The sequence below is a fragment of the Capsicum annuum genome, chromosome 10, assembly GCF_002878395.1.
Source record: "Capsicum annuum cultivar UCD-10X-F1 chromosome 10, UCD10Xv1.1, whole genome shotgun sequence".
NCBI lineage: Eukaryota > Viridiplantae > Streptophyta > Magnoliopsida > Solanales > Solanaceae > Capsicum > Capsicum annuum.
The window spans coordinates 54,510,950-54,583,038 of record NC_061120.1 but is presented as its reverse complement, the minus strand read 5'-3'; positions in this window follow the sequence as shown (position 1 = coordinate 54,583,038).

The window sequence follows — 72,089 nt, the reverse complement described above, 5'->3', positions numbered from 1 at the left end:
TACATATATCATTAATATCACAACTACCAGTTTTATCATAACTAGCGTCAACTCCAAATATCAAACAATCTTGACTATTAAGTACTTAGACTCATCAAGCCTCATAATAAGATTTTAAAATATATAATGAGTGTATAAATATCTAATAAAAATATCTCAAGTCATGACATAAGGCGGGCTAAAATGGCCCCAGATATAATCCTCAAAATTTATTATAAGGCAAACTCTACCCCGGGCTAGACTAAAGTATCTAGATCTGCTCTTAGATTTCAAAAAGTTCTTAATCAGCCCTAAGATATAAATTCTTCTAATGACCTAAGGAACTAAGCCAACTATACCTAAATCACGATTTTCGGATAGCCTAAATGGTCCAACTAACCCAAGTATTGTCAATTGTATTACCACAACCTAAAACCCATACCAAATCTAACATTTTATCATAAATATACTATTAAATAGTTAAATCTATGAAAAGTGAAAAGCCTAGCCTACCTAGACGCCGAAGAAAGCTCAAAGAATCTAGTAAATCAATGATTTTTCCTTACGAGAAGCTTTCGGAAGGTGCCACACTATCAAAATCACCATCCCCTTAGGAAAATGAGGACAATGATAACCATATTGCACTATTGTGCTTTGGGTCCAAAATCACACTAAAATTCCATAGGGGGCCCATTTATGGAAATTCCATTTCCAACATCACCCCAACTCTCGTCTATGCTCAAAAAGTATATACCATAAAGTTAAATAAAATCTGAGCTATATTGGAGCTAGAATCAAGTCACCAAGCTTTTATAAAGTTAAGATAGAAAGGGGAAAATTAACCATTAAAAATGAATCTTACCTCAAATTTGAAGGTGAATTGAGTAATTAATCTGTATCAAACTCCCAAAATCACCCACAAAGGCTATCCCAATGATTTCTTAATTTTTAGGATTCAAATGTCTTGGATATGGATGAGAAATAGTGAAAACTAGCCTAAAGGGGGTATTTATTCCTATCCCAGGTATACGGGTATCGCATACATGATTGGCATTCACATATACAATACTTGGCCTTCTGCTGGGAAAGTCTCTTACGTGACATTATTATTGCGACCACAATACCTGGCCTTTTATTAGGGATATTGATTACGCGACATTATTACCGTGAAAGTAATTCCTGTCCTTTTATCGGGGATATTGCTTACACAACTACAAGTCGCTTATGCAATACTTACTAGTGTCTGCCAGATTGTGTACATGATCAATGGCTCGAGAACGTGGGTACACAAGTACCACCTGAGGCTTGGAAATTTCCAAGTCTCCACCAACCCCTCGGGATTTATCCAAAGTCCCGTATATGTAAACAAACCATGCTACCCTATAGTATTCGATATTCCAAACTTAATATTGAAGTCAAAATTTTGTGAGGTTATTTAGATCAAAGTGGGTCCCACATCCAACTTACCATTTTCTTAACTTTCGATCAGTAGCTCAAAATGAGCCCAGGGGTATATAGACCCAAACAAAAGGTCCACCTAGCCTAAAATAGAAATTATAGGGCTACTGGAATAATTAGTTTTAGCACACAAGATCGTTTGGCTAAAGTTTTCACCCGATTGCTATTTTGATCCTGGAAAGACTTCAAAATAAGAAATTGACTCTAAAAACCAAGCGAACTGTCTGGTAACCAATATATTAGTCCTTTAAAGTAATAAATTACTTAGAAGAGGCTATAGGAAATCCATAATGATGAAAATAAGTAAAAATATAGAAAATGACCTGAAGGGTCATTACATTTTTTGAACCTAAACCTATAATGTAGTAAGTTCAAAGATCTGTCTTGATAATACTATTAGACATATTTTTATCTTTCTCCTTGTACTTTTATTTTGATTTTTGGTACTCGATAAGGATGATAGAGAACCCACTCCCATGTTAGCCTCTTGAGTATGCCAAAAAAATATTGATTTTTATCATTCTATTAGTAAACCAGTAGCCATTCCAAAAGATTGACTCATTATAATCCAACTACAAGGTTGTCTTCAGTTGCTTTGGTTAATAAATCTAAGGAGTAATAGAATGTTCGTAGAAACACATTTTCATGGAGTCCATGATTTTGGCACTGAAGAAACTTTTTCTTAAAATAGAGTCATGCTTGATAAATAAGCTCATTGCTTAGCCTGCAGAAATTGGTAATCTCATCCCATAGTTGGAGCATACAAGATAAAGGGAAGAAATGGTTGAGTAGGGCCTCTGTGAGGTAATTCCAAGATGTGATTGACACCTTGTAAAACTCTCCAAGCAATATAGTTTCTTCTCTTGCTAAGGAGAGGGGAAAAATCTATATTTTGATAATTCTTGAGTGATATTTTCTATGTTGAAGGGATTGTAAATGTGTATATAGTTCTTGAGTTGGTTATTGGCTTCTTCATGTGGCTAGAAATCTAATGAACCATTTATTTTCAACTAATGAAGCATAGTAACTATGACATGAAAGATGACATTTCCTAATATATATGGTAGGTGAATGACACTTGTACGTCTAACATCACCCAACCAATCCTCATCATTACGTTGTCGCTTAAAACTTGTTATGTCATTACCATGATTATCATATTATCACCTAGAAATTAAAAAACAACAAATAATGTAAAATTTAAGAACGACAAAACATAAGTGAAATAACCACTTCAATAAGGGAAATCAAAATCATTCTCCAACAATAACACCATTTTTATAAGGTCTAATTACACTCCTATGATTATTTATAAAGTGCATATGGTCATTCACAATGTATTCACCCAACTCAATTAGTTGGGATCGATCCTACAAGTAATGAAACAAAAGTTTTACCATACATTGTTGTCAATTCACTTAGATGTCCGCATTCCTTGAAAGCAAGTATAGTAAATAGGGTGGGGGTTAAACCACACAGTACAATTTGTATCAATACAATTATTAAATATAAAACACTTTATGAATACACTTCCCTTTTATTAACTTTTAATAGATTATGAAAATATTTTAGGGATGTGATAGTATAAATATAAGCCTTGTAATTGAGTAATTAATATTGCTGCAACAACATTATTCATATGGAGAGGCTAGGTTTTTGATATTATTGATAATTTCTCAATCAATCAATAAATTTCACATGGGTTTTTCTCAAAACCTGATGTGTATGAAATACTATCTAACCTACTACTTAAAATTAACTATATATCTCTAGAATTAGCTATTAAATAAAAGAGATTAAGTCTTCCATTATTGAAACAAGTTTATCAACTACTACATAGCTATTTATCTCATGAAGCCTCTATCACTAAATATGAGAGTCATTCAGAATAATGTTCTGTAACATTTGATAAGATAAAGTCTGAGTTAAACTAAAGAGAAAACTAAAATTACTCTACATCTACTGTATGATGGGGAATCCACCAATCTGTTGAATATATGGCTCTACCAAACATCTAACAACAAGTATTAAGCTAGAGTACCTAAATTTACATCATGAAAAGATATAGTGCAAAACATAGTCAATACAATATATGTATTGATATGTAAGATATATATGTAACACCTTAGATTTTGAGCCTATGAATATTTAATTCTTAGTACAGAAAATAAAATTAGAAACATCAGTCCCTAGGTTCTCACAAACTAGTTCACAAGTCGTGAACCAAATCCATAATTTGTGGAGTACCTCATGAAAACTAGACCAAGAACTTAGTTTTCTAGCATGTTGTTTAATATGAAACACAATATGAATCAAGGTATAGAACCATAAGTCATGAAATTAATCATGAAACCATGTGTAAGAGTTGACAAAACTCCTTAAAACACATTAATCTTAGTGCAGACCATGGAATAAGTTTCTATTCATATTATAAATCGTGGAAGTGAGTAAGAAATTTTTAAAATCCTCCAATAAATCATGAATAGGACCATAATTCATGGAACCCGTCCACGAGTAACATAGTCCTCCATATGATGTTTTAAAAAAAAATAATAGCTTAATTTATAAAGGGTATTTTCAACTTTTCCTTACTATAATACCCAATATCATGACATTTTGGCTACCAAAAAGTATAAATGTGAGACCTATAAGACAATTATCACCTTTGATTCTTCCAAAAAGTTAAGAACAAGTTCTAAGGAAAATCAAGTATCCAGGGTTTTAGATTCAACAAGCTTTTTTGAGTTTTTCTTTAAGTTAAGTTGTATTGATCAAGTACATAATAATTAAGTGATGGATTTAGGTGGTATAGGAAAGTTGAGTACTCAAACTGGAAAGCAACTACTTAAAAAGTGGTTGCCTCTAGCAACAGAGGTGGCCCCTAAATTGAATGGAATAATATTCATGTCGAACACCTTGGACTCCCAAAAGAAAGAGGTGGTGGTTATGGAAGAATAATTGGAGGGATGATTGAAGATATTTTCTAGGACTGCACTAATAAGACTAGATTTCCTAAAGAACTGGCTAAGAGATGGATAAATCTATTTGCTACTAATCACATGTCATTTAAAGTTATTAATTTAAGATATGTAGATATATTGGTTAGGGAAGAAGAAAGGGTTATTAAGTTACACAAGGAGCAAGTTAATCATGCTACTGAGGAATGAAAGTAGACTCTCATACTACATATTGTAGGGGATTCACTAACAATTGTCGTGATTGTAAGATACATTGGGTGAACACTATAAGCTTATGGTTTGATACCATAATGATGACTACTTTTTAGAAAAATTTTCAACTCTAGATGATCGTAATAAGCTGCTATACTCTGGGCTACCTTTGATGAATAATAGACCAATTATAGTTAAAGTTTGGAATGCAGACTTTGATTTCAACAAAGAGGTATTACAAGTTGTTCTAGTTTCGGTGAAATATCCCTATCTACCATTGAATTACTGGAGTATGGACTCTTTAAGCAGAACTAGTAGTGCTCTAGTTGTCCCCCTTTATGCTGATGAATGTACAACAAAGATGGATTATATATCATTTACTCATGTACTTGTGAAAATGGATGTGGCGAGGAAACTACCTTAGAAGATTAAAGAGGTAGAAATGGTAGGACTTTTGAATAGGTAGTGACACATAAAGTATTTGCAAGTTGGTCATAAATGTCCTATCAAGTAGGTATTTAGAGGTAAAGATCTCCTAGAATGGTATAAAAATAGCAGGGGAAGCCTTTCAATAATATAGAAATAGGTCCTTCAAAAGGTATTAGAAGTGAGACTATAGTTCAAGAATAATAGGTGTAGAAGGTAGAGAAATCTTGGAAGCAGGTGACAGTAAAGTCAGCAACTAAAAAGGGTTAATACCATCTAAAAATGAAGTTCACAGCTATGACTAATGGATTTGAGTCTCAAGCTAATTCTGATCATGGAATTATAGAGATAGATATTAGCCAAAGATTGTAGAGGAAAGGTGTTGGAGGTACTAGTATAAATTTTGTCAAATGAATTTGGTAACATGGAACACTAGGGGAATAAAGTCATAAATAGAAGGACTTAAAAATATTTTTAAAGGACAATAAAGTTAGCATTATTGTTATTATAGAGCATAAAGTAGAAGTGGAGTAATCCAAAAAAATTGCTCTGGGATGGTTATATGAAGCTAATTATGAATATTCTAATAAAGGGAGAATTTGGTTGATGTGGACCCTCATGTAATTGGCTATAAAATAATGAACAAAACTAACCAACTCATAAAAGTAAAGTACTGATAAATAGTGGACTATGGTCTTCTATTTTATGGCAGTTTATGGTATGCATACTATTCATGATAAAGCAAAAATATGGGATGATTTTAAGGTAATAGTGACCAATTAACAATGCCTATGCTATGTATGGGAGACTTTAATGCAATTTTAATGATAGGCCACAAGGAAGTCTAATGTAGAAGGTTGAAACTAAGGATTTTGCAGAATTTATTATTTATACCAATATAACTGAGTCGAGGAAAATTGGTAGGGACTATGCATGGAAAAATAGTCATACTTGTAGTAAATCTAATAGAGCATTCGTGACTGCTAAATGGATGCTACAAATGTACGTTATTATGTGTTGAACCTTGGGATCCTTAGTCACTCTTCTTTAAAGATGCATCTAGATAGGGCATATAGAGGTGTTGGAACATCATTTAGGTTCTCCAGTTGTCTTGTAGAGCATCCAACCTTTATAACCATAGTAAAAGAGTCATGGCAGGTAAACAACAAGGAAGATATGTTTCAGGTCAGGGAAACTTCAAAAGATAGAAAAACAACGTCAAACAACTTAATAATAGTAAATTTAAAGAGGTTCGGAGAAGTTAACTAATCTAAGAGGTCAAATTAGTAGTATACAAGAAGAAATAATGATGTATGATGATTTTCATATGAACAAACAATATGAAAGTGAGGTGAGGCAAAATTTAGAGAAGTGGAACTTGATTAAAGAGATTGAAATGTAATAAAAGTCAAGAGTTCAATGTTTGAAGTTAGGTAATGTTAATACTTCATATTTCTTTGCCCACATAAAGAATAGAGTATCTCAGAATACCATTATTTGATTGGTTAATGCTGAAGGAGTTAGAGTGTATACATATGAGGATATAAAGTATGAGGTCACTAGATTTTACAAAGGCTTGTTGGGATAGCCAACATCCAACCTACTATGTATAGACTCTATAAAATTTTGTTCATTTTATTTTTGACCCTCCCATGCACATAACGTTGATTTTTGATTTGAATTATTGTAAAAGATGTTAAGAGGGTGTTTTAGAAAAGTTTTGAAATTTTACGAAGGGGTTCGAGGATATTTTGGGACCCAGAGGAAGTGAGGGTCCATGATAGTGGCGTGTACCTCCACTTATACTCTGTGAAGTAGCATGGAATGGAGTCTAACTTTCATGATAGCAATATGCCACGCTGTTATGTTAATTTTGTCCATTTTTTGTTTTTTACACTAGGGTAAGGGGCTTTTTGGTCTTTTACCCCTTAAACGACTTTGAAATACTAGATTGACCCTTTTTCTTTAGTTGTCAAGATCACAAAATTACTCTTCTCTTGTTTAACTACAAAACCAAGAAAGTTCAAGGGCTTTACAAGGAATTCACCATCGGGCTCTAAATTTTAAATTCTCTTCAATTTTTTCTATATTTCAGGCATGTTCTCTTTTCTTAACTTGAATTTATATTATGTCATCAATTTACTGAATACTAATGTGATTTGAATTGATGGGGTTGAAATTAGATTGAGAATTTTTTGTTGTTATTTCTTGAATTACTTTTCCTATTTTTTAAATGGATTATTCATACTTTAATTGATTGTTTTGAGACTAAATTGGTGCATTGTAGTCATGGCTGAAATGAATAACATGGGTTTCACCCAAATTGATGATTTTTTATCTTCTTAGTGGCATTAAACTCAACCCATGTTATAAATTGATATTTAATATGGATATTTGCATAACTCAACATATCTTTTAAACCCATTGCATTGCATTTAAGGATAAATGGATAAATATTGTTTTGGAATGCCTTTGGTGACAATGGTCTTAGATTTTAAATGGAACTTAGGAGTTTAATTGTTATATGGATTGGTTTGACGTAAATAGAATATATTTCAAGCATATTGGTAGGATGATACTATGTTGAAAAATCCCTTAATAAAGACACCTTGATTAATAGTTGGGTTTATGTGTAAAGTATTTTAATTTAGGCTTAAAGAGAATTGTTTAGCTCACCGTGAAGGTGTAGTCCAAAAGGGACCAACACTGGACACAACATTTGCCGATGTTAGAGGTCTATATAACTATGTGTTTGGATATATATTATATTTTGGATGTCTATCGCCTTGGTGTCTTTAGCCTTTTCTCGATACATGCAACTAACATGGAATGGGGCCCTTCTGGCAGGAGAAGTCAGAACTATATAACCCGTGAGTGGCTTTAGGATAGAGAAGATACAAAGTTTAGGCTAATGCCTTAAACTATCATGTTAATTTACCCTAGCCCCTATCTCGATATCTTATATATGTATAAATTATGCACGTAATTTATGGCTGGATTTTTGGTAACTGTATTATTTTATCCCTATCCCTTGAGTTACATGTCAGTGCTCGCCCTACTGACTATCCCTAAACACTACATCATTTCATGATATAGGTTTGGAGGATTTTTCTATTGCTCAAGCGCAGCATTAGGTGGTTCTATAGATCTGTTGGTCTGCTGTGAAGTGGTGAGCCTCCATCTTTCAGAAGGCTTGATTATTTCACTGGTTTTATTATTATTTTAGTATTTATTTGTTGATTCTCTTAATTATAGTCGGGAGCATGTCCCAACTTTGTTGGTATTTCTTGTTTAGATGCTTTCATGGATTGTTTTGGGATGGAATGGATTTTTTTTTTGACTCTTATCTTTTTTTTTTTGGATTTGTATATATTTTATAGAATAGTTTGGCTTTTGCTATCTGCATTTATGTTCTCTTGATGTAAGGCTAAGGGATTGGTCTCCTGTCAAGACTCAAGGCTACCCCCTAGTCGCGACATAGTGCTTAAGGCCACAAGTGACCCCAAACTAACCCATGGTCTGGTACCTGCTATGAACACTGAATAATATGAAAGTAAAACAGCACATAAGGATGATGAACCCATAAAGTACTGTCATTCTAAATATGAAAACATATAAAAGACATGTCTGAAGTATCTGATAAATGCTGGAAACTAAACTGACTGTTTGAAAAAACTGATAATAACTGAAAAACGAAACGACTATATAACTGTTTAAAAGCCTCTAAGAATCATGAGGAGTTGACGAGACAAACCCCCAACTAACTGAATCATAATCAAATGCCAAAATAAATAAAGTAACATATCATGTCCTTGATGGGTGAGGACTCAACACTACTGTTGCTGAGAATTGCTGTAATGTCTAAGGATGGTCAGGAAATTGTACGTCTAAACCTATGTTATAAGATGACATAGAGCAACAAAAAGGTATGCGATGAGTACTTTTAATGTATTGGTATGCGAGGTAATGACTAACCAAAATAGATGCAGAAACTAAATAGAACATGCAAAACTAAATATGCAAGACCAAGTATTTTAATACATTAACATTATCTGAATAACTGGTATAGTTTGTATAACTTACTGAATAAATGGTGAAAATTGACTACTTGGTCTAGTAAAATTGAACTAAAATAGACTGCCAATACACACTGAAACTATCAGAGCTATCACGTAACCGACATAAATCATGGAGTCCAACGTCTGACCCATGTTGAGGAGGGCTGTTCAATCCTTTCCATCAAAGTGGAACCTGAACTCGAGTGATCACTATACTGAGCCCAAATTGGGAAAAAAAGGGAAACACTCTTTGGAGAGTCCCTAAATCCTATGGGTATACATAGTTTCTGGGAATTAGGATAGGTTGAACCCACACTTCCCTCTCGGTGCTAAATCCTACTCCCAGCGTAATGACACTGGTGTTATTTATGGTTTAACATAACATGGTGGTGTACTGACAAGGATTAACTTGAACTTGAATATAGTAAGTAAACATATAGGTATCGGGTGTTCATAACATGCCAACATTGAATGTTTTCAAAAATACGATAACAACTCTTAAAGCTGTAATATGAAGTCATAGTATAGAGACCCAAAACATTAGATAGTTCAATTCATGTATTTAATAAATGAGTTTAAGCATGGGAACATATTAAACTTAGGAGCACAACAATTTCTCATCAAAATGAAATTCAAGATAAAACATCAAACTTGCAGTTGAAAACATGAATAAGTACAACTCTTATGCTCTTTAAGCCATTAAATCACATGATAATGGTATGATTTCAATGCAGGAGGATTTGGAAATGAAACTTAACTTAAAACAAGTAAATTTAACTTGAAAATCATACATTTAGGCCCAAAGTTTAAAGATTAACCTTGATGAATAACCCATATACCTCAATAGCTAGATTCTTGAAAATTGCTTGAACTTGGAAGCATGAACTCTTGGATTCTATGGGAAAGGAGCTTGGAATTTATTTTTGGGAAGGAGAAGGGTTTCTAATAAGTAGTTTTGAGATAAAGGGGCAAATAATGCCCCTATGGATGTCACCAATCATTTTATGAACGACTTGGGTTTAGGGAAAAAGACTCAATTTCCCCTTGATCTCTTTAATCAAAAAGTTAGATGTATTACACCAATGTGCCATGACCCTTACTCTGAGGGAAAGACTAACACACCACGTCCCTTTCTCCAAGGAAGAGATGAATATGTCATGGACCCTATCACAATGGGAGATAACAACACGCCAAGGTCTTATCACAAGGACTCTCTATCTCCGCTATCCAAACACATCCTGAACCCTATTTAAAAATCTCAAAACTTTCCCAAGACATACATTTAACCTCTTTAAACATAAATTAACTCAAAAACCAACGTCCCGGGGTCAGTAAGGCTAAAAATAAAATCCATAAAGCATTGGGGTATTGAAATAACTAAGTCCTCGATACTTGGTGAAAATTTCAAGCATTAGACCCCTTAAGCATGCAACTACAACTGAACCGAGCTTAGAATCTTACGGGGTATTACAATATGTCCCCCTTGGGATCATTTATTCGAAAATGAGAATGGTTAAGCTGAGATACTATGGATAATGAGAGTCTATACTGAATACTGATAAGATGAAAAATTATCTAATAACTGGGCCTGAAACATAAAACATACTACATGGGCTGAACTAACTTCATGAATGCCTACTGTGACAAGAGAACATTTGCATAGCTGAAATAGAAAATGAAAAGATCAACCTAAGGAAAACCATTACCTCAATATTTTGAATTTGTGAAGAAAATATGAGGATATTGGGCTCGTATATCTGCTTCTACTTCAAAAGTAGATCCTTCTACGGAATGATTCCTCCATAGAACCTTAACCAATGAAACTTCTTTATTCCTTAGCCTAATAATGTGATGATCAAGGATCTCAACTTGGACTTCTTCATTGGAAAGTCAATCCTTAACATTTACACTTTCTAAGGGAACAACAAAAGCTGAATCACCAATGTATATCCTTAACATAGAAATATGGAACATTAGATGCACTAATGTCAAATCTGTAGGAAACTCAAGCTCGTTAAATACCTTCTAAAAATGGTTCAAGATTCTATATGGGACAACATAGCAGGGATTGAGCTTCCCCTTATTTCCAAATCTCTTTACTCACTTCATGGGAGAAATTTTTAAATAGACCAAGTCACTAACCTCAAGCTAAAGGTCTATTCTCCTCACATTTGCATAAGATTTTTTATGGGTTTAGGATGTCTTCAGCCTCTCTTGAATTAACTTTACTTTCTCTATAGCCTCAAACACTAATTTTGGCCATATCAAAGTAGCCTCGCCTTCTATAAACAAACCAATAGGATATCTACATCTCCTTTCATATAGAGCCTCAAATGAAGCCATCTAAATACTGGAGTGATAACTATTATTGTATGTAAACTTAATCAATGGCAAGTGGTCATCCCAAGTACCTTTTAAGTCAATAACAATGGCCCTCAGCATGTCCTCTAAAGTTTTAATGTTCCTCTTTGCTGACCATCTATTTGAGGATGAAAAGTTATACAAAGATGAACTTGGGTACCAATACCCTTCTGAAAATCTTTCAAAAAATGAGAGGTAAACTGAGTACCTCTATCTGAAATAATAGACAATGGAACCCATGCAACTTCACCAATTCCCTCAGATAGAATCTAGCATAATCCTAAGTTGAATACAAAGTATGAACTAGCAAGAAATAGGATGACTAGTCATTCTTTCTACAATGACCCAAATTAAATCATGCTAACGATGAGTACGACGTAATCCTATCACAAAATCCATATTCACCACCTCCCACATCTAAGTGGGGATGCTGAACTCCTGAAGTGTACCATTAGGCCTTTGGTTCTCAACCTTAACCAGCTGACAGTTCGAACACTTAGCTATAAACTCTTCAATACCACTCAACCAATAGATTTCTCGTAAATCACGGTACATCTGAGTGTCTTTGAGATGAATAAAACACCGTGCACCATACGCTTATGCTAATATTCGTTGTCTCAAACCATTAACATATGGAACACATAAGCTGTCCTGACAACAAAGCACACTATCTCCCCTTTGGGAGAAAACCTCCACCTTCTGATCTCTAACCGTCTCCTTCAACCTAACCAAACTAGGATCCTTGTCTTGCTTTTCTTTTACCTCGGCAATCAATGAAAATTTCTCTCAATTCAGAACCCATATACTACCTTCGACCGAATCAACCAACCAAACTCCTAATCTAGCAAGCTGATGAATCTCACGGACTAACTCCTTCTTATCACCTTCGATATGGGCAACACTACCCATAGACAATCTACTAAGGACATCCGCCACTACATTGACGTTGCCCGATAGTACAACATACTATCTCTCTCTCTCTCTCTCTCTATATATATATATATATATATAGCATCTGATAATCGTGGCCACCTTTATTTTCTCATTTGACAAGCTATTTTTGGGTTATCCAATTTGTCCTCCCCACAAAGGGATGCACCAAATGTGTCACTATATAAGGGGTCTTGGGTAACATAGATTTCCAGTTAATAATCCTATTTGTTCAGTCTATATTCTAATTTTGACACTGTTTTGTTCCATGGATTGTTGAGAGAAAATTGTCCTATCTCTTATGATTGAACTAAGACTCCCATTCTCCATCTGTTACCCTACCCCCACTCCCCAAATCTCTACCTTCCAAGTTGGGGAATTTTTTGATGTTTGATTAGTTGCAGAGTGAAAACATGATCTGCGGGTCACTGGTCCTTTTCTTCCACTTTTGAGGCTCCACATTATTTCTGTGATTTGATTCATATATTGGCTGCATACTTATGAATTTCTCTTTTATCTTGGCATCAAATTGTGTTATTTTTTAAGCTTTTTTGGTCAAATTTGCTGAACATTTTGCAAATAGTGTTAAATGAAGACTAATTTGCGGCACTATCATCATGAGAAACTGAAAACTACTTGCGAAAAAAGAACATTCTTATGGCATTTGTTACAAACCTTCCAGCCTTTGTGACCATTAAAGACCTTAAAGAATGTGGTTAGGCTCGCAAAACTGGATTTATGTGGATGAAACAGAAGGCTAAGTATGAACATTACTTCATTGCAACTAACACTGCAGTTAACTATGACACAGAGGTCACCACCTACGTAGAGAAAAGGAGAATGAAGAAATGACTGGAGTTAAGAGTAAGAAACTACTTTTGTGGGTGCCAATATCTGAGATGAGCATTGAGGATCCTGCTCAGAATAAAATTCCCTTCAAGATTTCTTTAAGAATCAAAAGGTCTTTTCCCCTCACGACTTTCATGACTGATGAAGAAAAGAAGTATATGGAGAAAGCTAACGAGTAGAACAACTTTCTATATGACTATCCATTCTGCTTCTTTTTTTAGCTCAGTATATTTTCTGTACTTTTTTTCTGGCATTAGGATACTAATACCTTTTGTTTATCTGTTTTACATATGAATTCTAAATGATTGATCTTTATGGACCAAGTATAAGTTTCTACTTCTTTTGCATCAATTAATAGATTAAACTCTTTAAAGATGATTGTATTCGTGTTTATACAAAAAACATTCACCTGGACTTTTGTCTTCTAATGGTCTCAAAATATTATTTTCACATAAATGTTGTTTCCCCACTCACTGACATGATCTAGTCTATTTCACTAAGTGATTTCAAGAAGGGTTTAACATATAGTGAACAAAACAGGTTAGAAAGATTCAAGTCCAGCCTATATTTCAGCAAGTTCAACTATGGACTGTTTCACCATGCTATCACTTTAAAAGTTTAACTAGATGAAAAAAGAGGAAAAAATGCAACCTTAATGTGAGAATATATTGAATCTGGTGGCCATTATAATTTAGATACTCCTTGCTAAATTGAAATTAAAACTCACAGTCAATGGATGGATGTCATGATGGTTGTATGATTTAAAGATTGATCCAAAGAAAGTAAGATCTTATGATTGATGAGACCTTCAAGGATACGATGAAGATCCTTTAGAAATTTATTTTAATGCAGACAATTTTTAAGGAAACTGGAGCAAAGAGATGATAACAGTTCTGTGATGTTTGTGTTAAATGAATATCTAGATTAGAGCCTAGGAAGGGGGAAGATCTTTCTGTTGAACACTTTGAATGATATTCCCAATAATCTCTAAATTCTCAATTTCCATATATGTTAGTCTTGGACACTTTTCTTCATCTATACACCTTCAAACTTGTAATCTGGTTCATATCAAAGAATCAGACATAACTTTATGTTTAAGCTCAACATTTTTGTGGAGGATTAACCTAGGAAAAGTAGGAAATCAACGTGTATTTCCATTTTTCGCATCAAAAGGAGTTCTGTTCTTGATGTGTACTGTAGCTTTCAAAAGTCTGGTTATCATTGTAGCTACCCTTTAAACTTTTGATCTTTTTGATAGTTAACTCCATTATTATCATTATAGACCCGTTAACATATAGAAAAAGATAATTAACTCTATTCCCAAATTTGGTCGGCTTTATTTCTCAAATGGTACTGGTCAAAAGTATTCTAAAATTTTCCATTGCAAAGCTACCTCACAATTATGGCCTCTATTTCTATGTTTAACAGCCATCAAGTAGTCTATGATTGAATACACATAAGATCTCTTAAGCTTTTGGATTAGGAGCGGGGGTAGTAAAAGTAAAAAAAATGGTGGAGAGTAATTCCAATTTGCATTTGGTTGACAATTATGAAGCAAAGAAATGGAATATGTTTTGAAAACAGAATCAACTCTATTCAGAAATTCTAAGATAACTGTATCGTAACATTTTATTTTTGGTTTAAAGGACATTGAATAGAAGAAGTTGAACAGTTAGTTGATCTTTTAGGTTCGTTGTAAATAATTTAGGTTGATTGCAACAAGTTTTTTGGAGGTCTCCAACATGTCTGTGATGCTGAGGAATACAACATTATCAATTTCAAAGAAACGTATTCTTGAGTTTTTAGCTTTTCAATTATTTAAGATGAAACATACAACTGGCCATGAGTTAATCGAATTAAAGTGAAACATATTATTTTAAGATGTTACTCCTTTTCTTCAAAAGCAATGTCAAAATACAATCTTTGAAATGTAATTTTTTGTTTTTATTAATGAGCTAATTCCTGCAGTTCTATTCAGCTTCATTTCTTGGTAATATTTATGAAGTGGTGGCACATGTTAGCACCCGCTATCTAGCTGCAAACTTATATGCAATAGGCTGGTCTCTTTGAGCAAATATTCTTGTTCTCTACTTGTGACAAGGAACTCAATTTTCCCAGTTTGTGCTTATCAATGTCAATGTTCCTCCTCCATTTTTCCTTGTACTGATCTACCTTGCATCTTAGTATGATTTGTTTTAAAGAATTTGTCTGGTATGATGCTATGCTGAAATTGTTAGCATATTTAAACTAACATTGTAACTTCTATTGAGAATTGCTGATCTGGCTAACATCATACAGTTTATTGAGAAAAGGTGAAGACTATACATAGATGCTTGCATAAATACCTCATAGATTATATTGGAAAAAATGTTTCATTTCTTATTCAATTATTTCTGGTGCTTAGTATAGCTGGATGTGTCCCAGTGTAATTTGGTTTCACGAGCTTTTGAATGATTAGACCATCTAGTAATGGTGTCCCATTTTTCTTTTAACAATCGTGTACCAGCCAACATGCTATGTTGCTCAGACTCTTCAAAAATGTTAATGGGCATGCTAGATTCTACAAAAGTAGTGTATTTTTGGAGAATCAGACTCAGATGCAGCATTGAAAGTGTAGAGTCCAAGAAACATAGCTAGCATGCGAACATCTTAACTATTTAACGGGATATTTGCTAACTCCCATTAGCACAAGTACCGGGTAACTTTATCCACTAAGGCCTAGGCAGATGGTAAGACTGAGATCACATAACATTTTTGTCTCTCTCTATATATAGCATCTGATGACCGTGGCCGCCTTTATTTTCTCATTTGACAAGCTATTTTTGGGTTATCCAATTTATCCTCCCCACACAAGGTGTGTCACTGTTGAAGGGGTCTTGGGTAACATGGATTGCCAGTTATTTAATGTTGATTAGATGATAAATAAGTAGTTATTTTTCCTTGATTTGTTTCTCCATGAAAATGCACCTAGCTGACGTACAATAGTTTATTTCTTTTATATCTTTTTTTCTTCTTATATAAGAGGTATGATCTTTGTTATAGAAATTTAAAGAGGATAAATAGTATAAAAGGTTTATATATGTGTATCTGTTGACACATACTGCACACATGTTGGTTACCAGCTTAATAGCTATCCAATTTCATAGTTGATACACAATAGTTTTCATAATCTGTTGTACCATTCTATTTTATATTTTGTCAGCAAATTTTGAAGTGTTCCGTCATTTTGTTATGTTTGTAAAACTTTATTTTTGTGGTTATGTAAAGATAATTTCATTTGACAACTATTGTATGCATGATGCTAAGTTGTTTCTTCAGTTTGACAATTCCATTGTAAATTGTAAGCTATACAATTCCCTTTTGCAAAGATATGTTTGCATTAGCCTTGCCATCTGCTAACGTAACTTAGTTTATATCTTGAATAGAATGTAAGCTAATCTGTTTTGAGTACTATTTAGAGGTAACAAATATTTGGATTAGGTAGATTAAATAGATTTAGTAGGTTTCTAGTAGATCTATTTTTATTAGTGCGTGGATATTTTGTTTTAATATCTTTTAATAATTTACTTTTTACGTAAGATATATTCATTAATTATTTTATCCTGTAGTAATTACAGAGTTACAAATTCTTGTATAATAATTTATCCTATCTGTACTATAATATATATCTAATTCTAGATTTTCAATGGACTAGCTACTATTATACAAGAACTAGCAAATAACTACGCTAACGGAAATCCAATATGGAGCTACTATTCAAGAGACCACCAAATGATTTGGACATAAATATCCAGACCACCAATGTTCGAGGTGCAATGGAGAAGATAATATTATTCCAGAGGTACATCTAGAATAAAGAAAATAAAATGCCAGCTGGAAGGATAAAGATAAAGAGCAATAATGGAGCAGATACAGAGCAATAATAGAGCAGATACAGAGCAATAATGGAGCAGATAAAGTTTACTGATGGAACTAGGAATCTAACACACTGTCCTGTTCAAAGAAAGATAAAAAATACTGCGATATACTTTTTAACTAATTGAATTAGAGACATCAACAAGAGTGGTTCTCCATATAAATTTGAAGAACACTATCAACCTGAAGCAAAATGATAATATATCATAATCTACTGAGATTTAACATAGTTGGAGGGAAAAAAACCATTAAGGCTCAATCACCAACTTACTGTTATGACTATGGACTATTGCATAATTAATAAAGTTCACCAACACCTGCAATATGACAAGAATTTATGAATTGAGATGGCCTCAAGAATTTGTGGTTGTGAAGCATTCTATTGTTCAGGATTCTGGACATAAATATCATAGAAGTCTTGGTTTGGTTTTCGAATTGGTGGTCCAGCTCTCTTTTGTGTTTTTCTTATAGCTTTTGGTTGGATTGTTTTTAGAAATGGAAAGGTGTTAACTGAGGGAAGTACTTTAAAGATGAGCTTGTTACTCGACTAAGGTTGCATAATAGGGATCATTGGCCATCAAACCTTTACAGACATGGCAGAGCTAGAATTGTTCGAGTTTGAAATTATTATGGGCATGAGCTAGTTACCATCATGTAGCTATTGTTTGTTTCATTACTGTACTAATAAAATACTATAGCTATTTTTTGTTTCGTTACAGCAGTCCGAACATTATATTACTATAGAACTTACTATTCTGTGTCAGTGTTTGTTTTACTTTTTTGACAGTTTGAACTTTAGAATCATCATAATTCTGGGAAAACACCAAATGATTCATTCATGATAGTGTTTGGAAAGGAGAAGGCTGACCGACTTAGAGGCTATGGTAGATCAGTGCCACCAAGTTCCAATGCTTAAACAAAAGTATGATAATGAAGTCAATTCTGTAAAGGAAGAAATAAGTGAATTGAGAGAATAAATGCGATATTTTTTTACTCATTGGTGCAAAACATTCCTGGGTTGAATATTTAAGATGAAAAATTCTTCTGTCCAACTCATTGTTCGGTTCATGGAAAGGTATTTTATCTTTCAAATCCACAAGAAACTTAAATCTTGAACTTCTAACTTGTTTGAATGAATTAAAGAGACTTTGGATTCACATACTTCCTCATTCCAGATTGGGAAAATATTTGAATATTTGACTAGCATAATTATTTTCTAAACCGGTTATTTATTTTGAATATGTATGAAAACTGCGAGTGATCAAATATTAATGGTGGCCACCACAAGTTAAGTTTATCTAGATTGAAGAGAATGATGAGAACTTTTTGAGCTATATTCTGATATATGTTTAAATACATTCGGTTTTTATGTGGAACTAAGTACAAATCTTTAAAATTATGTTTTCTAATTAGTATATGTAGTAAAAGACATGTTTTTTGAAGCTCATTGCAAATCTATGCATTTGAATTATTTAATAGATTATTGGTGCGTGAGATTACATATGTGTATTTATATATATAATGTGATTAGTGATGTATACATTTGGATCAAAATAATTATTTTTTAGGTCTAAAGCCATTTCTCTAAAAGGTAGCTTGAAATACAAAATTTTAGACAATAATGCCACAGTTCAAAAATGTGGCTTATCAATTAAATTGTGTCATGTGCCTACAACATGCTTACACTTTACAAGTGTTGTCATAGAGGATGTATAAAACGCTATGATTTTGAAGCGTGGCTAGTAATAAAGAAAAAGTCACGTTTAAGTTTTGTTGTAGAGGTGCTATATAAGGCTACACTTGTAAAGCGTTCCTAATAACAACGTAAAGGAAACACTTAAAAGTGTAGCTTTATCAGATAAAAGTGTAGCCAAATAAAAGCTTCAAAACGTGGACTTTGCACTTTAATGGCCACGCCTTTTAAACATAGCTCATATGGAAACACTTTAAAAGCGTGGTCTAAAGTCAAAGGTTACGTCTTTTTAGGGCAACTTTCAAAAAGTTTTGCCTAAATTCCAAAAGCGTAGCCTTTGATCAAAGGCCACACTTTTTACTACTTTAGGCCACACTTTACGACGGTGGCAGTAGGACTAAAATATTGTAGTGGGCCGAAAGTGAGTCGAATCTTCAACTCCTGAAAACTCTTCACATAAGAATTTGACCACTAAAATTTAACCTTTTTCTGGGTTAGTCTAGACATAGGAGAATAAATAAAAAAAAAACCCTTCAACAAACCATCTGTAATAGCCATCCAATCCCAAGAAACTCCTGATATCTTATAGAGAGATGGGTCTAGGACAGTATCTCACTGCTTTGGTCTTATGAGGATCAACTCATATGCCATCACTAGAAATGATATTACCAAGGAAAGCTACTAATCTCAACCAAAATTTGCACTTACTGAACTTAGCAAAAACTGATAATCTCTAAGAGCCTGTAACATCTCTAAGATGGTCTGCATTATCATTCTCACTATGGGAATAATCAAAGATATCATTAATGAAGACGATGAAGAACATGGACAATTATGACTTGAACACCATGTTCATCCAGTCCATGAAAGATGGATGGGAATTTGTTAGTCCAAAAGACATAACTAGGAATTTGAAGTGACCATACCGTGTTGTGAAGGCTGCCATCAGAATGTCACATTCTCTGACTCTAAGCTGATTATAGCTAGATCTGAGGTCTATCTTAGAGAAACAACTTGCACCCTGAAGTTGGTCGAACAAGTCATCCATTTTGGAAAGAGGATACTTCTTCTTGATGGTGACTTTGTTCAATAGATGGTACTCGATGCACATTCTAAGAGATCCATCTTTCTTGCACACGAATAGTATTGGAGCACCCCATGTAGAAATACTAGGCCTGATGAAACCCTTATCCTTCAACTGTTCCTTTAATTTCATAAGCTCAGCTGGAGCCAGTCTATAGGCTGGAATATAGATAGGATAGGAATCTGGAAGGAGATCTATTCCAAAATCAATTTACCTTTTGGGAGGAATTTTGGGAAGTTCTTCGAGAAATACATTTGGAACTTTCCCTACCATTGAAACTGACTCAAGACTTGAAGTCTTAGAATTTGAGTCTTTAACTCAGATGAGATGGTAAATACACCCTTTAGATATCATCCTTCTTGCCTTAAGATAGGAAACAATTTGACCCTTAAACACCGGTACTACCCCTCCATTCAATAACTAGCTCATTAGGAAACTGGAACTGGACAATTTTATTTCTCCAATCGACTGAGGAGCAACATGAGAGTAGCCAATCCATACCAATAATGACATCAAAATTAGTCATCTCTGACTCAACAATCAACTGAAGTAACTTTTTGAGATGACAAGGTAATTTCTATATACCTGTTTGCTATGACAGACTTACTCACTGGGGTAGACACTGAGAAAGAATCTAGTAACCTTTCTGGATTGACACTGAAGTCTATAGCTATGTAAGGGGTCACAAAGGAAAGTGAAGCTCCAGGATCTAATAGTGCATAAACATGAATATAAAAGGCTTCTTATGTGCCTGTAACTACACGAGGAGAACTTTTTTGATTATTCCGAGCCTGAAGAGCAAAAAAGTCTATTTTGATACTGCCCACTGATGGAACTGGAGGTGGCACTGTACTGAGTCAGGGGACCTACTAGTGCTACTGAAGAATGAGACTGGCCTTATTGGCGTGAATCACCCTCCTTCAAGGCTACTGCTTGGCATTTCTTGATCATATGGCCTAGCTTGCCACACCCAAAGCACACATTACTGCCTTTCCGACATTCAACCTGATGGTTCCTACCACACTTTCTGCAGAGAGGGTTAGTATGACCACTGTTTACACTACCTTAGGTCTTAGAACTTGGTGCTCTATCCCGACTATCCTGCTTGAACTTAGGTACTGGATAACTATCTATAGATAGAGCTGGGGATGAAAAAATTTTGGTAGAACTGGGAACGGTTATTGCCTTCCAACCTTGGTTGAGAAAAGTTGAAACTACCTATTCTGCCCCTATTATTCTCTCTCTTTCTCCTTAAGCTTCTTCTTCTCAATCTGCTGAGCATGAACCATAACTCGAGATAAGTCTATCTTCTTAATCAGCATAGCATCCTACACACCTTAACCATACTATCAGATACACCAGATACGAACTTACTCATTCTGGATCTATTATCCGCCATCATAGTAGGAGCATACCTTGCCAACTGAGTAAATTTGAGCGAGTACTCCATGCTTATACTTCCCTACTTTTAGTTTATGAACTCCTGAACCTTAGCTTCCCTCAACTCTAGTGGGAAGAACCTGTGTAGGAAAGTCGTGGCAAACTTTTCCCACTCCATATGCTCTACTTCCACACCCCTATATTCCTTCCAATGCTAAAACGTGGTGTGAGATACTCCCTAGAAATCATATGCAGTCAACTCTGTTCTCTCATTCGAAGTGACACCTATGATGTCCATCACCTTCTATACTATATCCAAAAATTCCTGCGGATCCTTATTAGATATCCTGAGAACTAAGGGGGATTCATCTAAGTAAAATCCTAAATCCTAACAGTAGCTGTATTTGCCACTAGATTTTCTAGGCCAACATCCTGCTGGTTGTTCTGAGCAGCTAAAGAATGGGCCATGACAATGAAAATAGCCCTGAACCTAGCATGAGAAACATAGTCATCCAGGGGATCTTCTTGAATAAGTGGTAGTGTGGGCTGATCCCCATTCCTTTTTTCGTTGTTTCTTCTAGGAGTAATTATCTATAAATAAAATGAAGTATGAGTTAGAAAGAGGAATTCAATAGAGCTCATGCTCTTTCACACGATATGAAAACTAAAAAAAAGGAAACTTTCCTAAAAATATCTCATAGCCTCTTGTCCATAAGTTTGGCATGCTTCACACCCATGCAAAAGACTCTACTCAATGCGTCTTTTAGAAACCTTATGACACTTTAAAACCTTGTTCTTTGATACCAAGTTTTGTCATGATCCGAGGCTACCCCTAGTCGCGACATAGTGCTTAAGGCCACAAGTGAACCCAAGCTAACCCATGGTCAAGTACCTGCTATGAGCACTAAGTAAGATGAAAGTAAAATAACATATGCAGAAGATGAACCAATAAAGTATTGTCATTCTGATATTGAAATATATAAAAGACATATCTGAAGTATCTGATAAACACTAGAAAATTAAACTGTTTGTCTGAAACAACTAATAATAACTAAAAAGCTTAACGACTATCTAACTGTCTGAAAGCCTCTAAGAATCATGAGGAGTTGATGGGAAAACCCCCCAACTAACTCTAACTAATTAAATCATAATGAAATAGTGAAATGAATAAATTAAACATATCATATCCTCAATGGGTAAGGACTCACCACTACTACCTTTGAGAACTGTTGAGTTGTCTATGGATGGTCGGGAAACTGTACATCCAAACTTATGTTATAAGACAACATAGCATAAGAGAAAGGTATGCGTTTAATACTTTGAATGTACTGGTACGTGATGTAAAGACTAACTCAAATACATGGAGAAACTATATTCAACAACACGAATATGTATAACTAAATATGCAAGACCAAGTATTTCAATACACTGACATTATCTGAATAACTGGTACAGTTTGTATAACTGATTGAATAAATGCTGAAAACTAACTACTTGGTCTAGTAAAACTGAACTAAAATAGACTACCAATACTAACTAAAATTATGGAAGCTATCATGTAACTAATATAAACCATGGAGATTATTACCATGGAGTCCAATGTCTGACCCACGTTGCAGAGGGTTGTTCCATTTTTGCCATCGGATTTGAACCTAAACTGGAGTGATCAGTATACTGAGCCTAATTTGGGAAAAAAAAGAAACAATCTTTGTCAAGTACCTAAATCTTATGGGGGCACATAGTTTCTAGGAAGTAGGATGCGCTGAACCCACACTTCCCTGTCAGTGCTATATGCTACTCCCAACTGAATGACATTGGTGTCATTTATGGTTCAACATAACATGGTACTATATTGAAAGGATCAACTTGAACTTGAACATAGTAATGAAATACTGGTCTAACTAACTAGTATTTAAAAAGTCTAAAATAGTAGGTGAACATATAGGTATCGAGGGTTCATAACCCGCCAATACTGAATGTCTTCAAAAGTACGATAACAACTCTTAAAGCAGTAATATGAAGTCATAGTTCAATGACCAAAAGCATTGGACAGTTCAATTTATGAATATAATATATGAGTTTAAGCATGGGAAAATATTAAACTTAGGAGAATAGCAATTTTTCATCAAAATAACGAAATTTAAGATAAAACATCAAACTTGTAGTTGAAAACATGAATAAGCACAACTCTTATGCTCTTTAGTTCCTTAAATCAGATGATAATCCTATGCTTTCAATACATGCGGATTTGGGAATGAACCTTAACTTAAAATATGTAAATTTAACTTGAAAATCATATATTTTGGTGAATGACCTATCTCATAGTGCTCCACTATCTATACTTTATACCTAAAGTGGATAATTCTACAATAATTGGTGAATGACCTATCTCATATTGCTCCACTATCTATAAGATCATATCTAAGGTCATTACTTTAAGGCTATAACAAGTGAAGAGTTCTTTGGTAGATCCAAATAAAGCAACATTTGTTCTAGGTAGAGCTCTCAATGATAATATCATACTTAAGTCATGAATTAGTGAAAGGATATGAGAGAAAAAGAACATCTTAGAGATGTATGATCAATATTGATATGAAGAAATGTTACGATTCCTTAGAATGGAAATTTTTAGAGTAGATTACAGTATAATTAAAGTTTCCTGAAATGATTATTATGTGGATCATATAATGTGTCACAACTATTACATACTTACTTATAGTTAATGGTAGAGCTACCAAACCTTTTCATGATAAGAGAGGAGTGAGGAAAGGTGATCAATTATCACCCTATATATTTGTACTAGCTATGTATTACCTAACCAGGATTAATACCTTACATTTTGACCCTGAGTTTTATTACCATTCTAGATAAAATCCTCAAAGAATTATACAACTCAATTTTATCGTTGACTTGTTGCTATTTTGTAAGGTTGACCTAAAATCTATAATATGTTTATACACATGCTTTAAGATGTTTAGGACTGATAGAAAATATAGGTAAGAGTAATATATATTTTGGTGGTGTCAAGTAGACTATACAATTATAGATTTTTTAGGTTCTAAATTTTTCTAAGTGTGAATCACCATTCAGGTATCATGGAGTTTCTTTAAGCACTAAGAGATTGTCTTTGATCCAGTGCAAGACTCTCATTGACATGATGCTAGGGAGAATTACCAATTGGAAAATCAGGTTTCTGTCGTATCCTTGGGGCCTCAACTTATCAAGAGTGTTTATTTTCAATACAAATTTTCTTGTATCTAGTTTTCTACCTCCCTAAGAAGATCATTTAGACTATTGAATCTATATGTAGGATATTTATGTGGACAAGTCATGCTGATGCTTCTAAGAAGTCTATAATTTCTTGGGAAAAATTCTACAACCCCAAATCTAGTGGAAGGTTAAACTTTTAAGACATTTGAATTTGGAACAAGGAAACTATAAATAAATGTTTATGGAATTTATATAAGAAGAAGGATAAACTCTAGGTAGAGTGAGTTCATATTTATTAAGGGTATAAAAGGATATGAGGCACCCAGGATACATGCCTCTTGGATAATGTACAAGACATTAAAAGTGCACAAACATCTGGAGAAGGCAAGATATGATGAAGATGCAGTAATGGCTATGAATACTTTTTCTATAAAAAGGATTTATTTACAGTTAAGAGGAGACATACTAAAGGCGGAGTGGAGAAAATTGGTATGGTCCAATTATGGTACTCCAAAATTATTATTTATACTATACCAACCAGTTAATAGAAGGTTAACAACCAAGACAAGATTAGCAAAATAGGGACTCTTTGAAAATGTCACTTGTCCATTATGTTAGGAAAAAGATGAAGACATAGATCACTTATACTATGAATGTGCATATCCTGCAAATGTATGGGATTAGTTGTTGGTTTGGCATATTGTTAGAAGAAATAGTATGAAGTGGTAAGATGAACTTCAATAGGCATTGCAGTACATGAATGGAAATGGTAGAACAACTCAATTGTATTGAATGACATTGGCTAGTGCTATTTACTTAATTTGGTTGTAATGAAATACAAGTGTGTTTTAACATAAACAAACAACATACCAAATCATTTTCAGGTAGGTTATAAATGATGTGCATGGTAGAGGGATCCACCAGGTCAAATTAGCTCATCGACAATAGGATCTTAATGTGTTACCTTAGATAAGAGTAGTTATACAGATGGTGTTGATTTCAGCAAGACATGGGGCTATGCTTGTGCATGTATGCTGTTTTTTCTACTTTATAAAGTTTTGATAAAGTTTTATAGAATTCTTAAGTATCTACAAACTACGATATGCTTTTAGGAAGTTTTCATATTTAATCTATATGCATAGATATAAGGATGTATTTTGGATATAAGATTTTTAACACATTATTCATGAACTAAAATTTGAACATAAGCTTCCGACAATATAGTTTTACAAACATATTTAGTACAAACTTAAACTATGATTCATTTATGCTACATGTCATGATATAAACACTAGTATATTTTGAGAAGATTATTTATCACCGAGTGGGTTTGCATTCATATTACACATGACCCATACCTAAATTGTCGCCATATGTTTTATCTATAATAAGAGGCTCAATTTTAGGTCCATATGTTAGGTCTTATTCTATACTCTGGCAAGGTATAGGATGACTCTCCCTACTGTGGTAAGATACTGGTTAGTATTGACTATACATAATGGTCGTAGGTTATAAAAAACTTCCACAAGTTTATGTTTTTATTTTATTTATTTACGTTTATGACTTTATTATCATATTATATATGTATTGAAGAAAAACATTTTTCTGCAAGACTTTTAGATATCATGTTCTGATAAAATTTTTAGCTTACTTTAAAAACTTTTATCATAATTCATGATTTAGACTTTACTCTTGTTTTAAGGATTTTTGATTCTCATGTTATCCTGCTCAATTTTTAACTTTGTAGTGTGTGTACACATACTACCTTAAAATCAAAAACTCTCAAACTTTAAAAGTGAAATTACTAAAATGACATATTAAAAAACCTAAGTACTACTTATAACACTTACCAACTACTCCAAAACTAACTGCTTCATGCAAATGGATGCGATACTTCTATTTTCATAACTCAAATTGGTATGTAGAACAAACACCACTGTATAGTGTTTAATTAGATTCAAGTTAGGATATGAGGAGATGAGAAGATTACATTGGTAGAATCACATGGATAAGAGACAAAAACAAAACAAATACTTCAAAACTTACATTGCCATTGCAACAGAAGATGGTTAGTGTAGTGGACCTGGATGAAAACTAGAGACAAAAAGAAAATCATTTTGTTGCAGCGAAATCTTTTGCTGACTTGAAAAATATATCTTTGATATTGCATGATGCTTGTCAATATGTGTATAAAAGATAAATTTGATTTCTCTAAACTCCAAGAATAAGTTGGCAGAATATTAACTACATTTAATATCTGAATTCTGAAAACTAATAAGCTATGGTATAACAAGTATTATTAGAATAGTTTTTGTGAGATACCATTATCTTTAACTCTTAATTCCTTGTTATTGTCTTTCTTTACAACATGATTGTTATGACCCAATTTATCAGGTCATGATGACACCTACCATAACCCATCAATAGGTAAGTCATCCTATAGTTTGGAATAACTAGTAATAGACTAGTAAGAAAAGAAAAAACCAAGACTAAATAAAAATAAGAGAGAAGAAAATAAGAGAGTAAATATCCAATCAAGACCTGTTGAGGTCAGAACTAAAGTTAGTAACAAAACAAGAGTATGAGGGAAGAGTGATATATATATATATAACTATCTCTAAAATGAAAAAAAAAAGATCAGTCTAACAAATAAGAGAGATTGGGAATAACTACGAATGCTTAGAGCTCACCCCAAGTCCTTGATCTATGGTAGAACTGCACAATGCACATGTTAGTGGTGAGAAATTTTACTATAATCTGCAGGGTGCAGAAGTGTAGTAGAGTACCAAACACAAGGTAACACTGTATCCATCGACTAATTGAGCTCCAAAGATAATAAAAGTATAAAGGACATGTGAGGGAAGAATATAAATAACAACCAACTATCTATCAAATGAAACATAATAGTGCTAATAGATAAGTAAGGATCAACTATCATATATTTCAAATAACTAGGGATGGAAGAGCGATACAATATGTAGGCAACCGATATAGGAAGAAGAGTAAAGACAGAATATAGAATAGTAGTACAAGGCAAGGAGGTAATATACAATCAGGACAGATAAGGAAGAAAATGAATATTCAAAGGTACTATATAATATAAACTAAACATGAAGGTAATAACTTAAGGGAGATAACCTAGAATCTTGAAATTCATAAACGATAAAGAAGATAAACCTATCACTATTAGAGTCTCTAATCAAAATACAAATAATCTAAATAAAAATGAAGATAACTCAAGAATGTACCTACCACCTTGGGTACCAATCTATAACAAACCTTCCATGAATTATACAATGATGGCCACAAAATAACATAATTGGCTAGCTCGAACAAATAATAACCTAATCGGTCCCTCATAAGCCCGAAAGGTAATAATCATTCAACAAAAAATAACCAGAACCTATACCTATTCAGCCCCTCATAAGACTGATAGGTAAAAGTCCCAAATAATTATACTTGTGATAGGTAAAAGATATATGAATAAATGTTATGAAAATCCAAGACTACCATACTAACTACATGCTATTTCATATTAAGTATATATACCTCTTTCATCTTACCATCTCGTAAGGTAGGACCTAAGGGGTATCACCTCTTTATACATATAGTTCCCCATCATAGAAACCTATAAGGGACTTTAGATATCTATATTTATTGACAGGTCCCAAACTAGGACTTCAAAATATCAACCACCACCAGTTTGGTTCATCTCGTACCATATAGATATAAGAATATAATAAGTCCTCAAAATCAAATCAAGACTAATGAGTAAAAATCCATAAAGTTTAGTTCCCGAGATCAAATTTGAGACTAAAATAGTAGATAAGTGTAAAAAGGTTCAAAATTTCCCTCGACTAATATCTCCCAAATTATACCTCTAAATAAAGTATAAAATGGTTTTTGATAAAATATAGAACGTAACTAGGTTGAGGTTAATCCCTTTAGAAATAGGTCAAAATATCTATCAAGTATTTATCTAAGCAATCAGTAAATAATGTCCTGTAAAAAGGGATTTTGGAAATTAAAATTCCAATAGTAACATCTATTGATATCAGTGATTTATGACCAAGATATAAGAGGCACTAGGAATGTGTTCCCCATAACTTCATAACTCCATGTACGTTCTTTGTACCAGTGATCTCTTCTAGTGCTTGGCTTATAGAAAATTGGGTTATGTATATTTACCTAAATATCTTTTCATACTTTTTGAAGTAACTATACTTAGGTAACTTTTGTCTTCTTCTGAGTTTTTCACCATTAACCCCCATCTTAGATTACAAATTAGCTTTATTGATTATTGGCTCATACTATTAATTTAAAGTTAATAGCTCTAAGTCTCTGTTGTTTATTCTTTTTTCCCATTAGTTAATCCTTATTTCATCATGTGTAAATATACGACGAGTTTGAACATCTGAAACCATTAAAAAATCAAACCAAAGAGAACAAACACATGCACAAACAACCTTTGAGAATCACTCATGCTATTAAAACTACTTTGTTAATCCATCATGGTTCCCATAACCCTGGTGTTGTTGTTTAGCTACTCATCATTCACACAACAATAATTTTGGGAAGAAAACATAAGGATGAACTTACAAGATTAAACTGAAAGCCACAAATCTCACTTGGGATTGAAACCCTCAGAATTGATGTTTATACTTCAAAGAATAATAATATATCTCAAAACTACCAATAAAATGCTAACTAAAACAATAAATCTAATAGGAGTATTTATATACAAACATAGAAACAATCTTAAACTTAATAGAATTTGCTAAGTCGACACCTCAGATGAAGAAACGTATGATCGTTCGTAGATACCATGATCGTCTATATGCTCGTAGTTAAAACTTGACTTTTGCATCTTTCCAATCTTAGCTATCATGATGCCTAGTAATAGATTGGGCTTTTATTATATAATCATAACATCTTCTACTTTTGATTTTTTATGTTGTTGATTAATCCTCCCATGAGCTTCAATTTGAGCTCTTGTTACCATGGTATGATTGTGGAAACCCTTAATTTGAGCCTCGTCATCCATTACATCTAAATGCATTATTACTGGACTCTTTTCTCATGATGTTTGTAGCATCTATCTATGATCATGGAATGTATACTTTATGTGAGGAACTTTTTAGGGATTTTCATTTTCTATAATTTACCTCAAATGAGCTAAGATACAATTAGAATAATATTAGTTTCTTTCTCTTTGATTGAGGAAGCTACATTTTATTGATAGAGTTGCCCTAGGGATCGATCACTACTTGGAATAAATTATGGACTCAGTTCTTGGAGAGATTTTTCCACATTTTAGAATTTTTTAGTTGAAAGACGAGATTTATAACTTTAGGCAGCTACACTCAAAGGTTTTTTATGAGACTTGGTTGAGGCTTAAGAAGAAGCTATAGAATATCCCAAATCACAAAATATCATGTTATATTTTTCTTGAGACTTCTATATAGATTTGAATTCTAACACCAAATCCATAGCAAACACTGTCATAGATGTTACTTATATAAGCTAGCATTAGGATTAGGCTTTAGAGATTCATCAAATCACTAAAACCAACTAGGATTGGCATACTTGTGATACAAATGTGCCCATACGCACTTATATAATTGGCACATATGCAAAATAGAAACCTCTAGATGACTTAGATGCTAAAGAGGTAGCTTTGTTGAGGACTGAGCTTAGGGTTTTTACTAAGAAATTAGCAGCAACAGGATAAGAAAAGTTTAATGTAGTTGGTTCATAAGGAAAGGCACCTAGACATAACGAATTGAATTCTGAGGTGGAAACTAAGTATCTAGATAATCAAGTGGCAGATTTCCAAGCTAAGGGCGAAGGGTATAATCAAGGCAATAGAAACTCTAGGCAATAAAATAAAGGTCGGAACTACTACAAAAATAACAACTATAATAGGTTTGGGTATGGAGATACGAGTAAGGAAAGAGGTGGTAATTGGAGGAGAAAGGATGAATATAAGGATAGAGTGACCTCTACAATCCACTGAGGAACCAAGATACTTATTTGAGCTATTTGAGGATGGAAGACATGTATGCAAAAGTGGTCAAAGTGGTAGAGAAGATGGAAGACTACCTTAAGGAGCTTAAAGAATATATTTTTGGGATGAGTGAAATGGTTGAATGACATGATATCTCTATTAAGCAACTTGAGAAACAATTTGGTAAGATGCCTAACCTATTAAATTACCATAATAGGGTACACTTACGAGCAATATCATTCAAAAATACTAAAAATGATGGTCATTTCTTATTTATTACTAGTAGTAGTAGAAAAATGACCACTGTTACACCTATGCCCATGGTTGTTGAGAATGAGGTCGATTTGATGATTGTCAATGGTGAGAAAGTACACAAATTTGAACATTTAGTTGTTGATAAGAATACAGTTAAACAATATCTAGTTTCTGAAAAGAGGCTAAGATAAAAAGGAAAAGGAAAAGGAGATCCCATAAGTATTGACTCTTATTCCATGACCTCTTCCTCCTTTTCTAAAAGGAATGAAGAAGAAAGTTGAAGAGGAAAAGTATCAGAAGTTCATATCCATATTAAAAGAATATTTAGTGAACACCCTTCTAGTTGATGCTCTTAAATAAATGTCAGGTTACATACAATTTATGCAAGAGTTGGTGACGAAGAAGAGAACTGTGAGTTTTGAGCCTATTGATAATATACACCATTATAATGCAAATACTTCTCAATATTTATGTGAGAATAAAAAAATATTAGAGCTTACACAATTCCATATACCATTGAATCTTCAAATTTTTCTAAAGGTTTAAGTGACTTGGGTGCTAGAATTAATTTGATGCCGCTAGAAGTTAATAGATAGTTAGGATTGCGATCACTAATATGCCATCATTTCGTGGAACTTTGGATGCTAAGAATAAGGAAAATATGCAAGAAACTAGTTATTTTTATTTGGTATGATGTGTATTTGTGATGTTGTGTAGAAAAACAGGGTTAAGAGGCATAGTAGAGAAAAAAGGATAAAAATTTACCAAGCAAGGAAGAAGTGAGAATTCCACAGGTATGGCCTATGACTTGTGAATTGGACTCATATACCATTGAAGGAATTCAGGAAGAAGTTTTTGAGGGTGAAAAAGAAGATTGAGTTCAACAAATGTGACCCATAATTTGGGGACTTGATCCATGACTCGTGGAACCAGTTTGTGAATGAGAAGTTATAAGTGGTGACAAAGTCTGATTCTCATGGAAGGACCCTACAGCACCACAACCTGATCTATGATCTATGAATTAAAATCATGAACCTAATACCAAGGAAGATAACTAAATCCTGATTTTTAAAAGAGAGACGTATGACCCATAAACTGATTCACAACCCTACTCTACTAGTCATAGGAAGTTACCAACCTTTTTCTCCTATACAATTTAGGATAGGATACATTTTGTATCTATAAATATTCCCATTTGGGTTTATGATTATTTTATGCACTATTACATTATTTTAACATTTTTATGAATATTCTTGGTCTTGGATTATTAACATTGATTTTTAGGGTTTTAATTCAAGTTGAGATTTTAGATTTTTTAATATTATTATTGAATGAAAAATTATTCATTCTTATCAGAATTATTCTCATGTTCTTGCAATTATGAGGAGCTAAATATCACAGCTAGTGTTATGGAAACCATAATAGATTAACAAAGTGGTGTTCAATGTAAAAAGTGTTTCTTAAAGGGTATTTTGGCATATATTGTTGTTTCTTTTAATTCGATTGCTTTTCAATAAGTGTACACATTGGGACCTATCCTTTCTCTACCATGTAATATTGAAAGGATAGTTGGATCAAAATAGAAATTCAAAAACAAGACTTGGAGTTATCTTTATTTCATTAGTTTTGAGATGGTAAATGGGAAAGACTATATTAGGATCACAGGTAGGGGTCAATATTGCACCACTCATGACACATTGACCTTTGTATATGAGGATAGTCATCTACAAGGAGTGTAACATAGTCAGTTAGATAATACATAGCCTAGCGATTCTGCATGCCGAATACCATAAGAGATCATTGAAGCACGTAGAATCTATAGAGTTAGGATTTTATTAGGGAACACAATCCTTGTTCCTTTATCTCATACTGATTACAAATCCAACCAATCAACACTTGTTACTACTGCTACTTTGTTTCACAAAACCCCCTCTTTTAATTATTTACTAATTACATAGATAAATAGTTAATTGAACCTTGTCCTATTCCCTATGGGATCTATCCCGACCTTATTGGGTTGTATATTTTATTAGCGACCACTTATACTTCTTGGAGGTGTAATTTGTGTGACAAAAAAATTTGGTGTCATTGTTTGGGAATATGATTACAGAGTTAAATTATTGTGTTTCTCAAATTGTTGGTTTCATTTGCTGATTTTATTTTTTTGTCGTTTCTAAGCATACCCTGGTGTATGCCAAGTACTCAGAGTCAAGGAAATCCTTTGATTCCATTTGATATTGGACTTAAGAGAAATTTAAGACATAATCAAAAGATGGAGAGAGAAGAAGTTCTTCATCAAGGTGCCCTGCTTGAAAGGGTTCATAGTAACCCAATATTTATAAATTGGCCACTCTAGCATAAATCTTACAAAACTACAGAACAAGTTATTGCTCGATTAATTGCTATGGTACATGGTTGGAAATAAGTTGCACAGTTAGTATCTACGGAAGAAAGAGCTAGACAAAAAAAGAAGGATTGTCTTGCCGCACTTAATGAAAAGGATAGATTTAGAAGAAACAGGGGATAATAGCTCATCTAACAATATCTGCTAGTTTATGATTATCCAAAAAAATAATTTGGTTATGTTGAGCCAGTTGAAACTAGTGTAGTCATTCCTTTAGAATTGCCTCAATAGACTAAGTTTGATATCATAAGTGCGATGATCCAACTATTGAATTTGAAGAGGATGTTTATTGGCCTGCCTAATGATGATGCAAATATGCATATTATGAATTTTATGAAAATCTACACTTTATATAATTTGGTTGGGCTATGTCAGGAGGCGATATGACTAGGATTATTCCTATTCTCTCTGATAGAAGAAGCTACTTTATGGTTGGGTGAGTTGCTTTGTGGATCTTTCACTACTTGGAATGAGTTAAGGACTAATTTTTCCCTCCCTCTAGAATTTTTCTATTAAAAGATGAAATTTATATCTTCCAAAAATTGTATTCATAGGCACTAAATGAGACATAGTTAAGGTTTAAGAAGAAGTTACAAAATGTGCCAAACAACTGTATTATGGGTAGAAACTTGCCTGAGATACTTTACAGAGCCTTGAATTCTAATACAAAGGCTATACCAAATATTATCACTAGTGGAGCCTTTATGAGTCTACGATGCGAGCATGATTCTAAAATCTTAGACTTGATCAATTAAATCAATTGAGGGTGGCATAATCAAGTGGCAGATAGATCAATTGATACTTATAAAATTATAGCCTATAATGAGTAAAGAGTACTAGATGAGGTAGTGGCATAAGATATGGCACAACTAAGGATTGACATTTTCTTGATTACCAAGTGGTTTTTGGTAGTTAGATAGATAAGGTCGATGCAGTAGGAGCATAAGGTAAGGCTTATAGACATAAAAATTCCAATCCTAAAAAAGAAGCTAAGTATCTTGATAGAGAAGTGACAGGTTTTTTAGCCAAGGGCCACGAGTCTAATAAATACAATTGAAACTCTAGGTAGTAGAATCAAGGTCATAACTACTATGGAGACAACTACAATAGGTATAAGGATAGAAGTTGAGATCATAATGGTGACTGGAGGTGGAATGATGAATAAGAGGAAAAGGATGGTTGTTATGTTCCACCAACGAATTTTGATGTTGATTCGAGAAACTACAAGATGGAAGCTTTGTTGGAGAAATTGGTTAAGGGTTCAGAGATCCAAAAAAGCCACCGAAAAGAAATTAAGGCAAATATTATAAGGTTGAGCCAAAATATAGAGTTGCATGAAACTGTCATTAAGCAACTTGAGAAATAATTTTGGCAGATTTCTACTATATTAAAGCAACTTCAACTGGGCAATCTTCCATGCATCACTTTTCAAAATCCTAAGAATAGAAATCATTATCTAGTTATTACTACTTGGAGTGGTAAGGCAACTAGTGAGCCTCCTATGCCTGTTGTGATAACATAAAGAAAAACCCAATGAGAATTGATGATATGGATGTAGATGAAATAAAATATTTGGTAATGAATGATGAGACCTCTCAAAAATCTCTAATTACAAAGAAAAAAGCTAATACTAACAAAGGGAAGGGTAAGGAGGTTACACCAGGGTTGAATGTTATTCCCTAACCTCTTTTATCTTTTCCCCAAATATTGAAGAAGAAAAATGAAGAGAAAAAATATCAAAAGTTTATTTCTATACTGAAGGAGTTATCTTTGAACATTTCTCTTGTGGAAGCTCTAGGGAGAATGTTGGGATATATGAAGTTAATGAAATATTTGGTTACAAAGAAGAAGACTGTGAGTTTTGAGCTTGTTGATAATTTGCCCCACTATAGCACCATTGCCTCTGATATTTTGTTGTAAACATGGAATATCTTAGAGCATTCACCATTCCTTGTACTATTAGGTATTTAAATTTTGCACAAGCCTTATGTGATCTAGGTGCGAAAATTAACTTGATGCCTCTAATATCAATAAATATTTAGGTTTGGGGTTGCCTAAACTAATCTCTATGAGACTTCTAATGATGGATCACACTGTGAGAAAGTTCGTAGGTAGCTTGTGTGATATGTTGGTAAAGTACGTATCTTTCATATTTTTAGTTGATTTCATGATTCTTGATTATGAGGTTGCCTTCAAGGTTCTTATCATATTAAGAAGGCCTTTCCTAGCCACAGGTAAGACATTGATTGACATGGAGATAGGGCAGATGGAGTTTAGACTTAATGATAAGCAAGTCATCTTGAATGTATGTTAATATATGAAGTATTCTAAGGATATGTGTGTGTAGACACTTTAGATAAGGATAAATAGGTAGCACCTATTAAGAAGTGACTTTGTCTGGGGTACTTACAACTATAATAAGATAGTGAATGAAATAATTAGTAGGGGTTCATACACTTATTCACTAAAAATATTTTATCTTGATCTAAAAAATAGAGCAATACCGTCGGCTAAATTGTCTATCAAAGAGCGTCCAATCTTAGAGCTAAAGGCTCTCCCTTTTGATCTGCGGTATGCATTCTTATGAGCTAATAACCCTTTTTTGGTTATCATTGTAGATAATTTATTAGAGTGGTAGGTTGAGGCCTTAGCATTAATTTTTCAGAGGTTCAAGAAGGCTATTTATTAGACCATTGCTGATATCATTAGAATTCTACCAGAGATTTGTACTCACAAAATCTAACTTGAGATGGAATGTATACCTAGCATTGAGCATCACTGTAGATCTACCTATGTAAGAGGCTATGAAGAAATAAATCATCATGTGGTTAGATGAATTATGGTTTACCCAATTATCGACAGCAAATGAGTGAGCCTAGTTCAACGCATGCCAATGAATGGTGGAATCATAATGATTCCCAATGAGAAGAATGAGCTAGTTTTATTAAGACTAGTCACTGGATAGTAAGTTTGCATAGTCTATAGGAAGCTAAATACATGGACCTATATGGATCACTTTCCTATGTCATTTATGGATCATATGTTAGACCGCTTTGCTGGTTGATGATGGTATTGTTTTTTATATGGTTACTTGGGGTATAATCGGATCTCTATTTCTTCTAAGGGAAAAATAATACCAGGTTCACTTGTCCATATAGGATGTTTGCATTTAAAAGGATGGTTTTTGGACTACGTAATGCTCCCACAACTTTTCAGCGTTGCATGATGTCCATTTTTTGACATGGTGGAAGAAACTATTGAGGTTTTCATGGATGATTTTTTAGTTGTGGGTGATTTATTTTATTATTTCTTGGATCATTTATCGATTTCCTTGCAAAGATGTGAAAAGTGCAATTTGGTGCTTAATTGGGAAAAATGCCATTTTATGGTAAAATAAGGGATAGTTCTCGCGCACAAGATTTTGAAGATGGGGATAAAAGTTTAAAAGGCTAAGATTGAATTTATTGAACACTTGCATCCACCAATTTCAATGGAAGGAATTAATAGTTTCTTGGGTCATGCAGGTTTCTACAAGGAATTTATTAAGGACTTCTTTAAAATTGCTAAACCGTTGTGCAAATTATTAGAGAAGGATGTGAAGTTTGTGTTTGATAAAGCTTGTCTAAAATCCTTCGAGTGTTTGAAGGAGAGGCTGACTTCAGCTCCCATAATTATGTCTTCGAATTGGACCTTGTCGTTTAAGGTAATATGTTATCCTAGTGGTGTAGAACTAGGAGCACTCCTAGGCCAAAGACTATAAAAGATACTCCATTCAATATACTATGTTAGCAAAGCGCTAATTACTATGTAGAAAAAATATAATATGACTAAACAAGAGTTGCTTTTAGTGTTGTTCACGTTTATAAAATTTTGGTCATACTTGATTGGCACCAAATTCATTGTGCACAGCAACCATGCCAATCTTACATATCTTATGTCATATAAGTACATAAAGATGGGGTTGATTTGATTGGTACTTCTATTATAGGAATTTGATTTTGAGATCAAGGATCGAAAGGGCACTAAGAATCTTCACTGAGAATGAAGTAGCTGGACATTTGTCTCACATTGAGGAGGAAAAAATGATTAACTTAGGGATGAGCTTGAAATTGATGATACTTTTCTAGATGAGAAAGTGTTGGAAGTATCATAACACAAAATCCCTTAGTTTGTAGATTTTGCCAATTATTATCAAGTAACCTAGTTCTAGAAGATATGTCATTTCAGCAGCAAAATAAGTTTATTTATAAGGTTCATAAATTCTTTTAATATGAACCATACTTGTTTTGGGTCTATGAAGATGCTGTAGTTAGAAGACTTTTCCCAAAGTTTGAGATGATGAGTATCTTAGAGGCATGTCACTAATTAATAGTTTGCGGTCACCATGGTGGAGAACGGATTTTGCATATGATCTTTAAATATGGATATTACTATCCCACATTCACTAAAATTACCATGAATATGCAAGGGCATGTGACCAATGTCAAAGGCAAGGGAACATTTTGCAGAGGCATGAACTACCTATGACTACTATCTTGATTTTAAGTTATTTGATAATTGGGGTATCGGTTTTATAGGACCCTTTGTGAGTTTGCATGATATGAAGTATATTTTGATGGCTTTATACTACATTTCAAAATGGGTAGAAGCAGTTGCGCTTCCTAACAATAAAGTTAAGAGTGTCACAACTTTCTTGAAAATGAACATATTCTTTAGATTTGGGACACCTAGAGTGATATTAGTGATGGAGGATGCCGCTTTTGCAACCATTTATTTAAGGCCTTTCTTGATAAAGAAGGTGTGAAACACAGGGCGGCGATACCTTAGCATCCATAAATGAAAAAGAAAGTTGAGGTCTCCAACTGGGAGATCATGTCCATTTTGGCAAAAAATGTGAATGTTGGTAGGACAAATTGGGCAAGGAAGTTGGATGATGCACTATGAGCATATTAGAATGAATCCAAAACTCCTATTGGGTAATCTCCATATTATCTTGTGTATACAAGGCATGCCACTTGACTATTGAACTTGGGCATAAGGCATTATTGGCACTGAAGAGGTCAAATCTTGAATGGAGTGATGCAACTAAGTTGAGGATTGAACAGATAAATGAGATGGATGAATTCCCTATCCGCATATATTAGAGCCCAACCTTGTATAAGGAGAATATGAAGTTATATCATGATTGAAAGATTGAAAGAAGAGAATTCACAACTGGTGACATGGTATTACTATTTTACGAAGGGCTGAAGCTATTTCCTAGTAAGTTACGATCGAAGTGCTATGGCCCATATAGAGTTATTACAATATTCCCTTATGGAGATATTAGAATTGAAAATAAGGATGGAAAGAAGTTTAAGGTGAATTGTCAATATGTTAGACATTACTTGGGTGATAGAAATTACCCAAGGTCGGTTTGTGAAAATAAACTTAAAAGAGACTTGAGAAATCAAGCCAAATTGAGTCAAGCCATGATGTTAAAACAAGTGCTTCATGTGAGGCAACCCATAGGCTTGTTGGTGATGCCTAAGTACCATACATAGATATGCCGTGTTGCGACATTAGTGTTAACTTTTTTATTTTTCTTAGGTTCAAAAGTATGCATGAATTACTAGTCTATGAAAAAGATAAAAATATTAGAAAGTCCATGTAAGTGCACTCATGAGTAGATTCTATGAGTCATGACTCAGGTTTATGAATCATAGACTATACTCGTGATAATCAGAGTGAAGCTTCTTCTCTAAAATCATAACCCATGAGTGAAAACCATGAGTCATGAACTTTATCTATGACCCTTAAGTTCAACTCATGGGAATTAGAACAATTTTAGAGGTTGTACGACATTTTCCACAAGTGCAACCCATGATTCGTAGACCTTGTCTATGACCCATAGCTTGAACCCGTGGGACTCAAAGACTCTTTAAGTCTCTGAACATGACCCATGAGTTAAACCCATGGATCGTGAACTTTTTCTACTACCCATTAGTTAAAATCATAGGTACCATGTGAGTTTTTTAATTATAATTTATTTTATTTCAAAACCTCCATGTGACCCAACCAGGCAGCCCAAAACCCGCCCCTTCCCAAATTAAAACCCCTTACCCAATATCCTCAAACCCAAACCTATATAATATAAAATAAAACCCTACTACTATATTTACCTCTTCCGCCATTTCAAAATATAAGTACCTCCTAAAACCTCATAGTGATCACCACCCTAATACACTAATCAAGAAAATTGGACGTCCATTCCTACAGACCAATCATTAGAAGTTCCAAGTGAGGAACACACCCATTTAGTAATTATTTTAGGTTCTCTTCCATGCACAATTATGTTGTGTTCTATCCATGATTATTTTGGGTTAATTCTCCATTAACACAAGTAAGGTTGAAATTGTGATTTAGTATTCTCCAATTGGTAAGGGATATGTGTAGTTAAAGTGGCTTGATTTAATACGAAATAAGTTGGTGAACATTTTTACAAGTCAGGATAAAAGAAATTGTTCAAGTATGTTGAGATTTGATTTTAAACTACAAGTGCAACCCATGATTCATAAACTGGATTCACTAGTCGTAGTTTGGACTTGTGGGAATAAAACTTGAGACTCCTTACCTTTTACTCTACCTCTGAATTTCATAAGTAAGTACGGTTCATGAATTATGAACCCAGTCTATGACTCATATATTGGATTTCTGAACTTTAATACTAAAGTCTATAAGTGGTTTCCATGAGTTATGAACCTTGTCTATGATTTATAAATCAGACTCGTATCTCAGACCTGCAACATTTTATATTTCTTAGGTGTTTATCTAGTTTTTTATTTTGTGTACTAATTCTCTCCTATACAGGTACAATGCCATCAAAAGGGACTCAAAAGTAAGGAGATATTATTCCCATATTCAAAAGAAGGGCAAAAGCCTAGGCCCAAAGTTTAGAGTCTGAGAAGAGGCTTCTAAGATAAATGGGACAGTGGAAGACTACGAGAGAGATAGTGGACTTCTTGTACCTAACCTTACATGGTGCCAAACATAAAAGGAATTTGCTTCTAAGGATGCACCACAACCTCAGAGACAGGTTCCAATGACTACTACTGTGCAAGCGCCTACCTCTCCCTAGTTTGGAGAGGGAGAAAAATTATTTGAGTCTTATTATGGTGAGGAGAACACTATCTCTCCCTAATCTGAATAGGGAGGGGAATTATCTAATCAGTTAGTGGTGAGAGAAAATAGATAATCTCTAGTTCGAAGAGGGAGATAAGTCATTCTATTTTTGTAAGGGTAAGGACAATACCGTTGCTTTATTAGTGTTTAGGGTTGAGAAAAAGTATTATACACACACTTCCACTAAGACTTTAGCCTAATAAAATAAGAGGTGCTGCATTCTATACATGAAAGAAATATATAATAGGGATGATGAGCCACATGAGATGGGTGGTTTCAAAAGGGACATTGCTGAGGAACCCCATATTTAGAAAACTTATTTTTCCATTATTCGAAAGATAAAGACCTTATTTTATAGGTACAAGCATAGGTGGATATAAGATAAAGCAGGATCAAGATCTAGCCCTCAGTACACTCGTGATTATGCCGAGTCAAGCTACTCAACAAAATGCGATCGCAATTGATTAAATGCAAGTAGGGTGAGTGCGATTGCGACCAATCTTCTACGATTGTATGAGGGCAAAAAATAGCCCAAAGGTAGAAACATCATTCTGAACAGTCGACCCTAAATCCCACTTAAGTCTCAAAATCTTTTCGTTCTATATCCATCATTCCATAACCCTACCTCCCATCCTTCGCTTATGGTTTTGCAATTTCTTAAAGCTTCAAGCTTAGATTTGTACTAATTTGAGGCAAGAAGTGATTAGAGAAACTCTGAAGTGTATATTTAGCTTTGTCTATGGAATTTTCATTTGAATCAAAAGTGTGCTTTATCCTTTCTTTGTTTTTCTTATGCATAACTTTAATAGACATCTTGGTATATTTGATTTCATTATCCTTATGATGTACTATGCTAGAATAGGGTGCAATTGCATATGGAATGTGATGTATTTGTGTAGATTTTAGCCTGTTGATGATGGATATTACTATTTCTTGGTTTGACTAGTTGGGATTTGTAGGTGAAAGCCCCAAACACCCAAAATAGGTTTGATGGGTAAAAATCCCAAACTCTCGAAAGCTCAAACCATCATTGAAAGAGGATTTTGGATGGAGTTTTGGAACCCATATCATTCTTGAAAGAGGGATGTGGGAACTAAGGCAATAGTGGACAATTAATGGGTGTAGTTTTATAATTTCACTATCTTAGACATAAGGGTAATTATGAGGTTAACTATACCATGGGTATCATCCTAGAAATAGTGATACCCAATTGAGGAATTGGGTGGATTTAATTGACATAGTTGTTAGGTACTTGAAGGAGTTAATGAGTGATATCTTTAAGGTTTTATTGAAAAACTAACCTCAAGTAGTTTCAACCAAGCCTACCATATCATCAACAATTGAAATTTGCACTGAATCTTCACGAATCCATGCATAACTTGACCCTAGGAAAGTATAACCCCAAGATCATTCCTAATTTAATTCCCTCTAATTGATTTTAGCCTTAAATTAGGCCCTCAGAAGCCCAAGAAATGCTTTCACACTCAACAAGATTAAAAAACCCCAAACTATCTTATACCCTAGGTTTGAACATCGCAAGTAACTTTTATTTTGAACCTACTCAATTTTCACTCACATTGTTCCTCATGGATTCAATCCCAACTCTTGTTGGGTAATTATATTGACAATGACCACCTTGCACTCAAATTAACGTATAAGTTGAGTGTGATAAAAAATGGCCCCGTTTCTTGGGAATAAATTGGTGCATTAATTTAGTTTGGAATTTTAGTTTACTTGCTTTGATTCCAACTTGTAAATAGTTTTTTGTGATTTTATTTAGTTTCTTTTTTTAGTTATTTTCTTTTTTTTTTTTAGCTGTTAATATGGCATCATGTAATGAATGTGTGTTTGGTGGTTGGAAATCATACCTTGATGATCCATGTCCATATTGTGGTGGACCCACTATTTGCAAGATTTTAGATATGCTCCTCAGAAAAAGATGAGTGCACCATCTCAATCTTATTGGGGGTATGGTTGTTCTCTAAGTGGTGGTCGAGATCGACATTGGAGTGATTTTCTAAATGCCCCTTCCCCCCATTATACTAACTCGGTTGCTAATGAAAAATAAAGGGGAGAACGAAGCACAAAACTATTGGTATTGAAGCAATGCTTCAACGTATCTTGATATGGGAGAAATCAATAGAGGATGATTTACGACGTTGGAGTGATTGTGAAAATGATCAATCCCCTTGTTTTGCTAACCCAAATGATAGTTATTCTTATGGATTTGGTAGGTCTTATAATGAAGAAAGAGAAGAACAAAGCATGGGAAATAATGGCATTGAAGCAATGCTTCAACGTGTCTGTGAGTTAACAACAGTGATGGAGGAGGACGCAACTCTTATACTCCAATACAACAAGGCATTTGGAGAGTAAATCTTTAAGCTAGAAGATGTAGGCACAGAATTTATTCATTCAAACACCACAACCATGCCTACTCATTTAAATGATCTAGATATTGAAAAACCCTCACTGATTTTTCAACCAGCCAAACCAAACATGAGAGATAATACCAAAAAGGAAGAAATGGTGCAAGAGTTGGAAGAAAAAGCCAGGCAAATCCCTTATAAAGACTCTAGTCCATTTTGGGCTAAAGATGACCAACGAAATGCAACTCTAAAACTTAGGGAAAGATCCCTTACTATCCACTTTTCAAGATTATGCTTGGTAGATTTGATGAAAGTCAGTCCACCCAAGCACATGATGAATATTGGAGAAAAGGATCAATTTCCTTATATTTTAGAGTTTAACATTCCAAATGGGAATGATAAATCCCATACATTGAAGGACAAGAAGCTTAAAGATCGATTTCAAAGTAGTGGCCTTCTAATTCTTTCACTGTTGTCCACTAAGCCCACAAAAAAATTTAATGAAACATTGGGCAAACAGTTTAAGTCTTCGAAGTGGCATAATAGAACATGTGTTGTCATACCCCTAATTTTCCCCAAAGATCATCAAATATGGAATGATCAAAAGTTAGACAAAAGTTTTAAATACTCTAAGTGGAGACACAAATGAGTATTAAAGAGGCGTTATGACAGGACATTAAACCAAGCGCTTGATGGGAGGCAACCCATCACTTTCATGTTTACATGATTTATTTTTGAATAAGTCATTTAATTTTGATGTTTTATAGGTACTTTGGACAAGATTGGAAGGCAAAAATAGGGGAAAACCGAGTTTGAGAGGTGTGGCAGCCCTGCAGAAAATAGTGTAAAATAGGGGAGCAGAATGCCTCAGGTACCCCAATTGCGGCATATATGCCGCGATCGTGACAGTCTCTCCATCCTGTACCTTTGTTATCACTGCAGTTTTAGGGATCCCTTTAACACTTCTTATACTTTTGTGTTATGTAGTGAGGTCACTACAAGCCTTACAGTTGGGGTTATGGCCCTACCCTTTTGTGTATTTATTGATTTGCAATTGTCAAACTTAGTTCACTCAAAGCATGAAAATTTTATGAATTGATTATTTTCATTTGTAGTTGTCTATTTCTTTTAATAATAATATTGGACGGCCCTTTCCTTATGATAGATTGAGTGAGGTCATTCTTAAGAGAAAAGTGTCGTGCCTGGGTTTTGAGCCATGAATGCAGGGGAAGTCTGAGTACCCGTGGCATCAAGATAACAAATGCAAGGAAAGTCTGAGTACCTATGGCATTCTAGATTTGGGATCACACTCATGCCATTGGTGAAGTTTGAGTATCCATATGGTTTATTTGACCATATGAAGCCAAAATATGAGACAAAGTCTTAGGTTGTTGCCATGGTTAGCAAATTATGCAGGGTGCAAGTGTAAAGAAAACACCCCCATCCATCCAAAATTCTTTGAAAATCAAGGGCATGGGCATTGTAACAATTCTTTTTCTCTTTTTGTGACTCCAAATTTTTAACTTGTGAAAATTGGTAGATACTCCATTTTTTTCTCAAGTGGAAGGGGCAATCGAGCCTCCTTGGCAAGTTCGCATGCCATGTGTGATGAGTTAATTTGTCAATATCTCATGTATAACTTGTGACATCTAGAACTTGCCCCATTAGTCTTTCAAAACTAATTTTGGTTTTATTTTGTTGGAGAAATGATCTTATCCATCTTTGCGACATTGGCAGTCCACTTTAGCCTAAAAAGCCTACCCGTACATAGATGTTACCACTAGTCACCCACTTTGAGCCGTTGAACTTTTCTTTAGCAAATACATTGCAAGCCGTGAGCCTTTAAACTCTTATTCCTCTTTTGAACCTTGTCCTTCTTGGACTTAAAAAAGTAAATTAAGGCTAAAATCCTAAGTTGGGGGTAGTTAAGGTTAGAAGAGGTGACTTTGGGAAATGAGAATGTAAGTTAGTGCCTAGGAGCTAAATTTTGAGAACAAATGAATAGGAAAAAGAAGGGACCCAATAAAGGAAGGAAAAGCATGAAATGCACAAGGCAAAGAGGTGAAAAGAATATTCTTTCAAAAATATGGGTAAATAAAGGTAGTAAAAGTAGGCACATGCTTAAAAAGTGAAAACAATAGAAGTGACCCATGGTCAAAAGTTGGATAAAAAAAGGGTATAATGTAGATGTTCAAGGAGGGTATAGTCACTTTATTCCCAAATAATATCCTACCCTACCCCGAACCTACGTTATAAGCTCAGCATGCTCTTTGCGATCTCCAACCAATTGAACTCATTGTAGCGGCAATTGAAAATAGTGGAAAGCCTATGGCATGTACGTGTTAACATCGAGAGTTCTTCAGAGAGAGTTTTGTACTTAATTCCTTGTTGCATATATGATAGCTTGGTGTGTGGAATTTTCCTTCTTATGAGGAGGCATGTAATCAAGTTGAGTTGGGTGATTTTTTTATCTCACGAAAAATGAGGAAAAAGGAGTATAATATAGTTGAGGTCAAAGATGAGTCATTTCTTAAATATTAGTGATTGTTGCATGATTTCTCTTTGAAGTCTTTTGCATCCGTGAAAATTACGGGAGATGTTGAGGGGTGTCATGAAAATAGTCTTGCCTATATTCGAAGTACTATTTGTGGTAGTAATCAAGTTAAAGTCATCATGATCATTTGGGTCATCTAATTTGGGCATAAAAGTGCATTGTCTCATGGTAAAAGGTCACTACCATTTACTATTCATTTACACTCAACATTCATGCACACTACTATGATTTGAATAGAAAGTGAGACACATTCGGGGTTAAATGTACTAATTCCCATATTTTGCAGGTACACAAATGCTGAGAAGAAAAAAGCAAGCTCGAGCTAAAAAGGATCAAAAAAGGAATTGAAATGCAAGAGCTAGACAAGCTAAAGCAGGATCAGGATCTAGCCCTCTGTATGCCCGCGTTCGCGCTGAGTCAAGCTAGTCAAATAACTGCAATCACGATTTATTAAATGCGATAGCGGTAAGTGCGATCACGACCAATCATCCTTGATCATGTGATGTCAGAAAATGGCACAAGGAAGAAATATCATTCTGAACAGCCGACCCTAAATTCCATTTAAGGCTCAAAACCCCTTCATTCTAGATTCATCATTCCATAACGCTACCTCTCACCCTTAGTTTAGGGTTTTGTAATTTCTTGAAGCTTGGATCTAGCTTGGAGCTTAAATTTGTACAAATTTAAGGCAAAAAGTGATTAGAGGAACTTTGAAGTATAGATTTAGCTATTAAAGATTCATTTGAATCTAAAGTGTGGTTTTTCCTATCTTTATTTTTATTGTTCATAACTTTGATAGATATCTTGGTATATTTTATTTCATTATCCTTATGATGTAATCGATATACTTTTTTGGATTATGTTAGAATAGGGTGCAATTGCATATGGGTTCTGATGTATTTGTGTAGATTTTAGTCTGTTGATGATGGGTATTACTATTTCTTGGGTTGACTAGTTGGGATTTGTGGGTGAAAGCCCCAAACACCAAAAATAGATTTGATGGGTGAAAATCCCAAACTCTCAAAAGCTCAAACCAACCTTGAAAGAAGAGTTTGGGTGAACTTTTGGAACCCATATCATCCTTGAAAAAGGGATGTGGGAACCAAAGCAATAGTAGACAATTAATGGGTGTAGTTTTCTAATATTTACTATCTTAGACATAATGTTGATTTTGAGGTTGACTATAATATAGGTATCATCCTAGAAATATGGATACCCAATTGAAGTATTGGGTTGCTTTAATTGATACACTCGTTAGGTACTGGAAAAAGTCAATGAGTGAAATCTTTGAGGTTTTGTTGAAAAACTAACCTCAAGGACTTTCAACCTAACCTACCACATCATCAACAATTGAATTTTGCACTGAATTTTCTCAAATCCGTGCATAACTTGCCTCTAGGAAAGAATAATTCCAAGATCCATTTTTAATTTATTACTCTCTAATTGATTTTAGTCTTAAATTAGAACCTTAGAAGCCCAATAATTTCTTTCACACTAGACAAGATTGAAAACCCCCAAATGATCTTGTACCATAGGTTTGAACATACCAAGTAACTTTTACTTTGAACTTGCTTAATCGCCACTCAAATTGTTCTTCGTGGATTTGACTCCGACTCTTGTGGGTAATTATATTGACAATGACTTCCTTGCACTAAAAGTAACATGTAAGTTGAGTGTTATGAAGTTTTATGCATCGTATTCCACTTTAGTTGATTTGATCACATTTGCATGATAGTGAGCTTAGTACCAACCTCCATTGGACCATGCTTTGGTTTGAAGTACTCAGGTTTATACTTCCGATTAAACTGTTTAGTGGTTTTGTTTGGGCCCAGACATGAGTTGCTAGAAAGTATAATAAAGTTTGACTATTGCATGGAGATAGTGAAAAATAGGATATAACACCTCGAAATCTAATTCCCAAGATGCCACATGGTGCTCCTAACTACAAGTAGTCCTAAGCTAACCCTGACTGCCTTATACTAAATCTGAATCTCAAAATAGGGGGATATGAATATAAAATCATAATAAATGCAAAAAAAACTATCAGAAATCTGAGTATATCTATAAATACTATTCTCATCAGTCTGACAAAGTAAATACTAAAAATCTAAATACTGCAACTAAAAATTTAAAACTAGATCTAGTAGTCCGACAAGTCTCTACTGACTGAATGTAGAAAGTCACTAGGACAGGCCCCAGCTGACTCAAACAGTCTGAAATGAATACTGAATCACCTTATAATAAACTGGAAATCTGAATAGCTAAGTCCCGAGCTATGAGGACTCACCAACTGCGGAGATATAAATAAGATGCCTGAACATCACGCTGCTGAGACTGAGCACCTAAACCTACATTATGAAATAATGTAGCACATAGATGTATATATTGATCAGTACTTTGGGAATGGACTAAACATATGGGGGTGAATACAATAAGTAAGCAATATCATCACATTTTATAAAATCATGCATGCTAAAGGTAAATGACTCATAAAGGCTGGAGTAATCTGAAAACTGAAGATCATAAATCATGAACAATAAAGCATATATTATAAATCGTATGAGCCATTACACTTAGTTCTGAAATTTGTATCCTGTTCTTATTCTTAAATCATACAGGCTAAGTGAAATCTGTAAGTCTGTATTTGAAGGCTTATTTAAAACAATGTTTTAAACTCAAGAACTTTAAAGCTGTAGAGAAAATACTTTATTTTAAGGGTTTAGAAATCTGAAAACTTATTCATCATGGGAGATTCTTCTAACCGACATAAACCATGTGAGCATTCATGGAGTCCAACGTTCTTGTTCCCCTAAGGAGGAATCCTCACGTCGGGGAGATGAGTCACACTCTTGCCTGGGAGTATAACCTATCTAAGTGATCACATATCTACTATCCACGTAGAAGTGGGAACAATTTAAATCCTACATTGGCACGTAGTTCTGGGTTATGAAACCGTAGTAACATACCTATGTTGGTGCTAAATACTGCTTCCATTAAATTTATATGCTCATTCTGATGGAAATCCACTTCTAAAATAGTATAATGGTTTACAATGAAAACAAACTGTATATCTGTAAAGCTTAATCTGTAATCTAAATCTGTAAAGTGAATTTCATATGTATTCTTGAGACCAAAAGGTCAAATCTTTATCAATAATCTGAAAACAATCTAATCATAAAGTGCTCATAGTATAATCAACCTTGACATAACAATCTCTAATTAGGGCTCAATGACCCATGCATCAAACTCATGTTAAAACATCATAATATTTATGCTTGGTAATGTAAACATTTATAAATCAACTTAAAATCTGGAAATTACTGCAATATGCATGAAAATATGAACATAGACATGAAATTCAACTTCTAAATCCCTTAAAGTCTCATAATCTCATAAATAGCCATATTGGGTGTAAACTCTAACTTTAATTTCATGAGAAATCACATAAATTCAGTAAATTTGTAATTAAAATAAGTTTTGGGCACAAGGACGAAAGGATTATCCTTGTTGAAAAACTCCACATACCTCAATTGATGATCTAGATGCTAAGACTTGAATCTTGGATCCCTATTGATGCTTTAGAGATGAATTCTTAGAGTTCTTGAATTGGGAATCCTTAATCTTGAATTTCCATAGAGAATTTTAATGGAGAAATTGGCTTATCTTAGAGAGATAGTTTGATGATCTAGGGTTTTGTTTTGAGAGAGAATTGATGAAATAAGCATAAAGAGCTTTGGAATATGCTTCATTCTTTGTTTAAGATAGATTGGGGCCTTGGGGATTGACCATAATACCCCTTTTAATATTTAAATGGAACTAAAAAAAATATTTTTCGAACTGGGTGTCCAACGTGATGCGCCACTATTGCAGTGGCTCTCTGGAAATTGACAAATGAGAACTGGGCTTCCTCCGCAATGCGCCACCATCGCGGTGCCCCTTTGGAGTGCCGTTTTGGCTACTAGCGCGACGTACCAACATCGCGTAGGTCTAATAGAAATGGACAACTGGGAATTTAGACTTCTCCGTGATGCACAAAAATCGCAGAATCACACTAAAAATTGACAATTGTGATTTTACACTTTTCCCGGATAAGTTAGGGTCGTAAATCACAGTGTTTTATGATGGAAACTTCAAATAGCCATAACTTCTTACTCGATTGTTGGATTTAGGTAAATCTTATATCATCGGAAAGCTAATTCAAAGTCCTACACTTAAACTGTCTAAATCTAGAAAATTCTATATATATGAAAAGTTATTCTCTCTTGAAGAAAACACTTGACATTCTCAATATTAGATTGAACTAGAAAAAGTACGGGGTGTTGCATAGGACAAAGGTAAAGGATCTTGAGTAGAGATGAGAGTTATTGAGAAGGGTTTCTTGCTATATTGTCAAGCATAGGATTGATGACCTTTGAGTCATAGGGAAAGTAGATATTAAAAAGTCATCTTTGCACTTTGTGAGAAAATTTTAGTTGTCTGTTGTGAAGAACAGGTTGGGCCATAGTGGGGTAGATAATTTCCTCATACTTTATCGAGATGTTCTTGTGGCTAGCATCATGGAAAGATATGATATTAATTTATTTTTGATAAATATGTGATGAGATTCATGAAAAAGCATTAAGATAGGTCACGAGCATCCCGTTCCCATACCTAATTCAAAAGCTTTGTGATGCATCAAATATTGTAGCGTTGCCAGTAGTGATCATATATTAAGGTGAATCATATAACTGATGTAGGGTTTATTCGAGATGATACCAACTTGATTGCCTAGAGGAAAGCACAACCTTATAATTCATTAGGAGTGGCCTTATTTAGGGGCTTTTGGATACGACCAAGAAGGTAGATACTTTAACATCAGTTGGTAAGAGAGAGTGTGAGTTATCCTACTAAGAGTACAACCTTTGTAGGTAGTAAGGGAGTAGTAGGCACTACAACTCCATCATCTACTTATAATGTGCCCCCTATCCACCTTTATTGGCATAGTTACAGTGTGACATCTTCTTTTATAGTTGTAGGTTGATAGAAAGACTAAGTCGGTTGAGCAGCAAACTTACACTGATACCCTATTGGCTATGTTATTGACCTAAATTAAGCCATGGGTGCGGACTAAAATTGAGACTTCTAAGGCAAGGATAGAGGCCCTAGAGATAACCATAATAGAGCATTTTATGAGAGAGCTGCATAAGAGATTGACAATTTTAAGATTAGGATGGAGGATAGACTATGCGAGGCCCAGATTCTAGATCTAGCTAGTTTAAGGAAAGAGATGGCTACATTGAGGATCGAGATTTGAGCTTTAGCAAACAACCACACTCCAATCATACCCCCTGTGATACCACCTATATGAAATCTACTTCCTACAACACCAACATTGGTGTTACTTATTTAAGGATGACGAGCCCCCCACTGCTAGAGGTAAGAGAGCATAGGCCTATAGAGCTGAATGCTAGTTCTGATGAGTTTGAGTAGAATTTCAAGAGTATTGCTAAAGAGTCCTAAATTGAGTATCATTTTGACTAGATTGAGTGTGAACAATGTGAGTTGGGAGCCTCGTCTAGTCGACAACGACCACCACCTGGAACAAATCCCGAGGTGCCTCTTAACACCCCGGCTACGAAAGAGTCCACATCTGATGCCTAGAGAACTACAGATATTTCTTCACTTTCTTTTTCTTATTATATTCATAGTTATGTACTGAGGATAGTGCATTATTTCATATTTGGGGGTGGGTGTATACACCACTCAGGGGTTTTTGTTTCTATGACTCTTTTCTCTTGAGTGTGCTTTCATAATTGTGGTAACATGTTTAGGATGTTATTTATCTTGTTATCATTTTTGTCTTATGTGTTGTCTTTTATTAGGAAAAAAATAAGGAACCTAAATGCAACAAATTTTTGAATGATTCAATATTAATTTTAGATGCTTAAAATGGTTTTGATGCTTAAAGGATACCTATCATGATCTTTTTATTGTGTGTTGTGATGGCATGAAAATTGCGACCTCTGTTGGATCTTATGATGATATTAATATTACAGGCAGAATAACTGTAGCTTAGCAATGCATGAATCAAGATAGGTAGTAGTTAATGGTCTAACCCTGTTCTATGTGGGTGTGAGGTTGTATACATAATTCACTTTGTGTGTGTGATCCAATATGTCACAATGCAATTCCTCAGGTCATGAAAGCACCAACTATAACCCACCAGTAGGCAAACCAACCCGTAGTCCAGAACTACTAGTAATGGACTACCACAAAAATTGAAGAAAGAATGTAGAATAAATGAAATAGAAGACTAAAATACATAAGATAGTCTCTAAACCTAGTGGAATCAGTATAAGATCTTCTACATATTAGGGAGGAAAGTAATACTCCAAACGCCAGGACCACACTGTACATCTCCAAACCATAGTTGCTTCGCTCGACACACACAACAATGGCGATAACCCATATTATGATCTGGAGGCTACATAAGTGTAGTATGACTACCAAACATATGGTAATCAGTAGGAAACTGCATACTGATCTCAAAAGATAATGCAAATATACATAACATGTAAATATAAATATAAACTACACCCAAATATCGAACAACTGCATAATAAAGCTAATGAGATAATTTGGGTAAAAAATCCTATCACATCTATGAAACTAACATAATAAGGAAAAAAGGTATTAAGGATGAAATATCCTATTTTAGCCATACTTAGGAACCTCAACCTCATACCATATATCACTGGCCAAGATACGAATAAAGGGTGAAAGGAAGATATATAATAGTACACAAAGCCAAGGAATGAATATACAATCCCTATAAAGAAAGAAAGGGATATACTATAATACCATATCCACATATAGATAGATATACTTATGATCATAAATAAGGTTAAATCAACGGTACAAATTAAGTAATCACACTAGCATGTCCAGGCCTCCTAATCATATTAGGAACTTTTGCAAACAAATTTAGGGTCTAAATCCATAATGCCTAACCATGGGATAGTCATGCATCGTAAAATAACTGCAAGAGAAAAAGATCAAAATCATACCTCGAATCTTAATACCGGATCACTAACCAAACTTTCATGAACTATACATAACAATGATCATTATAATAACCATAATAATGAAAATGTGAGTAACCGACTTGTTCAGATAAATAATACCTAATTGGGCCTTTTACAAAACACTACCGACACAGGCTTAGAAGGTTCAATCTGCAGTTAACAAATAATATTCTGAGCCTACATCTATGAAACCCCCTATAAGGCTGATAAATACAAGCTCCACATAATATACTATGAGCAAAACTAATGCCTATACCAATGCCCATAAAGCTGATAGATATAGGGAATACTAATGATAGGTAATGCATAAGAAAGAATGACTATCAAGGTATAATCTATAATACCATCACCGATCCAACACCATAAAGTAACCCAGTGTATACACCTCCTCTAACTCAAGGACTCATAAAGGAAGGACCTACAACAACCTTTTTTCTCTGACATAATGGCTCACAAATGAAGGGGCCCCTAGGGGGTTCAAGATTACCTATATACATTGACCTAGTCCCGATCTAAGATTTTAAATCATCATCATAATCAACATTCTCTGTCCAGTATTAGGGAGATGTATATATCTAATAAAAGCATAAACTCAAACCATGGCCAAAAAAAATCTATTATCTGGGGTAAACTCCAAGACTAAATCATCATAAAGATATAAAAAGGGGTCGAGAATCTCCCACGACAGAAGTAAATAGTAGTTACAGAACCATGGACCGAAATATATATCTTAGTCAAATCTTTTATTCAATATTTTTAGTCTTAACGGCTCATAAATCGTTCATTAAGATTGTACTATTTCTACTATGAAGAAATTCATTTTAAAAGTGAAAAACGGGATTTAATCCCTTCTTAGGAAAAAACAGTAGTAAAACCCTATTATAGTTGGAATCATACCATTTACCCTTTTTAGTGATCATGAATGCAAAAAATCGATGTATTCTATCAACAATATCAAAACAATGCAATCATGAGCATCAAAACATCTACAAATCATAGTCACATCCTTTACAAGGATGAACCATTTTGCGGAATCAAACCAATATCATAAACCGGACTAGGGCCTAATAATAGGTACATATCCGACATAACCTCATAATCCGGGAATAATCCGCACATTCCACCGAGCATGCAATAACCTTATACTAAGTTTCATTAATCTCAACTATATCTAATATGTTATTTAGGGTAATAGAATCCTAGAAGCCTCATACGCATTTCACCTCAACAGATAATTCTCTCATCTAATCCCTAAACTTCAACAATACAGGCTAAGTCAGGGTGTTTTACCAATAATCAATCTAACATTCCCATTTAACATGCAATACATAAAATACACCATCTCATAAAGAAGAGTAGAAAGAAGCCTTCCTAGATGTCAAACCATAGATCCTTGAACCCGCCATAATCATTGGTCTTTACTCTATGATACCAAATTGCCACCACACTATTACAATCATATTCTATATATTGTTAGGAGTCATCAAGACCCATATCGCTATATTAAGGGTTATGTTGAATTTTAGGTCAAGAACTAGCCTACGAGGCCCACAAATAGCATACTAAATTGGACCCTTCATGAAGTCCCTCAAAGGACAAGGAATGTGTGTCCAAAAGAAGGACAAATTGGGTCTCAAATCAACCCTTAAAGTTTAGGAACTAAAGCCCTTATTTCTATGAATTTTACCATGAATTTGGATGGAAATCAAAGGGAAAACCAATAGGGAATGACCTAAAAGAGCTAGGCTAGCTTACCTCATCTTATTTGGAAGATTCCCTACTTTTCCTCTATTTGAACTTTTAAATAAGTGTAAAGATGGCATAAAGAATTGTAGAAAGTCGGGTGCAGAAGAGGGGTTTTAAACCCAGCAGGTGTCACTTAAGTGAAACCACTCTATCTAATGCGATAGTTGCTCCCAAAACACCTATCACTTACACAATATGGTAGATGAAGGACGAGTGTTGCTTGCACGAATCTGAGTACTGCGTACACGATATTAAACCGGGATGGCCAGTATAACTTAAGTGACATATTGTCGCATACATGATGATTGCGAAAGTGATCAGACCATTGCATATACGGTCACACTAGTGACCTGATGCACTAGATTTTCTATGTCTGAAATGGATTTGACTGGATGCTTAAGATTTTTTCAAAATACCGTGAACACAAACAATATATTCTATCATATCAATTTTGACATTTCAAACTTAATAGAACAATCAAAAGTTTCATCCAATATTGTTTTTACTAAATATGGGCCCCAAAAGCCCTAAACAAGTTTGGAAGCCTCAGGACCGGAACCAAGGGCCCCTTACCTAAAAATCAATGTTTCGGAGTTGTGTAATTATCACAATTCTAAAGGTCATTTACTAGGAGTTTACCTAAAGGTCATTTACTAGGCGATGTGGTTCTATTCAATTCTTAATGTCATTTACTAGGTGTTGTGGTGCTATCCAATTTCATAATAACCTATAAGAAAAGACAAAACTTCCAAGTAATTTTGCTACAGGTATTCCCCTTTTAACCAACTTCCTTACTTTACTCTCACACAATCAAAATGAATCCTCAACCACCAACTGGCTTACAATTGAACTGAGGAAGGCTGATGCACATGAATCCAAGATATGACACACTGATACCACATCATTACCAGTATAATCAAATAAAAACTCGTCCAAGCTAAAGGAAAACAAAGGAATGAGTCATGCAACAACCTCCAATTAAAAATATAGCCATTTTTTTTTGCTTTCCAAAGCTGCTAACACTCAAAATGAAGCAAAAAGTCACCCAAGTCTTGTTCGCACAAATTCATCACACTAAACTCAAAAAACTGAAACTGATCTACTAAAAATCCATATGCCAAACATGAGAATAAGCTTATAAAGCACTACATGGGCACACAAATAGAGATAACCAACATCTATGATCTATTCTGAAGCTATAATTGGTCCGGATGACCCTCAAAACAGAAACCCAAGAGTCCAAAGAACAACAACTTACCACTGAATGATCCACTGTAGGATATCCCATCTATAGGAAATAAAGCCTTGCTGAATCAAACATAAGAATACTACTCTCATTGAGTATATCATCCATAAATCTCAACAAAACCTAAAAACCTGAGGCCAAAGCTGAAGGAATTTGTTTCCATAGACTATCCTCTGAACTCCTATCAACCATAATCAATCCAAACTCAAGAAGATTGAATAGGTAACCACGAAGGATAAATCATACGCTGAAAACATAAGAAATCAACTCCATATCTATTGGAGGGCCTAAACCACCAAAAGATACTCATGAACTCCCCAAGGCTACAAACTGCACTAGTAATAGCAAAAGTTTAGCAACTCAAAGAAATACAACCTTAGCTAGAATCTAATCAACCCTATACTCCATCTCGGCAATGAATAACCGCAAGCACATATCATCAAGGAGAAGCACTCCACCAAGTCTCTTTAGGATGAATAAATTCAGAATGTGGATTTCCTAAAGACACCAAGTAGTACTATCTTAACTCAATCAACCCATGAATCACCTCACCGAGGAAGATAGTACCAATATCGATAACAATGTCTTTGAAACCAATGTTAAGGTCAAGACCATAGTTGGAAAATTAACCCAACAAATTTGAAGATGAATCCAAGACTTCTCAACATCAACATCAAAACCACTATCATATGATGAACTAGTCACATTAGAAGAGTATACCCCAAACTAGTTAACCTCAAAAAAGGGCTACATAGAGAGGAATAGCCAATGCAATAACCTTTGCAACTTACGAGGAAAGTCCAAGAATCTCAAACTCAAGAATAGGTAATGTAAGTAAATTGCTGACTCTAGAACCATAAATGAACCACAACCACAGAAGGTCAACTTACCTTTAGTGCCAAAATTCATTCAACAAATGATCTAGTTTTCCTAATGTAAGAGAAAAATAGCTAACCTTACCTCACTAAAAGAGAGAAAACATCCAACCAAGCTAGCTGCCCAAGCTAATGAATAAATACTGCTTAAAAGGGAAAATTTTAACCAATTGCTAATAGCCTAGCCATCTACCAAGAGAGGATCAATTATATCAAAAAATGACAACTATAACAATAGTAATATAAACATCAATATAAAGAATAAGTGGTACAAAAAATGAAAATCAATAGAAATTACCACTCGAGGGATATAATAAGAGCAATATGCCAAGGTAAATAGGGCTCAAACCCAAATGCTACATCTATAGGGGAAAATATCAATACAGATCCACTCCATCCACTAATAAAAAAATCATCTATAGGGTAGTCGTATAATCATGTACTCTATATCAAGGTACATAACAAATAATATAAACTTACCAAGACATATAGTCATTGAAGATACAATAACCCAATACATATAAATAAAGAGTGAAGGTAGGAAATAAAAGCCATCTATCATGGTGAAATGAAAATTCACATGACTGATGGGTCCTAGGGAGAACAAATCTGAATGGGTCCCAACATAGACTGAGTGACTGAATCATCCATGAAGGAACAAAGCTCTTTGCCTCCAAAAAATGGTGCGATAAAACCATGAGACTTATCTGAATAAGCTAAATGAAAATGAATCCCATATAGGGGACATTCTCTATGCCAGTGACTAATCCCCTTAAAGTCGTAGGAAACCCCTGAAGCCCTAACCTGGTGAGAAATATGGGCTGACCCCAACTGGCTGACCAACTGACATTAGAGCATGCTCTGCTATAATAATTGTCCTTCTAATAGTCATAACAAACCTCAAAAAGTCTAGGATGGCATGAAATACGTACTAACTCTATTTGAACAACCAACTTGCATCTAGGGCACACTCTAGACCAATGTCCCATTTTTTCTCAACCAAAATAAGCATATGGGATACCTTGAGATGTTGTCTCTACTCATCTAGAATGGCCATCATGGCTTGAAGAGCCATACAAAATACTCCACAAGGTCCAATAAGAATCCTACGCACTACTTCCAATATGACTAACCTGAGAGCCACCCATGGTCGGACACTATATACATAGAATCAATAGGCTTCTAGTAGAGCTGACCTTTGTCGGAAGAATCCTCACTCCCAGATAAAATACCAATAGCACTATACTGATGACATGGCCTCTTACCACAATCTTCATAATTCCTCATACATACTCGCTCTGTGGCCCTTGCATGGCTAATAACCTAAGAGAAAAAAGACCCAGCTGCTAGCAAATGCTCTGATGCTAACAGAGTGGCAATATCCTCTAATAAATCCACACACTATTTCATGCTCTAAAGGGTATAACATAGAAATATGCCTATCCCAATCAAGGAACCTAATATCATACTCAAAAATTGACTAGGAACCTTGCTGAACACCAACAAACCTACTTTAACTTGAAAACTACTTAATGAATTAGATGTCATCCCAAGCTATAAGAGGTCTGCAAAAAATCTCAAGATACCCAATGCTGAATCTCAAAGGGCTGGAGTAGTCACGAACTTCACTAGAGCTTAAGCTGCTGCCAGATCCTTTGGCTAATGCTAATGATCTTTGACATCCATCCATAACTTTTTGGTATGATGCTGATTGAAACTTTTGGAACACATGTTGAATTCACATCCATATCTATTGATAACTTAATATCGCCCATCTAGGATAGAATAAAGTCAAAGGACATAATTGGGGCTCATAAAAATATGGACACATGATAAAGAGCCAGGAAGAAAATTTCTGAAGACTACTTTGTAGCCTCTTAACAACAACAACAACAAAATAGTATATTCCCACACAGTGAGGCCTAGGGAGGGTAAAATATACGCAGTCCATACCGCTACTTCTGAAGAAGTAGAGAGGCTACTTTTCATAGACTCCCGACTCACGAGAGAGAATAGTATAGCAAGGTCGTAATGCAACTCAAAATAGGATGTATAACACAACAGAAATAAGTGATAAAATAATTATAGTAAATATCAAGGAAGTACAAAATAAGTAAAGTACAAGCAAAACAAAATAAGAAATAGGAAAAAGAATACTCTCCTAGTAGTAAATAATACACTCACAGACCTAAGTGGACTACCACCACCATACTCTTCTAACACCTAGCCACAACCTACACACTCACACTAGCCTTCAACCCTAATTCGCGACCTTCACACCTTCTTGTCTAGGGTCATGTCCTCAGTAAGCTGCAGTTGCTTCATGTCATGCCTAATTACCTCCCTCCAGTATAGGTTACAAATGTCTCCATAGCGATCCATAGGACTCTACTAGTCACTCAGCTCTTGTACCAATGGACTGATAAATCTAGTCTCTGATACTAATTTTTCACAACATAATTCCTCAGGTCATGATGGCACATACTATAACCCATCAATAGGCAAGCCAACTTATAGTCCGAAACACTAGTAAAAAAATACCACTAGAATTGAAGAAAGAATAAGAAATAAATGAAATAATAGATTGTAATACATAAGATAGTCAATGCTTCGTGGAATCAGTACAAGATCTTCTACTATTAATATAAACACAAAATAAAGTACTAAATAAACATATAGATACAACCATCTCTTAATATAACATAGAGATTAGTCTAGTACATAAGAAGGAGGAAAGTAATACTCCAAATGCTAGGATATCAACCTACATATCCAAACCATAGCTGATTTAAATGATACACAAAATAATTATAATAACCCGTTGTATGATTTGCAAGCTGCAGAAGTGCATTATGAGTACCAAACACATTGTACTCAGTATGCAACTCCGACGGAGCTCCAAAGATAAAATTATAAACATAACAAGCAAACCAAAATATAAACTACACCAAAATATCCAAAAACTATATAATAAAGCTAATGAGATAACATAGGTAAACTATTGTATTCATATCTAAGAAACTAACATAATAAGGCTAAGGAGGTACTAAGGATGAACTCTCTTATTCTAGGCATACTCAGGAACCTCAACTTCATACCATATATCATTGACCAATATACAAATAAAGGGTGAAATAAGGATTTATAATAGTATACAAAGCTAAGCACTGAATATACAATCTGCATATAGAAAGAAAGAAAGGGATATATGGTAATACCAAAGCTACATATAGGTAGATGTACAAATTCTCATAAACAAGGTTCACTCAAGGGTATAAATTATGTAAACACACAAACATCTCTAAGCCTCCTAATCATAGTAGGAACTATGATAACAATTTTAGGGTCTAAAGGCATAATCTCTAACCATAGGATAATTATGTGTAGTAAAGTAACTATAAGAGAAAGGGATCAGAATCAAACCACAAATCTTTATAACAGATCATTAAAAGAGCTGTTAAAAACTAGCCATAACATTGATCATATAAATAAAAATAATAGCAATGACAATGCGAGTAATTGACTATCCTTGACAAATAATACCTAATTAGACCTTTCATAAACCACCAGCGACATAGCTCAGAAGGTTCAATCAACACTAAACAAACAACAGTCTGAGCCTAAACCTATTTAAACCCCCATAAGGCTACTAGCTAAAATCTTTACGCAATATACTACGAGCAAACTCATACTTATTTGCATGCAACCCCTCATAATGCTGATAGATATAAGGCATACTGGTGATAGAAAATGTGTATGCAAGAATTAATTCCAAGATACAATCCATAATACCATCACCAACTTAATACTATAATGTAACCCAGCGTATACACCTCCTCCATCTTGATGGATTGTAAAGGCAGGACGTACAACGACTTCTCTTTTCTAGCACGATGACTTATAGTCGAAGGGGCCCCTAGGGGGTTTGGGAGTACCCATATACATCGAATTGGTCTTGATCAGGGATTTCTATTTATGATCATTATCAAACTTCTCCATCTAGTACCGAGGAGATGTAAATATATATAATAAATAGATGGACTCAAACCATGAATAAAAATAGTATAAGTCAATAAATCTATTGCTGGGGGTAAACTCTAGGACTAAATCTTCATAAAGGTATATAAAGGGGTCGATAACTCTCACGATCAAAGTAAATTGAAATAACAAAACGACAAACCAAAATATATATCTCGAGAAAATCTTTAATTCAACATATTAGTCTAAAGGGCTCATAAATTGTTCATTAAGATGGTATGATTCCCGCTATGACAAAATCTATTTTAAAGGTAAAAAGTGGGATTTAATCCCTCGTTAGAGAAAATAGTAGTAAAACCATATATTTGTTCGAATCATGCCATTTATCATTTTTAGTGATAATGTACCAAATCTATGCATGTCATCAACATTATCAAAACAATGCAATCATGACCATTAAAACATCTATAAGCTACTACCATATCTTTTACAAGGATGAACCATCTTCCAGAATTCAACCAATATCATAACCAGGCCTTGGGCCCAATAATAGGTATATATCTGATATAACCATAACTTTATAATCCAAGAATAATCCTTAAAATTCACCGAGTAGTTAGTAACCTAATTCTAAGGTTCATCAATCTCAACTATACCTAATATTTTAGCAACTTAGGGTGAAAGGATCCTAGAAATATCCTAAGCATTTAACCTCAAGGGATAATTCACCCATCTAATCTCCAAACTTCAATAATCTAGGTGAAGTCACGGTGTTCTACACATAATTAATTTTAACATTATCATTTAATATGAAATACATAAAACACCATCTCATGAAGAAGAGTATACAAAATCCTACCTCGATGCTGAACTGCAAATCCTTGCACAATGCAAAATCTCCCGTATTCACTTCATGATCCCAAAATGCCACCATGCTATCAAAATCATATTATACTTTTTGTTAGGATTCAATTAGAACCATATTGCTATATTAAGGGTCGGGTTGAATTTTGGGTTAAGAATGTGCCTACGAGACCCACAAATAGAATCCGAAACTAAACCCATCACAAAGTGTCTCAAAGGTCAAGGAACATATGCTTAAAAGTTAAGAACGAATGGAGCACAAATTGGGTATCAACTCTCAAATAAACCCTTAAACTTATGGAACTAAGGACCTAATTTCTAAGAATTTTACCATGAATTTGGATGGAAATTAAAGGAAAAATCAATGGAAAATGACTTAAAAGAGTTAGGATAGCTTACCTCAACTTATTTGGATAATTTACAACTTTTTTCCTCTCTTTGTGCTCTCAATTAAATATTAAAATGGTGGAAAGAATGGGTAAAAATTGGGTAAAGAGGAAGAGTTATAAACCTAGAAAGTGTCACTTAACTGTTACCCCTGTCACTAATGCGACTGTCGCTAACGTGGATCACCTATTGTTGATGTGATCTGGTAGAGGAGGGATAGGGGTTGCTTATGTGACTATGAGTAACACATATACAATTACTGACAAAGATAAACAGTTGTAAAACTCCACAAAACTCTAAGCTTAATTCAGTCCTTTAGGCTTGTCAAGGGGTCCCATAAATACAATATTTTAGCTAAGTACTCAGACTTAGTATCATTTTAACCTTTGAAGGTTTTCAATCTTATTTTATGACCTTTACATCCATTAAATGTTAATTTTTAGGTTGATTCATGATTAGAAATGTCCATAGGAATTTTTGAACAAGTTTCAGATTTTTCAGACTTTGTTTGAAGCTCCTTTGGAATCCCAAAATAGTAAATTAACGCTATCTGGGCATTCCTCATCGACTATCATTTTGATTACTATTTTCCCTAGCTACCAGCGTCCAATTCCAGTGAATCAATGCAAACATGGTGCAACCCGTTGGCTATCACATCGATGCACCATATCGAGCTGTGCGTCGGTAACTCAGTTTTTAGTCATTAAAAAACCATATTCTTGGGGTTATTTAGGTCTTGTAACCTAGACTCTCAGCCCTCAAAACGCGAAATTAAACTCCCTATAGAGCAAATATAGTCATTCTTTATCAAATTTACTTAAGAACAACAGCCTAGAAAATCTAATTTCAAATCAAGAACTCAAGATTCAACCATAAGCTTTTAAAAATTCTTTAACAAAAGTATGTGAAGTATTCATCGAGGGTTCCTTCCACCCTTGGCATCCAAGAATCTCTTTTGAACTTCAAGTAATTGATTTTAGGATTTCCTTGGTTAGAATTAAAGTGTATCCATAATTGCTATTTGGATTAAGATCCTAATTCATGATTATATATATATCTTGTGAAATTGATCATTATGTGTGTAGATTCTTGTGAATCCACGATAAAACCTTAAATTGTAAAATTAGAGATGAATTATGATGCTCATTTGTTGTTCAATGCTAAGGGCATATACTATTCTCACTAAGTGCTTGATAAATTGTCCATGTAAACTATTAAGAGAATGAAAACATGTCAAGATAGCTTATGTTCAAGTTATATCATGCAAGTGTTTGTTAAAATGCCTTAATGAATGAATACTGATCAAGTTTATAGTTTACATGTTTCATGTTATGCCATGTCTTTTAATTTATGATATCGAGTCTCTGGGGTACTTGTTCCTGACAATTTAGCTTATTACCTAGAGCCATGTTCATTCATAGAATAGTATCAGTCACAATGCGATCAATAGTACTCTCAGTTTAGTTACAGAACTCAGGAAAACTCAGTAGAATCTATATTAGTCCAATCTAGTTCAGTATCTAGTTCAGACCTTGGTAAACTCAGTCTGCTAACAGAATTTAGTAGTATTTCATCATGCAATGGAACTTAGTAAACTTAGTTCAGTTAAGCTAAATGGTAATCTTAGTAGCTATTTAGTCCAGCCTAGTACAAACTAGAAATTATTTCAGTGTCTATTCTATTGGGAGTAGGATTTAGCACCAAGTTAACCTAGGGATGAGAGAATTCCTGTCAATAGAGGATTTGACCTTTAGCAGAAATAACTGCATTACTGAACTACATAGCCATCGTAGGTTGAGGTATCTTTCTGCCAGGTATTATGAGGGTTGATACTTGTTATTTGAGTTATCCTGCCAGCGAGGGTTGATGAAAGAACTTCCTATCAGAGGGTTAATTCACAGCTTGTCCTTACCTATGGTATGGTATTGACATCATTCCAACTGGGGTTACAGGTTAGACCCCAAATCATTTAGAGAAGGGGAATGTCGATAGATGATGAACTCCGATAGTTTGAGGTCCAGTCTCAGTCTTAGAATACAATTCAGTTCAGTTCTACAGATTCAAGACTTTTAGACATAGTCACTCAGCTTAGTTCAGAACTTACTATGGTTCTACAATATTCATAAATGTAAGATCCAGTCATTTAGATAATTAGTAATACAGTATTTGTAAACTCAGATATCGGTTATCAATATTTTGCTTTAGTATTAAGTATTAACACGATCTCAGTTACAATCTATGTATTCATGCATGTACTCTTACTCAGCCATACTTATGTTATTCATTTATTACTGTGCATGCATTTGAACGCATGCATTTATCCTACCTTACTGAGAAGTACTGACACATGCTTTTCTTTATGCTATGCTGTCTTATATAATTGGTTCAGACTCACGGGCTCCAAGCACCCTTATAAGTTCAAATTCTAAGATTTTAGAGTAGTGTTGAGTCCTCGTAGTTTGGGGATATAGTTATTATTTATGGTACTTTAGTGTTATTTGAGTAGATGGAGTTAGTTGGGGGCTTGTCCCATCAATTCCACAGTTCAAAAAGTTACTGGCATTTTCAGACTAGAATATTTTCAGATAGTTGTTCAGTTTTTTAGTACTTATATTTAGTTTTGTTATTTTGATACTACATTTAGATTTATTTATAGGTTTGAACCTTATGGCATATGTTTTCACCTATTTCTGCAATCTATTACACAGTTATTACTACAGGTACCAGTCATGGGTTAGCTTGTGGTCCTTTGGGATTATAAGCATCGTGTAGCGTCTAGGGTATAGACTCAGGGTGTTACAAACTTGGTATCAAAATCCTAGGAAGTCTTAAAGCCACATCTAGTAGAGTCTTATGCATGGGTGTGTTATATGCCACACTTATGGACAAGAGGCTATGAGATGTTTTCAGAAAAGTTTCCCTTATTTTAGTATTCATGTCATTTGAGTGAGCATGTGCTCTAGTTACATTCTCTTTCTAATCCTAGATTATCTTTCTTTTACATAATATGCCTTAAAATAGGACTCAGGGAAGAGGAATAGGAGATCAGTCAGCCCCTCAGCCCATCCATCTAGATCTTTTGGGTGAGCATGTCTCCTACACGGAGTTCAGATCAGCCTTCACCATAATAACTCATTCTGTGGTAGCCCAGAATAAATGACCAGCTGTGGTTTCAGCCAACCTAGTGGGCAATACTAATGCTTCAAGGATTTGGGACTTCACCCGAATAAGCCCTCTATCATTTATCGAGTCTAAGTAAGATGAGGACCCTCAGGAATTTCTTGATTAGGTGCAGAAGGTTACCGATATTATTAGGGTGATTGCTGTTGAGAGTTCTAAGTTATTCTTATATCAATTACATGATGTGGATCACTCATGTTTCAAATAGCGGAAGGTAGAGAGGGTCGCAAATGTAGGGTCCATAGAATGAGAGAAGTTTGTAGTTGCTTTTTTGGATAGGTTCTTCCCGCTAGAGTTGAGGGAAGCGAAGGTTTTGGAGTTTATAAATCTGAAGTAGGGAAATATGACAGTACATGAGTATTCTCTTAAGTTTACTAAGTTAGCCAGATATGCCCCGTATATTGTAGCAGATAGCAGAGTGAAGATGAGTAAGTTCGTGTCCAAAGTGTCTAGAAGCTTGGTCAAGGAGTGTAAGACCACAATGCTTATTAAAGAGATGGACATAGCTAGGCTCATAGTCCATTCTCAGAAGATAGAGGAGGCTAAAAGTAAAGAGAAGGAGAGAGAGAGAGAAGGAGAGAGAGAGAGAATAAGAGAGCGAGAATAGGTTATTTCAATTTTGGTTTGCATAAGTCAGAGGGTGGGAATCATTCTCTGTTCTGCTAAAAATCCTCAGTTCTAACTCCTTTCTTAGCCAGTGCTCTAGTTCCAAAATTCTAAGATGGAAATCGAGATAGGGCATCAGGCCATAAACCTTAGGGCAGTGTTAGCAATGCCCAAACCAATCCCCTTTGTTGGAAGTGTGGCAGAAACCACCAGCGTATCTGCAGAGCTGGTAGCTATATGTATTTCGGATATGGAAAGCCAAGCCACAGAGTTAGACATTGTCCTTAGGTAGGTTTACATAGTTAGCATAACCGTCCCCCAGCTCAGTCCGGTCGCCCGAATCAGAAAGGTGCCTCTTCCAGTGCCACCAGTGGGCAGCGCCCTATCAAACTCTATTCTCTTCAGTCCCAACAGGATTAGGAAAGTTCTCCTAATATGGTCACTGGTTATTACAAGTTTATCATTTGTAAGTTTACACTTTGCTAGATCAAGGAGCTTCTTTGTCTTTTGTTAATCCTTATATAGCAGTTGATTTTGGAGTCAGTCCAAAAATTCTAGCAGAGCCCTTCTCAGTCTTTTCCCCAATGGGTAAATCTATCATAGCCTAATGGGTATACAGAAACTGTCCTATTATGGTATCTCAGAAAGTCACTTCAGCAGATTTAGTCGAATTAGAGATGACTAATTTCGATGTCATTCTCTGCATAGATTAGCTTTATTCCTTCTATGCCTCAGTCAACAGAAAAACAAAACTTTTTAGTTTCAATTTTCTAATAAACCCATCCTAGAGTAAAGGGGTAGTACTTCAGCACTTAGGGGCCAACTTATTTCTTACCTTGGGGCTAGAAAGATAATATCAAAGGGATGTGTCTACCTTTTTGTTTGAGTTCAGGACTCTAGTTTAGAAACCCATACTCTTGAATCAGTGTCAGTAGCATGTGAATTCCTAGATGTGTACCCCGAAGACCTTCCTGGAGTTCTTTCCAAAAGGGAAATTGATTTTAAAATAGATCTTCTTCCAGATAATCAACCCATCCCTATCCCACCATACATGATGGCTGTAGTAGAACTTAAAGAATTAAAGGAACAATTAAAGGATCTCTTAGATAAAGGATTCATCAAACCAGTGTGTCCCAGTATGGCACACCAATTTTATTCGTTCTTAAAAACGACGGTTCTCTCAGAATGTGCATAGATTATAGTCAGTTAAACAAAGTTAGTTATGAACAAGTATCAACTCCAAAAAATTAATGACTTATTTGGCCAACTTCAGGGTGCCAGTTATTTCTCTAAGATAGACCTCAGATCAGGTTATCATTAACTCAGAGTCAGGGAAAGTGACATCCCAAAAATATCTTTCCGAACTTGATACGATCACTTTAAATTTTTAGTCATGTGCTTTGGTCTTACTAATTCCTTAATAGCCTTCATGGAATTAGTAAAATATGTGTTCAAGAAGTACTTGGACATGTTCGTCATAGTCTTTATAGATGATATTCTCCTTTACTACTACAGTGAACACGATAATGCAGACCATCTCAGAATAGTATTGCAGTCTCTCAAAAACCATCAGCTATTTGCCAAATTTAGTAAGTACAAATTTTGGCTAAGGTTAGTAGAATTCCTTGGCCATATAATTTTCAGTGATGGCATTAGAGTTGATCCCTAAAAGATTGAAGAAGTGAGAAACTGGCCCAGGTCCATCTTTCCATCAGATATTAGGAGTTTCTTGGGTTTGGCTGACTATTATCGATGGTTTGTTTAGGGATTTTTTTCTATTGCATCCCTTATGTCCAGATTGAATCAGAATAAAGTCAAGTTCCAGTGGTCAGATTTTTGTGAGAAGATTTTTCAGGAGTTGAAGAATCGACTCACCACAACTCTAGTGTTGACCTTACCAGATAGTTTTAATGATTTTGTTGTGTACTTTGATGCTTCCAGAGTTAGATTGGGTTGATTTTTGATGCAGAGAGGTAAGGTCATAGCCTATTTTTGTAGACAGCTTATCCCTCATAAGAAGAACTATCCTACTAATGATCTTGAGTTAGCAGCAGTAGTTTTTGCCTTAAAGATTTGGAGGCATTACTTGTATGATGTGCATGTTGATGTGCTCACTAATCATAAGAGTGTGCAGTATGTGTTCTCTTAGAAAGGCCTCAACCTCGATCAAAGAAGGTGGTTAGAATTATTGAAAGACTATGACATGAGTGTTCTGTATCATTCAGGCAAGGCTAATATAGTGGCGAAGCTCTCAGTAGAATGTCTATGGGTAGTGTTGCCCATATTGAGAACAGTAAGAAGAAGTTAGCGCAAGAAGTTCATCAGCTATCCCGACTAGGTATTTGCTTAGTCGATTCAGTAGAAGGTAGTGTGTAGGTGCAGAGTAGCTCAAGATCATCCCTAGTTTCTGAAGTGAATGAAAAGTATGATAGGGATCCCAGTCTAGTTCAGTTGAAGGAATCAGTCAAAAATTAAAAGGTAGAGCTTTTCTCCCAAGGAGGAGATGGTGTTTTGCATTGTCAGGGTATTCTTTGTTTGCCAGGTATAGATGGCTTAAGGCAGCGAATCCTTGCAAAAGCTCATAGTGTACATTACTTTATTTATCCAGGGGCCACAAAGATGTATCATGATTTTTGGGAGATCTATTGGTGATGTAGGATGAAAAGAGACATTGCAGAGTTTGTGGCTAAGTGCTCAATATGTCAGCAGGTTAAGATTGAGCATCAGAAGCCTAGTGGGTCCATCCAAGAGTTCAGTAGTCCTACTTGGAAATAGGAAAAACTAAACATAGACTTTGTTACGAGCTTGCCTCGTACTCGTCGTCAGCATGATTCAATTTGGGTCATTGTAGACATGATAACCAAATCAACTCATTTCCTTCCAGTTCATTCCACCTATTCAGCCGAGGATTACACCAAACTCTATATTAGAGAATTGGTCAGATTGCATTGTGTTCTCTTATCCATTATCTTAGATAGAGGTCCCCGGTTCACCTCTTATTTCTAGAAAGCATTCTAAAAAGTTCTTAGTACCCAAGTTCATCTCAGTATAGCCTTTCATCCTCAGACAGATGGTCAAGCAGAAAGGACCATTCAGACCTTAGAAGATATGCTGCGAGCATGTGTAATATACTTTAAAGGGAGTTGGGATAACCACTTGCCTTTGGTTGAGTACGCATATAACAAAAGCTATCACTCCAGTATTTAGATGGCTCCGTTTGAGATGCTTTATGAGAGGAGCTGTAGATCTCCCATTAGTTGGTTTGAAGTGGGTGAGGCCGTAGTAGTAGGGCCTAACTTAGTGTTTGATACCTTAGAAAAGTTCTAGTTGATCAGGGAAAGGCTTAAGACAGCTCAGAGCCGACAAAAATTATATGCAGATGTTTGCAGAAAGGATCTTGAGTTCAAGATTGGTGGCTATGTGTACTTGAAGTTCTCTTCTTTTAAAAGAGTGAAGCGTTTTGATAAGAAAGGGAAACTCAGTCCCCGATATGTTGGTCCTATCCGAATTCTTAGCCATTTTAGAAAGGTAGCTTACGAGCGAGCTTAAGTTACCTTCAGATATATCTTCAGTTCATCCAGTGTTTTGTGTCTCCTTGCTAAAGAAATACATAGGTGGCCTATCAGTCGTAGTCCTTACTGAGGGTATATATATTTAGAAAAGCCTCTCTTATGAAGAGATCCCAGTCGAAATCCTTCACTATCAGATTCACAGACTAAGGAACAAAAAAGTTCCTCTTGTCAAAGTTCTTTGGCAGAATCAGTCCGTTGAGGGAGCTACTTGGGAAGAAAAAGCAGACATATGAATAAAGTATCCGCAACTATTCTCCGCTAATCCAGAATCATCTCAAGGTAATAGTTTTCTTAAGCTTAATCATTTTCATTTTCAGATTTTAGTTATAAACATAGTATCAGTTACCATTGCATGTTCAGTTATATATTCATGAGCCAGTTCAGTCAGGTATCCATGCATCAGATATGCATGTTAATTATATAGATTTAGTTTATTAGTAATCTTAGTCATGCATTCATGAATCATGTTCAGCTATATTCATGCATCAGATATGCATGTTCAATATGATAATTCAGAATACTAGTAATATCAATCATATAGTCATGTTCTAGATGTTCATGTCCAGTAAGTAAGTCAGTCTCTCAGTTTTCTAAGTCTCAGCAGTCTTATTCGAGGACAAATGTTCCTAAGGGGGAGATAATGTAAGACCCCACAAAATCCTAAACTTAATTCAATCCATTAGGCTTGTCAAGGGGTCCCAGACTTCGAATATTTTAGCTAAGTACTTAGACTTATGTAATTTTAACCTACAAAGGTTGGCAGTATTATTTCACGACCTTTACATCCATTAAGTGTTGATGTTTAGGTTGATTCATGATCAGAAATATCTGTAGGTATTTCCAGACAAGTTCAGGATTTTTTGGACTTTGTTTGTAGCTCCTTTGGAATCCCAAAATAGTGGATCAATGTGATTTGGACGCGCCGCATCAACTATCGCGTTAATTATTATTTTCCCTAGCTATCAGCGTCCAATTCTAGTGAATCGATACGAACATGGCGCAACGCATTGGCTATCAAGTCGATGCCATCGACGCGCTGCGTCGACCTGCGCATCGATAACTGAGTTTTCAGTCATTAAGAAACCACATTCTTAGGGGTATTTAGGTATTTTCTCCCAATTCTTAGCCCCCAAAACACAAAACTAAACTCCCTATAGAGCAAATATAATCATTCTTTCTCAAATTTGCTCAAGAACAAAACCTTAGAAGATCCAATTTCAAATCAATAACTTAAGATTCAACCATAAGCTTTCAGAAATTCTTCAACAAAGGTATGTGAATTCCACCCTTGGCATCCAAGAATCTCTTTCGAACTTCAAGTAATTGATTTTATGATTTCTAGGGTTAGAATTAAAGTGTATCCATAATAAGTTCCTAATTCATGATTATATACATATATATCTTATGTTAAATTGATCATTATGTGTGTAGTTTATCATTGATTAGATTCATGTGAATCCATAATAAACCCTTGACTTGTGAAATTAGAAATTAATTAGGATGCTCACTTGTTGTTCAATACTAAGTGCATATACTATGCTCACCAAATGCTTGAAAAATTATCCATGTGTACTATTAAGAGTATGAAAACATGTCAATACAGCTTATATGCAAGTTACATCATTCAAGTGTTTTTCCAAATCCCCCAATGAATGAATGATGATTAAGTTCATGGTTTACATGTTTCATGTTATGCCATGTCTCTTAATTTATGCTATTGAGTCCTGGGGGTACTTGTACCCGATAATTTAGATTATTACCTAGAGCCATGGTCAGTCATAGAGCAGTATCAATCATGACACGATCAGTAGTACTCTCAATTTAGTTACAGAACTCAGGAAAACTCAGTAGAATCCATATTAGTCCTTCTAATTCAAAATCCAATTCAAACCTCGGTAAAACAGTCAGCTAACTGAATTCAGTAGTATTCCATTAATCAACGAAACTCAATGAACTCAGTTCAGTTCATCTAAATGGTTTTCTCAGTATCCGTTGAGTCCAGCCTAGTACAAACTAGAAATTAGTTTAGTATCTATTCAGTTGGGTGTAGGATTCAGCACCAAGTTAACCTAGGGATGGGAGTATTCCTGTCAGCAAAAGGTTTGACCCTTAGCAGCAATCCCTGTATTACAGAACTACGTAGCCAGCTTAGATTAAGGCATCTTCCTGCTAGACATTATGAGGGTTGATACTTCTCATCTAAGTTATCCTGCCAACGATGGTTGACGAAAGAGCTTCCTGTCAGAGAGGGTTAACTCACAACTTATCCTTACCCGTGGCATGGTATTGACACCCTTCCAACTGGGGTACAGGTTGGACCCTAAATCAGTTAGAGAAGGGGAATTTTAGTTAGATGATTACCTCCAATAGTCTCAGCTCTAGTCTCAATTTCAGAATAGAACTCAAGTCAGTTCTACTGATTCAAGACAATTAGACATAGTCACTCAACTCAATAAGGTACTCAGTATGGTTCTAGAGTATTCAAAATTGTCAAATATTATTATTTATATAATTGGTGATACATTATTCATAAACTGATATATTGGTTATCAGTATTCTACTTTAGTATTTAGTATTAGCACGATCTCAGTTACAATCTATGTATTCATGCATGTACTCTTACTCAGTCATACTCATGTTATCAATTATTATTGTACATGAATATGAGCCCATACATTTCAGGCTACCTCACTAGGCATACCAGTACATTCGAAGTACTGACATATGCTTTTCTTTGTGCTATGTTGTCATATATCATAGGTTTAGATGCACGAGCTCCAGAGCACCCTTAGCAGTTCAGATTCTCGGCTTTCAGAGTAGTGGTGAGTTCTCATAGTTCAGGAAAATGCTTATTATTTACAGTACTTCAATTTTATTTCGGTAGATGGATTTGTTTCAGTAGATGGATTTGTTGGGCCCTTATCCCATCAACTCCACAGTTTAGACAATCAGAGGCTTTTTCAGATTAGAGTATTTTCAGACAGTTGTTCAGTTTTTTAGTACTTATATTCAGTTTTTGTATTTTGATATCAAATTTATTTATAGATTTAAACCTTATGGCATATATTTTTGCCTATTTCTGCAAACATTACAGTATCTATTACACAGTTATTGCAGCAAGTACCAGTCATGGGTTAGCTTGTGGTACTTCGATATTATGAGCCCCATATAGCGTCCAGGGTAAAGACTGAGGGTATTACACCAGTATCACTTAAGTGACATATTATTGAATATGCAATGATCATAAAAACAATCAGACCACCATGTATGCGTTCATACCAGTGACCTGCTACACCAAATTTTCTAAG